At 39.1% G+C, this 72,089-nt stretch overlaps 3 protein-coding genes and 1 long non-coding RNA gene across 5 annotated transcripts; 1 reads left to right on the top strand and 3 right to left on the bottom strand.

Annotated features, from left to right (window-relative positions):
- Positions 1–741: 741 nt before the first annotated feature.
- On the bottom strand, positions 742–25,263 carry ppp1r37 (protein phosphatase 1, regulatory subunit 37). 2 transcript variants are annotated; one of them, XM_041236295.1, is made up of 14 exons: positions 24,984–25,263; positions 23,268–24,878; positions 14,419–14,516; positions 12,722–12,767; positions 12,137–12,237; positions 11,101–11,220; positions 9,879–10,029; positions 9,619–9,774; positions 8,876–8,988; positions 7,778–7,919; positions 6,978–7,144; positions 5,136–6,060; positions 4,450–4,542; positions 742–3,841 (listed from the first exon to the last, which is right to left on the bottom strand). In XM_041236295.1, the coding sequence occupies exons 2-13, from the start codon at positions 23,959–23,961 to the stop codon at positions 4,460–4,462; spliced, it is 2,796 nt and encodes a 931-aa protein (XP_041092229.1). In that variant the 5' UTR covers positions 23,962–24,878; positions 24,984–25,263; the 3' UTR covers positions 742–3,841; positions 4,450–4,459. The 2 variants fall into 2 exon arrangements, with proteins under 2 accessions (XP_041092229.1, XP_041092228.1); XM_041236294.1 differs by having other exon boundaries at positions 24,960–25,263.
- Positions 25,264–38,116: 12,853 nt separating this feature from the next.
- On the bottom strand, positions 38,117–46,092 carry LOC121305005 (bone morphogenetic protein 2-like). The gene is made up of 3 exons (XM_041236476.1): positions 45,749–46,092; positions 43,217–43,524; positions 38,117–41,433 (listed from the first exon to the last, which is right to left on the bottom strand). Exons 2-3 carry the CDS (start codon positions 43,518–43,520, stop codon positions 40,460–40,462), a joined length of 1,278 nt encoding a protein of 425 aa, XP_041092410.1. The 5' UTR covers positions 43,521–43,524; positions 45,749–46,092; the 3' UTR covers positions 38,117–40,459.
- An 8,151-nt stretch (positions 46,093–54,243) lies between these two features.
- On the bottom strand, positions 54,244–55,385 carry gemin7 (gem (nuclear organelle) associated protein 7). The gene is made up of 2 exons (XM_041236214.1): positions 55,286–55,385; positions 54,244–54,985 (listed from the first exon to the last, which is right to left on the bottom strand). Exons 1-2 carry the CDS (start codon positions 55,352–55,354, stop codon positions 54,581–54,583), a joined length of 474 nt encoding a protein of 157 aa, XP_041092148.1. The 5' UTR covers positions 55,355–55,385; the 3' UTR covers positions 54,244–54,580.
- Positions 55,386–55,465: 80 nt separating this feature from the next.
- LOC121304814 lies at positions 55,466–59,346 on the top strand. The gene is made up of 3 exons (XR_005948003.1): positions 55,466–56,216; positions 57,006–57,087; positions 58,568–59,346. It is a non-coding gene; the product is annotated as an uncharacterized LOC121304814 (long non-coding RNA).
- Positions 59,347–72,089: the final 12,743 nt, after the last annotated feature.

Raw genomic sequence — 72,089 nt, forward strand, 5'->3', positions numbered from 1 at the left:
AGAGATAAGAGACAAATAACAGTTCAACAAAATGGGTTATAGGGGTCTATTTAATTGATCTACACTGTGATCTAAACGCCTCCACTGAGGGTATGAAACCAATAGTCTGCATGTGAGTTTCTGTCTGAGAGGGGACTATAAAGTCACTAAACAGACTTATTTAGACCAGCCATCGTTTAGATCAATTAACAGTCCCCATAGTGTTTTACCTGATACTACATATCGTTCTGATTCACGTCACATTTTACTAGACCCCACCCTGTCTCCAGACTTGATTTACAAGCAGCAAATACCAACTACCCGAAAATCTTATTGCACAAAAAAAATAATAATAATAAATCACACCCATATATATATATATATATATATATATATATATATATATATATATATATATATATATATATCATATTTAGCAATGATTCATCTAAGTTACTATTTAGTGTGAAAAAGACTTTACAATACATTCAATTTCCCAGCAGGCTGCCTTTTATAAAGTAATCTCTAGTTTGTCAAGTGTTCTGATTAATAAAGACACTACAGAACTGCGGTTTTCACTCGACTATTATTGTTGTTGTTGTTGTTGATAAGTGCTTGGAAAGCAACCACATTGGAGACAGACATCCCTGAAGGAGTTAAAGAAATACTTCCATACACCTTACTTTTAGAGGTCTCAATCAGAACTACAAAAATACTCAATAATGGTCATTTTAGAAATAGTAAAAAAAAAAAAAAAAAAAAAAAAAAAAAAAAATTATGTAGTGTACAGCTGTGGCCAAAAAAATAAAATGAACATACTTAATTTTTTTCATGTATCAAAGAAACTCCAAATCGACATTGTAGAAGTCTACTGGAAGGCATGCCAGTAGTACAGTATTTCATGTTAGATTTCAAAATGTCACATTTTTCAATGTCAGCTTTTCATAAAGTATATGGAAAATTACAACACGGTATGTAATTCAACATGTTAATGTAATAACAGGTTTCATTCATTAGTTTGTTCTATAGGGTAATGCAAAACTTTTGGCCAGAACTGGAATCTGTTACACTAATAAACACTTCCAAGGTTAGCTGCTTCCCATAATGACAGCCGTGCTTTTACAGCAGCTGAAGACTGTGTGGAGTTGAAATGAACTTGGGTATACAACAGTAACAGACTACTGGAAGTAAGGCACGCAAACTCAGTATGGAACCAGACAGCATTTCAATGAAAAATACATGTGTGCTGTAACAAGTGCTTCTTTCAAAACTCCACATGCAAATGCAGGTAAAACCTGAGTAAATTATTCAATTAACTAGAATCTCTTAAACTCTACCCAGAGCAGCTACTGTACATCACAGGCAGAGGCAAAGTGTGGACCATTTGACAGATTGTACATCAGACTCCCACAACAGTCTCGTGGTGTGTGTGTGTGTTGTGATGGTGGTCATTATTGTGGATGGTCAACTGTACATTCACCAGGAACTGGGCAAAACCTACCATACTTCCCCCTTCCACGCAACCATTTTTTTATAACTGCAAGATGTGCAAAAAACACACATTGGGTTTCCTACGTGAGCGAATTTCCAAGGTTCTACATTTATTATGGAGTCAAATACGTGGAAATGAGCACACAGACATTCCTCTTATTGGACTATGAAGAGATCCATCACGCTTCATCAACTGGGGGTGGAGTCCACTTCATTTTTTTTTTAATATGAATAAAATTAATATGGCGAGGGTCTACAAATTGCCCATAGTGGAAATTATTGGCCAGTGTGGCTAAAGACTCTCCCTTTTAAAAAGTATTATTATTATTATTATTATTATTATTAACTCTGAGATTCTTGGAATGGGATTTTAGCACATTTTGGAAGCCAGGACTTTCAAACCATAAATCTTTCTCTTAAAGGTAAATCTCGGCTGGAATTGAACCAGCACCCCAGGTTTCAGGACTTTCATGCATCCCTCGTTTCAGCCATACATTCTATTCCTCCTTTCCTGACTCCCCACCCCCAGTTTAGCTTTTAAATTGGACAGCACAGTGTCAGACATCAACACCATTGCTGGGTTTGTTCTCACATTGAAACACACTTTAAACATAGGATATGTTTTTTTTGGCAGAAAACAACCAAAGAACTGAAACCCTGACCTTGTTCAGCCTGCCGACTTCTTTCCCCAAACAATTATTTAAAGCATCTTAAGTTTGCAGGATCGACGATCCATTGTGCTGTACAGAACCTGCTCACATACTCTCCTGCAGAGTTTGTGAATCAATCACATCATCCTCACTAAGGGTTCAACTCTAAACATAGGCGTCTTTTAGAAACATGTTTATCTGGCTATCTACTCCCTCCCCCCCCCCTTTGACTGAACTCTTCTACTCTCCAGATTTCACACTTGACTTATTTGGGCTGCATATATTTTGGTATTTAAGGCCTAAAAAGCTGCACAGCCCTAAAGCTTCAATTCTCAAATATTCAGATTGTTTAGAAATGAGAGCAGCACCACCTATAGTGTTTACTACTGGGGCAAAACTGACATTACACACCACCACTATGTACTGTACTCAATAAAGGACGTGCAAATAAAGCACAGCTGAGAGATTAAGACACCAGTTCTGAAACCATCGCTCACTGACGAATCGCTTCACATCAATGCTGAGCCCTGCTCATATATATACATATATATATAAAACAAAACAAAACAGTGGACTGCAGTGGCTACTTCAGACAGAGGTGAATAAATAACATTAAAAAGTTGTAGTGTAACCTTGATAATGGCATTGCTGTGCCTTCTGAATTAATGGGACTCGACCGTCGACCTTCAGTCTTCAGCTTTATTGACTTCCATAAGAGTCCCATTGCTACCTCATAACAAAGCACAGCAATGCCATTACACTGCTTAATGCGCAATGAATATACATGGAAACCACCTGACTATGACACTCACAATCACGACTTCAGCACATGATGACTGTGCATAGCTTGGGTAGTGTGGAAAAGGTACAAGGGTCAGACGATTGACCAAAAATGAATTAATTATCTACTGTGGAAGTAGCTATAAAATAAATAAGAAAATATCTTTAATCTCTGAAGCAGCAAAGTGGGTCTGTTGGACGAAGGCAGCGCTTGTCTCTGTGTTTCTGTGTGTATGTGTGTGCTTCCAATGGAACACTGCTACAAGAAGAGAGAATACATGCTATTTGTTTTTTTAGAACAAAAGAAAAGTTGGGCACCCGGATATATGAAGCAGAAATTCCAAGCTTCCAAATGTAGTGACTGATACTGAATCAGAAAGTGAAGAAATCCAATGGACTACTTTGCTAAGTAGTTTTCAAAACCAAAAGAAGAAACTCCGCAATGTACTTGAAATACTCCAAACTCTCTGGTGTAACACGTGCTGCAGATTGCACATGCTGCTTCTGATGCAGTGGCCATGAGCAGACCCTCTCCTTTCTCATCTGATATTTCTAGTGAACACAGAACCCACTTCTGCTGGGGGAACTTCACAGGAGCACTTTTCGGGTCCATTAAGCAGGAACATACGAGTCTGTCCAGACAGAATCCCGTTTCTTTGGTTACACTGGATAACAGTAGGAGCATCTTCCTTCTAGACTTGCGGCAGATGGAATGTAGTGATAGAAAACAAAGGAGCATTTCTTTATGTTTTATTGATTTCTTCATTTTTATTTATTTATTTATTTTTAAAGTAGAATGGGGTGACTTTTTTGTTGCACTTCAGTTTTCTTGAGGATGAATGAAACAGAGTTTAAAAAAAAAAAAAAAAAAAAAAAAAAAAACAAAAGCAGGTGAGTTCCGGGGACGGCCTGCAGTTGTCAATCCGCTGAGTTAAGGACCCCTGTGAAAAGGAGAAAGAAAACAATAAGAGATTCCAATGTTAACTGAGGGTGACCCTCTTTCGTCAATAGTACAGCTCTGTTTCTAGTGTGCAATGCTGTCATTCTCAGCTGTAGGACTGTAACTGTGCACCGATGAATCGTGACACTTTCTTTCCAGGATATGTTATTGGAATAGAGTTGTGCATTGTTTGTATTGTGACATAAGACGGCAACATAGCTCTTGTAGTCCACCGAATGGTTCCTGAATGAAGTATACGTTTGTTTTGTAGTTGGTAGCTTCCTATCTAATTTAATGGTTGTCTATTAACATAATAGTCCATCACTGAAAGATCATTTGATCTTATCATGCATCACACAAGTAGCCCATCAGAAACACAACGTATACACATTGTATCATTGAAAATGTGCTGAAATGTTCAGACTAGTAAACAGAACATATTTACAGCTTTCTTATATGTAACTATCACATTGTGTTGTACATGTAGTGTAATTGATTTGTTACAGACAATAGATTGTATTAATCATCAGCAAAAAAAGGAATGTTGCACCAAGACTTCTGTGTTTTAATAGAGGTTGTTGCTTAACTTAGTTTAATGGCTGTGTTTACCGTGGCTGTGTCACAGTGCTTCTCTCCCAGTCTCCAGACTCGCTTCTAGCAGCAGCTCTTCCAGCTTCTTCTCTCCCTCCCAACAGCACAGCTCTGCACTCAACAGCAAACACAGGGTAAAGCAGCGTTAGGGAGCCTGAGCTGACCCGTCATTGTCAGACTCCAGTCAGTAAGATACATTTCAGGTGAAAGCTTCAGAAAATATGTAATAATTTCGTCAGCACTTATGTAATGCCATGCATAGCCATCCAGCAAACAGACAGACTCATGCATTTTAATCAGATATTATAAATAATCGGTTTTAAGAATTTGGTATGATTTGCACAATTTAGTTAACGCCAGCACTGGATCGTGATGTCATGCAGTACTACACTCAGTATCACATCACATTGGAATAGAAGCCTTATAAAGAGTACATTTCATGTCTACTGTATATTATATTGTATATACACAAATGTGGGGAAAATATGGGAGAGGGACAAGTGATGGAAGGGACAAAGTGAAACTGAAATATTACAACACTGGGACAGCTACAAACTAGGATTACTACCTGGCCACAACTTAGTATACAGCGAGTTGTACAATTCAATGGAGTATATTCAACCTTTGCTGAGCATCACTGACTTATTTTTAATAACAAAGCTTAATGTGTTACATTCTGTGAGGTATCCAGTGACTGTACATACCGTCCTCGGCAGGACAGCCCACCCCTTTGGGCTCAGGAGTCTCGCAGGATTTGGGCAGGATTCGGATGAACTCTGCTTTCAATCCATTGGGAAAGGTGCCCCCTGCAGCTGCAGCACACTGCACCCCCTCCTTGACCTCTGCTTTGGAGGGGAGGTGTAGCAGAGGGCCGTCAGCAACAGCAGGGGCAGGTGATTCTGACACAGTGGACTTTAGTGGACTTGCTTGCAGGGCCAGGCTGGCCTGCCCTCCTTTCACTGGGATCAGAGTCGTCGGCTGGCTTAGCAAAGGCGTCGTCTGTGCTTTCCCCACCGCCTGCAGAGGCTGCTCTGGGGGGCTTTCCACACGGGTCACTACGAAGACTTTATGGCCCCGGCCTGGGCTGGTAACAGAAATGCGTTTCTCGTTGCTTTGTGTGGGGGAGCAGAGGGTGGCTGCAGGATCACACAGGGTTATCACTGGCCCGGGTTTATCTTCTAGCCGAAAAGAAGGTGCAGCATCTCCTGAACCACTAGGGGGCTCCACCAGCACAGCTGCTGTGGGTACAGGGTGGCAGGGTGGAGGAGGAGGAGGAGGAGTCGTCGTCTTCTCCACGGATACAGGAGCCTGTGCAGATCCCTCCACCTCATCATCAGTATCTGAATCGGATTCCTGCTCCAGGTTGTTGGAGGTTGCTGCTCCTGCTTCGTTCTCCTCCTCTTGTTTGTGTGATGGTGGTTTGCCGCCCCCTACCTCGCCCTGCCCGCTCCCCTCTGCTGCCACTCCTTCCTCAGTCTGTGGCAGTGCCATGGTGATCTCTGGCATGGAGGCAGACTGGTGCATCTTCTGCTCCGTCTCCTCCTTCTCTTTGGCCAGGATGAAATTGTGTTTGCAGCCGTTTTGGATTTCTGAGAGCAGGGCTCGCTGGGTCTCGAGGAAACTTTTTACCTGCAATAAAAAACATGCTTAAAATACAGAATTGATTGAAAAAGACATGCGCCACTTATCATAGCTTCATATAGCATCACATAAATGTAACAATGTTTCAACATGTCTTTATCAATGTCTTCATGTGTGCAAGTGTCTGTTCCTTCTTATACCAAGAGGATCATATGATGCAGTAGGTCGTTCAGCAATTTTTAAAACTAAACTCTCAAATCACAAAAATAATGAAATACTAAAGAAATGTAGACAAATTCTTCAACAAGAATTCTTTGGCTTGCAATAAAGAAAGTGAACAATCATGTATTTAACATTTAATCATAATGCGATTTCATTCTTTTTCTTTTCATTTAGAAACAAAAAAGAGTGACTAAGGTCGACTCAAATGCCTCTCGTTTCATTGGGAAAGCTGCTTATTCAGGATATTTTTACTTCTCCCGAGGCGTTCTGATAAAGTGGCGCAACTGTAATTTCGAAACAGTTTTTCTTTACCTCCTGTTGCCAAGACACTAATGTGTGAACATTAAACTTAGATTCAAAACAAAACTGTACCCCACCTGTACAGCTATGGCCAAAATTTTTGCATCACCCAGAATTTTAGGGTTGAGACATAATTTAAAAAAAAATAAATAAATAAATAAATAAATAAATAAATAAATAAATCATAAATTTTGATCTTTTATTTAACATCATGTTATCAAAGCAAATACACAATTATATCACAAAAGTCTACCAGAAGCCATAATAGTAGTACAGTATTTCATGTTAGATTTGGAAATGTTGCATTTTTCAATTTGTTAAATGGAAAACTGGAAAGCAGTATGTAATTCAACAAGTTAAAGTAACATTATTCAGCAGGTTTCATGCGACTTCATGAAGCTTCTGGCCATGGCTGTACACTACAGCTAGCTATCCTGACTCACAGCCTCTCTCTTGGGGTCCCGGTCCAGGTCTAGTCTCAGCAGGGAGGTGTTGACCTTCAGGGCAAGGGAGAGAGCCATGAGGCCACCAGTCTTGATCTCATTCTCACGGAGGTCCAGCCGCAGCAGACGCGGGCTCTCAGCAATGAATTCTGCTACTGCTACCGCCCCTGCAAGAGAGGTGCACACACAGCTCACAACACTATTACAGCAGCTCTAGTGTGAGGGGTCTCATTGACTGAGCCAAGGACAAAGAAGAATTAGGGGTAGTTGATTAAAACTTAAAAAGGAGCTGACAGACTCCAACCAATACTTTAATCACAGCACAAAAACAAAGGCCAGAGGACACTGTTGGAAAGTCAAGTAGAGAAATGCTTCTGCTAGTACTTGCTTCAGTGTACAAAACGGACAATTCACTGCAGATCCTTGAACAAGTAGGGGGAAAAACAACTCTTTGGTCTGCTAGTCATCTTAAGATATTTCATACATCCACCTTAATACAGTGCTAACTTACTTCTTATCATCACTCCTTTTCACTGGGATAAAAATCTCCCATTTTAAACTTTAATCCAGGGCATATCTGGTACATACTGTTTTCAGATTAAAAAAAAAAAAAATAGATAAAAAAATAAAAAGATCACTTCCTGAGATGTAGGCCACACGTTCTGTTTGCAGACTGTCAGAGCATCGGACACACAGAACGGTAGCAACAGCAACTGGAACTGTACTGCATTTCAAGAGCAGACCTGCAGTACACTAGAAGAGCTTCTTCAGTTGGCTGGAAGGAAGGATGGCAAGCTTACCTTCACAGGAGAGTTTCGTGGAGGCCAAGCCCAGACGCAGGACTGAGCGGTTTGCAATGAGCCCGTCCTTCAGCTTGTGGACCCCCTCGTTCCCGATGCTGTTGTGCCCCAGATTCACCGTCTCCAGGCTCTGGGTGCATGGCTGAGAGGACAGGGAGCAGGGGTTCAAATGCAATCAGATGACACAAAGGCCTAAATCCCTGCTCTACATCTGGGCTCTTTCTGGTGATTTTTTTTCTGTTTAGTACTAATATCTCAGTTATCTTGGAGGATGTAGCTAGCAGCCATCCGTTTGTTTTCTCTCTTACAAAAAAAAAAAAAAAAGGTCAACAATCTGTCCACATTGCCAAAACTTGGCAGAATTAGACCTTGCAAATGTTTCTGCTGATTTTGGGGGGGGGGGGGGGGGGGGGGGGGGTGCCATTCTGCAGGGATAAGTGTTTTAACGACTGTATTTTAAAGACTTCTCATTTTGAAGAGTGTTTTACTAGATTAAGGACAAAGGGTTGTTTTACCTTAATGGAACCACTATAGGGTATATATTCTGAATAAACTTGTCTACTGCTGCATTCTGATTTTTAACACCCTGTATGTAGGTCTACTGGTACAACTGCACTAATTTTAAAGACAACTTTGGTATATTGTTTGGCATGATGAGCTGTAATAAATATTAAAAGAAACTGTCTACATTCAAAATGGATGCAAAGCAGGAAAAATGACCTTGAAAAGGAGCGAAACTGCACAAGTGAGTGTAGCTAGGGTTCGATATACATGGAAAAATTCAATTTCTGCAATAACCCCACTGGTAAACAACTTCCTGTGTAAATATTTCATTTCTGATCATCTTATCTTTTTCTCCCGCTTGAACTAACATAACCAGCTCTTCAACCAGCCTGATCAGCCGAGATCCAGTAACTAGAAACTAGAAAAAAGGATAAAAACTGTATTGGCCTTTACTGGGGTTTCCACCAGGGACATGAGATACAGTGAATGTGGGAGGCTGCCACACAGTAAATCTGACAGTAGATATTGTTCACACAGCAATGATACAGTGGAGCACTGCTCAGAGTACACGCTGACAGCACACCCCAGACTCACCAGCGCTGCTGCCAGGTACACCATGCCGTTGTGAGTCAGCTGGTTGTTCCACAAGACCAGAGTCACCAAGCCTTTCCTCTGCTCCTTCAGGCCCTCACAGAGGTACGCCAGACCTGAGGACAACAAGCCACACGGACATGAGGATTAACCACTTGATTGCCACCAAGTGGACCAGGTATTGAAGAATGAGATTTAAGATGCAAGTATTTCCTTTGGAGTAATCTGGAGTGATGTCTTGAAGAGGGGCTGATAATCGTGGAGTGTAGTCAATCACTTCTGTCACTCTCTAGCACTGCATCCCTTCAGAGTAGGTGAGGGTTTTGAATACAAACACCGATACGATTCATAAGGCTGGAATTTTGTCACGGAAATTGATACCAAAAATCACGGAGCAGTTCGGGTAAATGTGTTACGAAAAAATCACAGGAGGAAGGGGGGCAATGGTGTGTGAAGTCACAGGGATGAAAATTCAATGTTTTTTTAAATACATTATACCTACATAAAAATAACAGTCTGTCTAGAGTATAAAGGAAATTCCATCTAAATATTTATTTATTATGGTTTTCACAACATCAATGGGGCTGCTTCAGAAGTTCTTTTTCTTAAGCCCTAGGGGTGTGTAACTGCAATTTCTGATACTCTGCGAGTAAGTGCTGAAAATCTTTATCATTTTTCATATGCATTTATTCATGCATATTCATAAACCTGCAGCAGCTGTTCAGATGAGCCCTGCATTGCCTCACCCGAGTCCAGCACATGGTTGTTCCGCAGGTCCAGGATCTGGATATAGCAGTTGAATTTCAGCAGGTTCCCCAGCTGGGCAGAGTCCTGCAGTCCGTTGAGCTTGTTATCTGCCAGGTACAGCTCTCTCAGGTTCACGTTCATCTTCAGAGCTGTGGCTGTGGAGCAGACAGCACTGGGGTTATATTAAAAAGTTCACACAATGAATGCATGACATTTACTTGCAGTCCTGTGGTTTTTCTAGCTGGTAGGTGGCACTCACCCAGTAGCATGAGGGGGCGTCCCGACAGGCCGGCATTCTCGAGGTGCAGCACCCCCAGACTGCTGCTGATGCGCAGGGCTCGTGCCACAAAGGGGGCGGAGTGGTCCAGCAGCGGAGTGTGCCTCGCATCTAGATACTGAAGACAGTTCGTCTGAGGGGGAAACAATAAGAAAACTAAACAAGTTAGCCATCCTTACATATTGTCAAGTCACTTCTGTGTTTTAATTTCATCATTTCAAATCTTTCCTAAGCTTTCCCTATCTCATTGTTTCAGCAACAACAACATGGCGAGGCAACCCATTCCATACTCTCGCCTCTCTCTGTGTAAGAAAGTCTCTCTTATCCTGTGCCCTAAATGTCAACTTCAAATTGTGTCCTTTGAATATATAGCCAAGATTTTTGTTTGCTTCCACTCAGTCTGGTTGCTGAGAGCGAGGAGTCTATTACAGCATCAAGCTCCTTCTTGTGGTGGACCTGTTCTCGTTCTATACCACCCATTTGGTATTTGAATTCTACATTTTAGTTCAGCTGGGAACAAAAATCCTGTGTTAAGCTTGAACATTAACAAAACCATGGCTTGAAACTCTCACTAACCCTGCACCCAGTCCTGGGTTTCAGAACTACCTTCAATTAAGTATATTATTAAAATATACTGACAACCTGTCTACTTCCCAAAGGGGAATCAGACCTCAGAAACCACAGCTGCTATGACAGTGATAGGTAAAAAAAAAAAAAAAAAAAAAAAAAAAGGACCATCTGTCATGACCCTTAACTTTAAAATACTAGAGTGCGTGACAAAAACATGGGTCATTTTAACACAGACCCAGCAGTTAGGGGTTCAATTATGATTATATATACATACATACATACAGACACACACAAATCTTGTGCCAAAAAGGTATAAATAAAATGACTGAGGTGTTTAAACACTTCTGGGTCTGTAAAAGCTGAATTGACACGAGTTGCAAAACCGTGCAACAAGCTTGACAAGCGAAAGTGCTGTATTCCTGTATTATTAAATGAACACTTCAAACGAAATGTCAATGCATGAAGATCTTAAAAGATCTCTTAGGACCAATGGTGGCTGCCTTGTACAGTACTGACCTCTATTCGTATATTTTTCCTGTACCTTGTTCAATCATCGGGTTTGACTGAAGATGACCATCCATTCTCCCATTTGAGCGATTTCCCCTTGAAGGCAGGAAGTGGCCCTCTTACTCACCTTCTTCATCATGTGTGCAGCGGCCTGCCAGCCACGTGTGCCGATGTGTTTGTTGAACGAGATGTTCAGGTGCGTCGCTGACTCGTAGTATTCAATCATATCGAACAGGGCCGAGGCTCCCTGGGGGGGGCGACAACAACAAGAGCCTCCTTTGTGAAACAAGTTGAGCGGCAGAATTCTTCAGGACCGAAATTAACATACACTGAAAACTGGGAGAGCGACACCTAGAGGTTCTTAAAATTCAAACCGTCATTGCATCACCTCTTTGACATTCGCATTTATTCTGAGTTTTGCTCATTGCAATTACTGTACTGGTCTGTGTTCAGGTGCTGCTCTTGCCTGCCATAGACATGTATAAGCCAAAGTGTCTTTTGAGACGCAAGTAAATTGCCACTTTGGGTACAATTTCATTTGTGTTTTTAATAAGACACTTTGGCTGATAAAGCCTATGTGATTAAAGTCTTTAAAATCTCCATCTCCAAGAACTACTAAATCTGTATATTCCTAGTCGTTCTTTGAGATCAGAAAATGCAGAACTTTTCATTGTTCCAAAAAGTCGTCTTGAAACAGCTGGAGTTTTTTTTGCTGTTGTGCTCCTCGGTTGTGGAACTCTATTCTGTTTACCATGAGGCAGGGTGAAACACTGGATTCATTTAAATCTAAACTGAAAACATACTTTTTTGATGTTCTTTTAAATAATTGGTTGTAACTGGAGTGTACCGTACACACAAGCTATTCTGGTCTGGTTTTTAACTTTGTACAGCGCTCTGAGATGCCATGGAGTGAAGGGCGCTGTATAAAAATACATTTGTATTGTATTGTAATTTATGTCTTCAATGTTATTCAATCGTGTCATGACAGGACATCTAATCATAGGGTTACATTACAGCCAATTCACAGTTATTATACCTGGTTATGTATTTATGAACCAGTAATACAATAAGGTGCTGAATAGATTGGAATGTCAGTTTTGTCTCCCGATTATGTAGAAGGCTCCATGGTGCTCTAGAGTGGAATTCAAAAGGACAAAACTCACATCTTCGTCCAAGTTTGTTTGCTCCAGATCAACAAGTTTAAACTGAACCCTCTTGAAGATCTCTTCCAGTGCATCACATGCCCTGTAGTCTAGCTTTTCACCTGAGGAAAGAAGCAAAAGACATTTTAAAAAGACTGAACGCAAGAAGTTAGTTTGTCATTGTGTCGAGTCAGAGTGCTTGTGGAAGAAAGTTTCCTTTAGTATTACTACATATTCTAATATGGCACCATGTTACCTATAACAAACAATGGGATACAAAGGAACTTCATCTAGAATGAACACTCAGCTGTGGTAGACGTAGAAATACTTCTAGTTTAAATGTCTGTAACTGAATGCAAGTTTCTTTTAGTAAGTCTAACCAGAAATTCCAGATGGCTGCATCGCACTTACATATCAGTAGATCACAAAGTAATAGACATATTGAATCAAGACCAGCTTTGCAAAACATAAAATCATCTAAATCAGAATCTCTACCCTCTTTTGCCAGTATACTATCCAGATATTATCAGCTCTCCTCAGTAACCAGCAAAGAAAGATGCACGCTGGTCCAAACATGTGTACAAGAACAAGGAAATTAATACAAACCTTTCAGATCAAGGCATTCTGTCCTCTGGGTCAGGTCTTTGATTTCCTGAAAATAAAAGGAAAATGAAAAATGTAGTTTAAAATCAAAATAGTTTCAAATAACAAGCTGGTTTTTAATCACAGACAACCCTGATGAGGTGGCATTGCTTTGGTATCTGACCTGATCATCTTTATGGTAGCACCCTCTTTGGCTTGGACCTTCCTGACACAGTCAGCAACCAGACTGCAATACCCTCAAATCAGGCTTTTACTGCTTAAATCATTTAAAAAGCAATTTTTATTAGAACATAAACCAGCATGTAATCTCAAGTAATTCTCTTCGTCTTTGAAATGATCAACAACGATTCTAGATTTCTTAAAAGGATAGTTGACAGGCGGCCAAACCGTGTTGTAAACAAGACGACGCATACAGACAGAGTCCCTCACGGATATCCAAGGATTCAGATCAGATGATCACAGGGAAATTTCTTTACAATGCACTACACTAATCTGCTAACAGGCATCTTGTTGTATTATGTCATCTCATAATCCAAGCCTCAATTTGTTTTATATATAAGCAAAAAAAAAAAAAATATATATATATATATATATATATATATATATATATATATATATATATATATATATATATATATATATAATATATAATAAATAATAATAATACACCCTTGGTAGCAGCCTGTGTGGGGGGTATGTGTACAAATCAAGCCCTATTTCAACAATAGGTGAAATGAAATAGGAAAGGCTTTCAGAAGCTAAGCAGGCAAACAGAGATGTCTTTAACCTTGTGCAGTAACAGATACCATGTTTTAAAAGGAAAACACATGTTTGCTAAAACATAGATTATCATCAAACGTACACGTTCTAAGGTTATCTCTGATTAAAGAGAGTAACTTACCTTTGTAGACCTTATCATATACCTTCACTATAGCATCAGTACACATTTCAAAATGTACTCGCAGAATAAAACTGTGTACCAAAATTTTATTTTTTGTCATTTAGGGTACTCTTTAAAAATCAGCCCTGCCTCAAAGTGTGTGTTACATTCCACCCACACCGCCAACATCCGCAGCAGTGTACAAGTGGAGAACTTCCACTCTCATACAAGCTCTCATAGGGATGTGCAACAAAGACACACAGAGCAAGTGTTTCCCAACCTCACCTTCTCAATCTGCCTCTTTGAAATAGGAGCTAGTGAATGGGCAATGAATAAATGACTGCTTGCTCAAGTAGCATATAAGGCGAAACAAGTACGTTATTAGTAATGTACATCTCCTGCCGCATCTAAAAAAAAAAAAAAATAATAATCGGGTTTTCAATTTAATGACCACCGTTCACGGTATACACTGTATCAGTTACAGATAAATCCGCTCCCCATAACGAATCGGTCAGACTCTGTCGTCTAGAAAGCTGTAATGTGGTTCTGTTCAGATTGTCAACCTACGGCCCCCCCCCTTGCGATACAGAAATGTTTCCTGAAGCTGACCCGAGTTACCTGGATTCCAATACAAACTGGAGGAGACAAGTAGCGCACTCCAGATTCAGAGCATTGATGAAACATTTCAGGTGCGAAATGCTCTTTCAACTAAACCGTCAAATATCACAAAGCTTTATTTTATGAAGCAGACAGTGCAATGTTCCGTTTTACATTCACCCATCAGTTTAATGCAGTCTGTGTTAAAGTGGACGAGGCTTACTTGTATTTGCTTCAGTAGTTTCTGGATAGGCTTACAGTTTACTTTCTGGCAGGCAAGTTTGTAAGCTGCGATGATCTCGTCCACTGTCACATTCTGAGCTGAAAGAAAAGGTTTAGAATAACATTTAACAACATTCAGTATGTAATTTACAATTCTGTAAAAATATGACAGCACACCCCCACATATCCCCAGGATTTGACACTCTCGATAACATATTCTAAACAATGCTAATACCAAAGTTCATGACATTTGGATAGGTGGTTCTCCATATATTTGCAAGAGAGTAATTTAGGCATGTCCAACTCGTAGGGGATTTCATCCCCGCCAGGTGATAATAATGCAGTTATGGCAGAGACAGAGTACCTTCAGGGTAAAGACTGATCACTCAAACACCCCCAGGTGTAACCCATACAATTCAAATGACTGCAGCTACTGCCCACAAACATTTACAAATACATTATTATACTATTTATATTATTCTGAAAATCCAAAGAAAAACAAAGAAATCCTCACTAACAACAAACTTGAAATATTCTCATACTCCAAACAATGTTTGTTACACTCCATTTCAAATTGCATATGGAGATGAGCAGTTCTGTAGTAAACCTATACAGTTAAACACTTAAGCCCGACTTACAAGCGCCTCCACTATAGTCCTATTGCCAGGGATAATGAATATTCCTGAATCTACTAAAACTGGCCACAGCATTGAGAAGTACAAGAATCAAGCAGTAAGGGGGTCCCAGAGTGTGTGACACCCTTGGTACAGTCAGGGAAGTGCAGGTTCGTGTCCTGGCTGTGCAAAGTTGATGATCATTGTTGGGGACTCCCACATGTTAGGGAGCCAAAACCGACAGGGACTGTGTCTCCTCTTGGTGTTACAGCACACCCTACTGGCCAGCAGCCAGATGAGCGACACCTGCAGGCCTGGCCTTTGTCCTTTAGAGGCCGGTAGCTCTCTGACATCCACGCTCGAGTTCCTGGGTGTTAAGAGTGAACTGGCTTGGTCCTGGGATCGGAGGATGCTCATAGAACCTTCAGTGCTCCCGCGCTGTATGGGGTATTGCTGCGGCGAGGGAACATAACAGGGGTAAAATAACTGGGCACACTAAATAAAAATAAGACTCAAGAGAGCATGAGGGTTGCACGAGTGTTGGCAAACGGACGGTGTATTTATTAGCCAGTGAAAAGGCCATTGTTGACAGGATCATGACATGAAAGGCCCTTACTGACAGTGCTCTACGATGTGTACTTATCTAATGCTGGGCTTTGAAAACTTCACAGTTTCAGCCTTGAGTCCTTTTACTGTCTCTGCATCTTGTTCAATGGGGGGGTATTGTTAAGCCACCCTTGGAATAAACAGTATGATATATTTTGGACTCATGCCTTAAGCTGCTTACTTTGCACTATAACAGATGTATTTGGCAGGCTTGCATTCCAGTAACTTGCTGGAAGCAACTGTAAAATACAATCCCCCTTTTCCTTTACTCACTTTTTACTTATAAATAAAATACCACTGGGTCCTAATCCTGTCCTAAAACTGAAGATACTGGTGAAATAAAAGGTGTACCAAAACTAAATACATGTATTAAAAGGTGTTAAATATCCTGAAGCCTAAACTGACACAATATTCAAATTTGAACCAAGGTAGCTCTAACCAGCTGGGGGCTACTACAGTAAGTCTACACTTAAACAGGACTTCAGTAGATCTGGACTGGATAAGAACTGAACACTGCCTTCATTTATGGTTAGACTGCTCCACACTTAAACAGCACACAGACTCGCCACAGTTTAGTTCACTGCAGCTAATAATCAAATACCTTGTGGCAACATGAACGGATAAGACTGAACATCATGAAACTGGCTGTACATGTTTCTTTGATTGTAATAAATAAGTAGGAGTGAATATTTAAAAAGAGGTTGCAATTACTAAATATTCAGCATTGTCGGTATATAACGCTGGCAAATATCTATTTCTATTTTTATGTCTGTCGCAAAGGGGTATTATTCTTACAGAACAAAGACAGGCTCTGTTGTAAGGAATATGAAGATTTAAAAAAAAGATATGCAAAGTCTGGCTCTGTGCTATCACGCAGAGTAATGTGCAAGACTCCTGTCCCTCTGATCTGCATCCATTGTGCCTGCAGTGCTGTTTCACCTGTGGAACCGCACTGTTATATAGCCGAAAAGAACGCATGCGGATACGATTCTTGCATTACACTTATTACAGTCGTTGGTGAGCTTTGAGCTCACACTGCCTAGCAGACATATAAAACAACAGGAAAGGACCCATCTATTACCCATAGCAGAGAAAAAGCAATTCCAGAAATATACCCTGGCAATGGCTTGAATACAGACTAGAGAAATAATTACAGGCAACAGTACCGAGAAAAAGCAGGTCCCTGTGCTCCACTCCAACAGCACAGCATTCAAAATACACATGGACAGTTCAATCAAAAACAGACGTGACTACCAAGCCAAGTCAGTATTTATCAAAACAAAAATCAGGAAGACGTGTAATCAAATTGACAGTCAAACTCTCAGAATCTGCTGTCAAGATGTATAGTGGCGTTACTACTGAAGTAAATGGGAAATTAAAGTAGACAGCTAACAAAATAACCCCAGTAAATCTTAGCTAATACCATCACTTAGCTGAGCTCACATTTTCCTAGGAAAGAGGCTTACTTTACATTATGTTAAAAAATGCTTCTTTTTAATGGTATTTTATTCACAGCATTTGCAAACAATACCACTGGAGAACACCTCTTGTACATGAAATGCTTCTTCGTGTTTTCAGTGACCAGATGTATCTGAAAGGAGTATTTCATAGCAGATTCAAATAAAAAATAATCTAATAAACCTTTACCACTTATGAAATTACGAGATTATTTTGTGTTTAAAGATCACAGTCCCCCCGCAAACTCAGTCAGTAGCACAGCCCTCCTGAGGTTAAATCTCATGACCAGCTAGCTAAACAAAATCAACAATAATGAGTGTTCCTCCATCTGTAATTGAAGTACATCTATTACAGTATGCACGTATTACAAAAAAATAATATCACAGAACAGGGAAATTACAAAAATGACCCATCAACCTTACCATCAGAAATCTGTAAAACAAGTCAATCAAATAGTAAGGGCTAAATTACAAGGATTATTTATTTGCTAGTGGTATCAATATTATTTATATATTGATGGAACTGAATCTATTTAGCTTAGGACAAAGAAGGGCTAGGAAGGACCTGATCAAGGTTTTTAAAATCAGGTCAAACCAAGTAATCACTTCAAGCACAGCCATGAGACAAGGAAATTAGGTGGCGACACACTTTAACAGAGAGTGGGAAGTGCATGGGTTACAAGCCACAGTGATGTTGCTGAGCCTTTGGGATTCTTTATGCTTTAAAATTGCACAAGGCAGTTACACTGTTAAAAATAGCAAATGTGTCTTACACACCTACATTCTTGTAGATAGCCCTTGAATTCAAATGAAGCAAACATTAAGGACTAAAGGCTGGGCTGCTTTTCTGATTAACTAGAGGGTACGGTCTTTCAAAGGGCGTTCCTTTATTTTTAGCTCAATCAATTAATCAATGAAAGGCGTGTTCAACAGGGGGCAAAGGTTTGCTTCATCTTCTGTGCTGTGGTGCGCTGCACTGCACTGCACTACTTGAAACACCAGTGAGATTGAGCAGATTAGCTCAAAAGGGGCAGATGAAATAAATCTTCCGGGTGCTGCAAAAGGAGGCACAGTGCCTTGAGTCAGAATCAAATCATTCCTAGTGCTGTTAAACATTTATGTACCAGATCTACACCTTTCTATTGCTTTGGACCAACGATTTTGAGACTTTTAAGAACCGGTCTAAATGCACTGCAGCAGATTATGTTGAAATGTGGACAGCAAGCATACTGTACTGTATGTAGAATTGATTAACCTTTTGCTCTAGTACAACTGCTGATGTTAGGAACCTAGAAAGAAACCTTCTGATCTGCAAGTTGGATACAAGGGTCTATTTTCTTTGAAGTGGAATCTCCTGTTAGACTAGTTGCTAAGAAGTGCTTGAGAAAACTATCTTGGCAGCACAATATTCCCAGAGACCCTAAAAACTGATTTCTTGCTATGAGAACATAAGAACGTTTATGAATGAGAGGAGAACATTCGTCTCATCAAAGCTCATCCAGTTCCTAGTAGCTCATTGATCTTAGAAGTTTAAGTCTGGTCTTAAAAGACACATTTCCACCTGCCACTGGGACTGACTTGAAAGTGGTTTGAAATCAGGCTTGTTCAGCAGTAGCACAAGATTTTATTGCAGACAGGCGGAACCCCATCTCTCCAGCATGTGCTGACAGTGGAAGTTACCTGCAGAGAGGGAACTGGGTGCATTCCCAGTTTATACAAAAAAGATTCTGTGTTTTATCAGTTTTTCAAATAAAACTCCACACACCACTGAAGTTTAGTACTATTTAGGACCCAAGCGGCTACAAAATATTATTTAATGTTTTTTGAAAAATGTAGAGTTCTGCCAAGTACATTATTATCCATTCAGCCAATATCAAATTATTGTGAAATTACATCAAACCCCCAAACCACATTATTGTTCAAAATCAAGCGCTACTACTGTGCTTTCCATTTCTCTCAGCATAAATTAACGAACCTGTCGGTAAAGCACACTGTTTTCTGCCATGACCATTACAGCATCAGAACTGGGATACATTTTCTGCTAGTTTTTTGTTTATTTGTTTGTTTCTGGAGCAAAGTTCTTGCTGTGCCAAGTTGCCGTTCTTGGCTGTGGATTCCACAGGGGGTATTGTGTTGACGCTCCCATGCATCCAGGACACAGAATTGACAGGGACAGTTGCCTCACCACGGTATACTACAGTGCCCCTACTGTCCAGGCATCCAGTGAGCTCAAACCAACACCTGCTAGGCTGGTCCTCCAGGGGGTGGTAGCTCATTGGGCTCCTAGGTATAAAGAAGCAAATGGCTTGGTGTTGAGGGAACAAAACCAGTCTTTTGAAATTTGGATTAAAAAAGATGGGTGTAAAATATTTTATCTAAAAATTTAGAATTCCCTACTCTGCACTCTTTTGCCACCATTGTAACTGGAAACCAAAATCTTTTCATTTTTGTCTTAACCTGTAATATCATTCATGATATAGTAGTCATAATTAGATCAGCCACTTCTGGATAATACAACACAGCAGTAATACGATGAATTCAGGTCTGCTGCATCCGAACAGGCTGCTGTACAGTTTGTGTGAACTCCCTGGCTGCTAGACAATACAGCCTTCTAGGTTTTCGGCGATATTAAGTTACACATATACTGAGAGAATACATAGCCAGCAATTATTACAAAAGATGTTTAGGGAGTTTCTGTCCACTAACCACAATCTAATGAAGAGCCCGATACTGTATTGCCCCATTCATTAATTAGAAACAGGACAGTGGGTGGTGGAAGGCTTCATTATTTAAACACAAGAATCAATGCACTGAAATGGAAGCCAGTGGGTGCGTGCAGTGCAGTAGCAGCCTATCACAGCGTGATTGAGTTCACGCTGATCTGCAATTCATATGCAATGCCTATTGGACTTTATTAAAACAGTTTCCTCTGGAGTTAGCCATGCTAGGGCAGTCATCACAACGTTGTGTGGGGAGATTATTTAAAATAGGAAGCAGCTTGCAAAGCAAAAGAAACATTTAGAGTCACTAAATTGGGATGTGGGTTTCTTGCTTTACAAGACAAGACAACTGCCCTGAAATGTCATGAGTCTTCTACAAACTTTCACGGTAGACTCCTCTCTCTTACAGACCTTTTGATTTCCAGCTAGAAATGAGAGCTGTTGTGAAATCAAACAAAGCAATCCCGGGGGTATAATTAAAGAGGAATGTTCTATCTGATTGAAAGGTTTGTAACCATGCAGGAAATCAATATGTGGAAAAGAACTCATTGTCTCTATGTGAGCAACTTAAAAAAAAAAAAAAAAAGTCAAATGAACTTTAGTCACAGGCAGTCATATTAGGTCTATGTCAGAGTGAGCAACACATTTAGCATGCAGGGTTTACTTAACTCTGAAAAACATAAGAGCCATGGCTGCTGAGATATGAGCTTTATAAAATTACTGCCACAAATTGTGCAACACCGTCAATCAAATCCAAGAGAATCTTAGAGTACAGCTGTGTACAGAGTATGAAGTCAATATCTCAAAGCGTTAGGCCTTTACCACACAGAAACCAAAAAGTCTATTAACCCCTGTATGACAGCCATCAACAACAAAGCGAGGAAACATAGTTAGTAGATGTTCGAGAGTAAATGTTCAGTCAGTTTAGAATTGTTCCTCACCCTCTGTCGAAAGCGTGCAAGTCAGCTATCGAGGGCAGCTGTAGTGTTTAAAGTAGAATGTGTGCCGAGGAAGACTACTTACTCAATGTTTATTCAACACTTTAAAGCACACAAAAAGACAGAGATTGACATCGGTATTTATCACATTTTTGTGTTTGCTATTTATAAATGAACTCACCTATTCATATTAATATTTATTCCATACACATTAATGTTGTAGTGTGTTAAAGTTTAACCCTTTAAAATGTGTTTAATTGTAGGAAATGAAACAGCATCTAAGCTCTCCCCAGCAAACACAAAGGGCTATGTAATCGCGGGAGTGCCTTTTGTGTTTATTGTCATGTATAAACACAGCAGTTGAATTCCTTTTGTTTCAGGGAGTGTTTGATTGCTGTTCAAACTGGTTAAACACTACAGCCATATACCCTGTCTAGCTAATACTCAGACACTTCCTCCAACAATGTGTACATGGTACTGTGTACAACAATGCTTATATAGTACTGTACATAACACTTTACACAGAGAGCCTGACACATTCTCAGTTGCATACTGGAGATACTAAGCTTGCAGGAATAGAGGGCTGTAGTTCACATAAAAAGCATGGATTTAATTTAGCCATTAAAATTGAGACAAAACAATGACGTCTTCATTTTTGGGGTGTCTGATAGCTCTGATAACGCTACCAGCTGGTTTGATTTGAAAGAGCTTTCAAATCCTGCTCATCAGACAAATCTTTTATAAAAAGCGATGCAAAAATGTAATCCCATCCAGGGGATGGTTGACTTTTGCGTTGTTGATTGCATATGGAACTGGCTGCAGCCCCAGTTTGATACTAGGAATGAGATGAGATTGAGTTTTACAGTTTCATGTTGCAGATAGAAATGTGGCGCAAGATGTCTGGAGAACCTGGAAAAGAACTGCTCCCTGGTGGATATATATATATTTATTTTCTAGGATACTGGTGACTTCCTTGTTAGTCACTTCAATTTACTGTCACCGTTTTCTGTACAGGACTAGCTCAGCGAAAGCTTGGACTAGATTCCTGACGCATGCTAAGGAGGTATCGGAAACAAACTACTTCCCAAGTTAAGTGTTACAGAACACCACGGATTCAATTATGCTTTTAAATATCAGATTCCTTGGCTTCAAGGTTTATTTCTTTACAGACCTGTGATCAAGACAGTAATGGGACCGACACAGGAGAAGCAGTAAACTAGAGGACTGGCTCACACTGGTCACTTGACCTTCCCACGTGTGCTTCATCAGTCAAAGTTAAAAAATAATTACATTTTCCAACTACTGTACACTGGGAAACAATCATTGACTGCTTTAACTGGAATAATCTGCATCACACCATTCAAACACTATACCACAGAGTTAGTCAGAGACAGAGGAGAACTTTCTACAATTCTTCTGAAAGCGAAGAGGAATTACACAAGGGCATCTGGAAAAAAGTCCTTTTAAATATCTCAAACACACAGGTAGGTTTTATTCTACTGTATTGTTCTTTGGATTGGTTTGGATGAAAAAATAAAAAAATTCAAATCACCACGGCCCATATTTATATAACACCAGTACACTAAACGCATCCCAGTTAAATACATTTATTCCATTATTTATTTATGTGCTAGAGAATAGAGCCGCTGCAGTGAATCCTGATCTGTAACACTTACATGTTTAAAGTGGTTCATTTATTCAGACACTGGAAAGAAGACATTATTCCAGCCTCAGTGACAGCTTTGTGTTTACTATGTCTTAGACTTTTCATTCAGTCTCTCCAACTATCTGTATTGTTTTATTACAGGCCATGTTTTGTATTGGCTGGGGCTACGGGAATGAGCAGGTGTTGGAATGGGTAGGATGCTGTTGGGAAAAGGGACCATAAACATGCATTAAGGACCATAAACAAGGTGGGTACTGACAGGTAATCAACACAAGTACAATAGCAATAGAAGATAATAAAAAATAATCTCTGCTGAATAGCATCTGCTGTATCTACAGGTCAGTGCCATACATATCCCAAGTCAGGGCTGCAATCATAGAGGTATGTATTGTGAATCAACACAAGAACAAAAACGCTCATTGTAGTTCACTTAACAGTTCTGAAATGAAGAATACATGCGTTTTGTACAGCAGTGGGTATGAACACACTCTCCCTGCTGTATATTTTTGTCTTTTCAAAACGGTCATTTGATATTACTCTGCATCACACAAGTAGCCCATCAGGACCATTGCACGCATTGTGACCTGCACCTTGTATTCACTGAACCCTGAGCAAGCATCACATAAACATAGATCACTATGACATACATTCCTACCATGCACATGTAGAAAGGTAAGCAAACAAATATAGACAGGGAGGCAGGCTGTTTGCCTATTCCCAGGCTCTCTTGAGCTAAAGAACATCCACTGGGTTACATCACAATTGGACAAGCAGTTATTTAGAATGTGCGAGACACACTGTACCCCCCCAACACAGAGCACGCTGTAATGTAATACTATGCACATTTACCATGCCTCCAAGGATCCTTAGGCTCCACAGCCCCGGATATGATGTCCTCATCGCAGGGAAAAGTGACCCTCTTCCCTCCAGGTTTGAGAAGCTCAGGAGGAGGGGGTGGTGAAACTGGTCCCCCTCCTTGATTGAGAGTGGCTTCCTTTACATCGGTGTTCGGTGCAGGGGCTCCCAAAACGACAGAGCAACCTGAAGCCGGTATTGGAGCAGATTCCTGCACTGTCTGAAGTCTGTCACCCTGCTCGGGACTGACCTCCAATGAAGTGACTGATGTTTGTAAAGTTAAATCCACACATGCCGCTGCATCATTCCCAACATGGTCCAACCCCGAGTCCACAACCCTTTCAGCAGACTCAGCGTCCTCCAGGCTGTTTCTCTGATCATGTGGCTTGTGATCTTGATCAGCGCTTGAATCAGTTATGTGGGGAGCCTCTGTCTTAGTACCCCCATTAACCTCCCCACTCTCTCCAAGCTCCTGGAGGGGGGCGGATTCAGCAACCCTTTCCAGTTCACAGAATCCCATCTCTCCCACTGACCCATCATCCGCTCCAATGTGAAATTTCACCATCTCGCTAGCCATCACCTGTTGGCTATTCAGGGGGCAAATTCCAGCTCTGTCAGCTAGTTTAACGAGCGTCTTTTCTTTGGCATTGCTCAATTCTGTGACAGTGTGATGCTCTTCTCTGTTCATTTTCTCATTTCTAGCCAACCGTCAAGAGCTCAACTTAATGATGTACATGTACAATACTTATATAACATATATTCTCTTAATATTCAAGTATGACCTTACACTAAATTAGATGTAGTGTGGCTTGCTTTTCAGGAATGTCTACCTTCCTTCCTTGGCTTTACGATAGCTTTTTTTTGTGTGTGTTTTTCACTAAGTGTATCTTATCAGAGAACAGATACAGCTGGTGCAATAGTCCACTCCATTTTTCGTAGTGCAAACTTGTTGATGTTATGTGATTATCCTCCAAGTGTTTCTGATAAAGTCGTTTGTATTTTGTTTGTTTTATTAATAATAACATTTATAGAGGAACAAAACTGCGTCGTATTTATACATATATTTTAAAAATAATAATAATAAAACAACAATGCTACATAATCCCGGGTCTAGCTAATTCCAATGTTTACGAGTTTGTTTATTTATTTATTTCACTTTCCTCGTCTTTAATGTCAATAATAATAATAACAATAGCCCTATACACAGACAGCCCTGGCTCGTGCTTAACAGACATCAAGCTGCAATCATTCTTGCTTCCGTGCTAGTCACTTTGCCCCACCTAATCCACACTGTCATTTACTTTAAATGTCACTGTTGTTTTCATACTAGGCTATCGCTTCGCATTTTTTTCTTATTTTGGTCTTTGTTATTTTAAAGCTACTTCAACTCTTCTTCAGACCCCCTTTGGGTAATTGGATGGGGATATGCTTGCATGCAGGGTAGCTCGCATCCCGTCCAACACGCTTTTACACTGACATCTGATAAACGTATCCTTAAATCCTCGACTCACTCCTCACAAAACAAGCAATACGTCTCCCGATCACCAGCATAGCACCTCTCGAACGCAAGAGTCCCTCTGCCACGGTAGTTTTCACAGAGGCCGACTGAGGAGGAAAAAAAACACATTATAATCTTAATAATCAAATATGGTGTGCGATTAAGTAGTTGCTTTTAAAATTACATACCATATAAGTTTGGCTTTCATTTACCTATTCGTGTAACCCAACCTACAGTTGCGGCGAATCTACAGACCGCTTCTCTTCACTCAATTGCTTGTTGTTGCCCATTTAATTGTCATCATCGGGCTGAGCGCCAGAACCAGCCCGTCTTCAGATCAGCACTTTCAACACAAAACGTTCTTCAAAATAGACAGAAATACATAAATAAAAATACAAAATAAAAAACTGTTCAGATATTTTTTTAATTGTGTGAATTCTCGTTGTATTAATTCCTTGCGTATAACTTTTGTAGTATTTTTTTTTTTAATTGAATCTTGTACTTGGATGTTTACACAGTGGCTGCACCCTACCCCATGTGTTCAGTAAACAAATAATTTATTTTCTGCCGCCTACCCCATGTGCTCAATAAACAAATAATTTACTTTCTGCCAGCCCTTTTTCGGGAAATTCTACGTAGAAAGTCCATACTCCTGTTTATTTAGATAATATACTAACAACTTAATGCTGTGTTTCGTATTTCAATTCAACATTTGCACGTATTATATAAGTAAGTAGCAGTGCTTTGGAACTAAGTGTTGCAAAACACAAACACTCTGGCAAGTGTACGCCAGCGAGCACATCGTGTCCCAGAAACAAACAAACAAACAAAAAAACAGGTTCATAAAACAGCTCAGTAAAACACAATTAAAGATGTCCCGATGCTGTCTTATTTATTGTGGCAAAAGCCTATTGATTTTTAAAAATGTGTTTATTTATTTTAATGTCCAAGTAATTCTGAAATCTAAATTCATAATTAAAAAAAAAAATAATAAATTCTGCAACTGTATCCAATCTGTGAAAGCCAAGTAATTCCAAGCACTTCCTGCAGGTGAAACGGACTGATCCACCGATTTCTAAGGATCCCATGTCGGTATATCCATAAATATAATCAATCACTTTAGGGCTGGTTAACTAAAATTCATCTTGGAAGAAGGTAAAGCCATCTGCTGTAGGTGTAGAAGATGAATAAATTAAAATAATGTGATTAACAACAAAAACAACAAATACTTCTAGCACACACAACTTTAAAACAATTCAATCAAAAACATAAGGTAAAACGTCCCAGTATTACCTTACACTTCAACATTTCAAGTGTACTTATGTAACCAGGTTAAAAATCTTGAGACGTGCATCTCACTTATAAGGATGTCCTGGCAAGAGGAGGCGACAAGAAATAACATGATCAGCTTTATTATTAAAGTAAAAATTACACCTTAAACTATCGTGTTTCCGAAAAGACTCCCAAAAAATGAACGCAGGTAGTGAAACATGCTGCTTTCATTTCCCGTCTCTCTGGGACTGGGTATATAAAAAATATTCAATTTATTAACTTCAGAAGCAGCCTATGTGGTTAAGCCCTATACGATAATCTACAGTGAGACTCATAATCTCATATCAAAACACACTTATTAAAAAGGTGATAATGAAGTGTTCCTATAACATACATGGTAGAAAACCCTTTAAGAAGTAAGATTTCGAATATTTTAAAAACCTACTCCGTAAAAGGAATTTCTAACATCAGGAACAGTACCCTAAACCATTTAAACTTGTCCCTTTTCTATTATTTTGATTGCTGTTTGTAAAATGATGTAAACCTGGTGATTGTAGACTGTGTTGTACGGTATATATTTGCCAGATCATTACAGGCTAATAAGGTAACCACGATATTAAATACCTGGTCTGTTCCTCTATGTCTATGCCCTTGTCAGAGCTGCAGATCTCCCAGCCACTTAGACTGTCCTCCCAAGTGAACACTGGGGCTTTCTGAGAAGTCTCTGGAAAACCTGGACAACAGAGATGGGCCAAATATTCACATTGAGACCATTCTTGAATTCAGCTCCAGAACCCTGATTAGAGGGTAGAGAAGGCAAGAGTACAGCAAAGGCGGTAATGTCCCATAATCAGGGTTCTATTGCTGATGGAAATTGGTGAACAGACTTTAATGTTATTTCAGAGCTTGTTTACCTTTTTAAAGATAGCCAGTCCATCTACATTTTCTATAGTGTGGTAGCGCCCTGCAGTGTAACTTCCTCATTAGTGTCTGGTCATCTTAAAGCCAAAAACCACAATATGAGGAATGATACACACCCAACTGTGTATAATAAGGCTGTAATTCCTTCAATGTTTTGCCTGAAACTAATCCAATCAGGCAGACCAGGTTCTGATAAAGTGGCCAGGCAGTGGAAGCAGCCCAGTGAATTCTAAAATCGTACTGCTCTTGGATACTGCAGAAGAAAGGGGGTCTCTCAGGACAGACTGGGGGGGCAGAGGAAAGGCAAGATACCCGGAGGTTGCTTTGAAAGAGCCACACATTCAGCTGCTCTCCTTCCTAATTGTAATGTAAACCTTGGTTGGAATCTAGCCATGCTTTTCATAAAAGGAACGAATAGCAATCGTTCTTACTGGAGCTTATTTTAATTATGCAAGCATTTCAGAAGCTGCTCTTTAGTCCTGATTTTTATACACACATTGTTAAGCTTTTTGTGTGATTATTATGTGTTAGGAGCCTTTGTAAGTGCTTGCATTGTTTCATCACTGCATCTAGACGATTTCACATGTTGCATGCAGAGCAGAAAGCTTTTTGCTGGTCCATATCCTTTTGCTGATATTCTCCACAGATCAATTTCAACAATAACTGCAAACTTCACTTCTCATCGTCCTCCAGCATGCTGTGTGTTTTAGTATAGTTTTTGCTAATGTTTTCTAATGGGGGCGTGACATCATTACTTATTTTAATGGACTTTAAAGCGAGAACTTTCATGTGTTAAAACATGTAATACTGAACTGAAGGTGTCAATGCACGGGCACCACTGTTTTTATTGTGAACGAAAATCATGGCATTACGGTTCTCAAAGTGCTTTAAACACCACCACGTGCCTTGTGCTGCCCTCTACTGGTGACTCAGTGCTGTGACACAGTCCTTGACAAAATAGCCGAAATGAGTTACACTCCTCCATACTTTCCAATAAGCGCTGACGTGTGATAGACAGATTTTCAACAATTGTTTGTCAACAGTTGAAGGAAAATTAATGTTGGTGTTAATGGATTTAAAAGTCATTCGCAAATACTGCTGCATATGTTCGTCATAGCTATGGTTAACCCACGTTTTCAAGGAAAGTAAATAGTTGAAGATTTTGTTGGAGAGTGTGTATTGCATAATCACTGGGGAGGGCATCATTCAGGTGCTAATTAATCAGATGTATTAAGCTTTTGAAAACATAGAAAGGGTGTATATATTTATTTACCAGTTAAATCATATATCCTTAATAAAAATAGCATTCATGCTAGCCTAGCTCAATTCTTTATTGCTGTTTCTGCTTGTGTCACTGTTTACCAGCTCTGTAGTCGCAAGGCAGGTACAGTATTATTAATGCTGATGTCAGTATTATTAACTCATCAGCCACTAATACAGCACAGCGTAGGCAGCATGTGTGCTTAACCTAGCCGTGGCGTGTTTGTAAGCTCCAGGTCAAAGTATTGGAAGGTCTTTACAGGTGGAATTAAGACAGCTGAATTGCTGTATCCCTTGAGAGCAGCAGCCTACAACTGAATACAGTGGGAACCTGCCTGAAAGCTTATAATATATAGCTTTAATATTCATACTGCATGGATACAACTCTCAACTCATACCCGTAAGCCACACAGTGATACCTAGCTTTTGCATTTTGGGTGTAACATCTTGTGGGATGTCTCCACTATGTCTGTCTCTCAGCTCTGAAGAAGGGACCTTACACAATAAGATAATATCTCCACATTCCCCTAAATAGAAGGAGCTAGACCAGTCCTTTCGAACTACATCACAAAAACACATAGCTCTGTGCTGTGACCAATCAAAGAGAGCTGATAAGCTGACCTAGAAAGCAGGAGCTGGGTTCTGAATCCTCCCTCCCTCACCTTCCTGGGCCCGTCCTCCTGCTCCTCTGAGGGTCTCCCTGCTCCTCCTCCTCCTCCTCCTCCCCTCCCTCCTCCTCCTCCTCCTCCTCTGAGGGTCTCCCTGCTCCTCCTCCTCCTCCTCCTCCTCCTCCTCCTCCTCCTCCCTCCTCCTCCTCCTCCTCCTCCTCCTGCTCCTCCTCCTCCTCCTCCTCCTCCTCCTCCTCCTGCTCTGAGGGTCAAGGAGAATGAGAGGAGGAGGGAGGAGGAGAGAGGAGGCCTAGGAGACTCCCAAAGAGGGACGGGAGGAGGAGGAGGAGGAGGTAGGAGGACTCCCCAGAGGGGACTAGGAGGAGGAGGAGGAGGAGACTCCCAGAGGGACATGAGGAGGAGGAGGAGGACAGGCTCCCAGAGGGACGAGGAGGAGGAGAGGATGACGAGGATGAGTAGGAGTAGGGAGACTCCCAGAGGACGAGGAGGGAGGAGGAGGAGGAAGACTCCCAGAGGGACGAGGAGAGGAGGAGGAGGGAGAGGGGGGAGGAGGAGGGGACCTCCCAAATAGAGGGACGAGGAGGAGGAGGGGAGGAGAGAGACTCCCGCCCTGCCTCCTCCTCCTCCTCCTCCTCCTCCTCCTCCTCCTGGGCTCTGCTTTTCTGCTTCTCTGATTCAAGGGAGGCAGCTGAACATGCCCCCGCCTCCTGGTAGGGTTTCTCACTCCTGTTGGACATTTCTCCAGGGGCTTCCTGCTCACTCTAACCACCCCAGTCAGCTGGTCATGAGCTGAGTGTTTCAGTTTGTTCTGATTGGGTCCTCTGGTCCCTGCCTGTGCTCTGATGAGGGAAGATCCGAGCCAGTGATGCTGCATGGAGGGAGGCAGATAGTGGAATATGAATGATTCTGTTTTCTGTTTTCCTTCTTTAGTTTTCTGTGTGCTACAGTGAGATAGGAGAAGATAGGGTTATGAGATAGAATAGATGGGAATTCATTAACGGTTGAATTAACTAGTATTAGGTAGCATCATTGATGGGTACCTTGACTGTGTTTATTATTAAGAAAAGGAGAAAGTGAATGCGAGGCCACTCAGAACTTGAGTGCTCACCTGGTTCCTAGAAGCTGATTCTGTCAAGTTCTTTAAGGACCCAAATGATTCAGCAGTGACAACATTATTATTTATTATTATTATTATTATTATTATTATTATTATTATTATTATTATTATTATTATTAATAATAATAATAATAATAATAATAATAATAATAATAATAATAATAATAATAATAAAATATGTCTGTATTACAATACATTTAAAGAAGTGCTAACCAAAGTTTTAATCCATTTCTTACCTCTTTTTAGCTTTGGCACCTTATCACTGGTCCCCCTTTGCTTGTGTTGAATATCTTTTAGTTCTTTGTGTTTTTCAGACTTTAATTTAAGATTAACGTTTTTCAAGTATAGTATTATACATTTCGATTTTAAAATAATGAATAGAAGTACATTTCTAGTAATATTTATCTGAAGTTATCAATCACTTGAATGCCATTTGTGGCAAATGAAACAGCACTAACGCATTGAAATGTTCTTTTCAGCCTGATGAGGTCACAATTCTATTAGTGTGATGTCATTACAATGTGCAGGTGTATTCTTGTCAGAGTTGTATTTGGCTGCACTGAAAACAAAAACAGATCAATTCGAATATACTAAACGTAATCACAAGAGCCACAAGGGGGCAACACTCTCTCTTCCAAGCTTTGTCTATGCTGTTTGTTGTATGTCATGTGTTTGTCATTTTATTTAAAGCAGTAAAGAACATATTTCCTGTAAACTGCTAAACATATAACCATTTTTTTCATATATTTCTGAGAAAATGTGTGTGCATGCAACTGAAACTACTACACATAAAGAAACAGGCATGTACTGTTCTTATCGCAGCACAGAAACCAGGACCAAAGGACACATCTGGAACTGTACTGAAAGTTATTTCAAGGGATCTCGAAAGATGGAAAACAGCACAGCAAGGTCCAATACATCTTACTGGCATTGTTGTAGCTTATATGGAGATGACAGTCACTGTTTAAGCAGAGACTGCTAATCTGTCTGCTGCTATAGTTCTGTGATGGTGGCCAAAACTGAACACTAAACTAATTTCGTTCAACCCCAGGTCTCTAGTGGTAAAATGAATGCATCTGAATCATAATGTGAAGTGGCTATCACAGCATATTGAACTGGGGTGCACTGCAATTTCTTTCACAAACCAGTTGTCATTTCCTTCTTTCATTGCAGAAATCAAGTTTTATTTTTAAATCCGGTTTTATCCATGGGACAAAATATTTTAACAATACATTGGAAACATTTCCATCACAAACAATTCTCTGGTTGGCTGGAGTGAGAAAGCACAGACATATCCTTAGTTTTGTTTCCTTTGACATGACTGTTAAAGGTACATTTTCTAATACAGTAGAGCATTGTGAGATCAACACACACTGGAGAAATGTGTAAGAGCTAGGTGACCCAAACGGGTCGGGTTACAGTCTGTCCAAGGGGTAAGAGAATAGACAAAAGACATTGAGCAGGCTGTACATTAACGTTGATGACCATGATGTGAATCAAAGCGGCATGTAATATGAAATAGCAATGCAACAATTGAACATACAGTTTTCCAGATATATAGTGAAAGTATGACGTATGGACTGTACCTCCACTATAACCTCATTGCTGGGAATTGAAGACCCTGCAGGGGTTAATGAACATGGAAATGGTTAATACAGGTTGATGGTTAATGGTTTGAATTGCTTTATGGTTCTCTAGTGTTTGTTTACAAATGCTATGAAAAATGCCATTACAAATCAAACACATGCTGAACATAATATGTGCATCTTTGATATAGGAAAATGTGATGGTTAATCATATTAGATAAGTTTTAGTGGAATTGTTTTGTTAGTTATTTAAGTCCACCTGTACCCTACAGCCCATAGAGGCAGCCAGCAGTACACGAAGCAGATCCTCAGAACAAGCAGCCTTTGTTCGTGATTTAGGGGGACCACCTGCACTGCTTGACAAGTGGCCTACAGTTCATTTTTTTCAAAAAATCTGTGTTGTTCAATGCAAAAGCGTTTGTGGCTAGTGTGACTGCAAATCATTATTGAATCTGACTTCTGGATGAGTTGTTTCTTTTTCTTTATGGAGTTGTCAAGCTGAGAATGTTACGAGTTCTCACAGAAGTGCGTTCCCATGGAGCAAATCAATCTTTTAAATAACCCAGATCCAAGAGTTTCAAGCTAATCTATTTTACATTCAGCTGAGGCTTGTGATGAAAGGCACCTGGTATGAACAGTAATTTCTTTAAAAAAAAAAAAATTCCAGTCATTTATTTGCCTGTCAGATAATGGATCTCTGTTTTTGTAGTAAAACAGAAAGCACAGAAGTCACTTGTCACAGGACCAGTAATTATGCTTGACCCTGGTCTCCTGATAAACTATGCAAATAGCAGTTCACTTTTTTTTATTTTAAACCTGCTGTTAGTAACTGTGGGGTATTTCCTGTTCTTTTCTATTGAAATTGCTATACTAACTTTACTCAATTCATGAATTCATGTAAAAAAAAAAAAAAGCATTTCTGGGCAAAAAATCAACTCGACCCAAGCTGTGTGATAGATTAACTATACATCATGAGAATGTAGAATCGCACTGCCTCCCTAAAAGTTTACCATGATACACTTGCAGTTTTCTCATTTAACATACCAAGGTTCACAATGTTTTACATTTACCATATTATGTGCTTTACAATGCTTACTTATGCTTTAGCATGCTTTCACTATGATTTATAACACTTTGTTATGCTTTTACTAGTCCCACATGCTTCTGAAAAGACTCCTTGGGGCTACGCATCTGAAGGGAGGAAGGGAAGCCTATCTGTTCAGTACAGGCTTCATTGCACAATGGTTACAGGAGTCTTTTCAGAAGCAGTTTGCTGGAACAGTCAGTAAGCATGACAAATAATGTCATATATGCGTAAACAACAATGGAGACTCATACTGAGCACACATAATTGGAATTTAGAAATACTGAACGTATTGGTTCAGAGGTACCCACAGTGAATAAACAACTACAAATTCAATGACAAACATTGTAGTTATATATTACATACTATGATATAATACAGGTTATTTAATGAAAATGATATAAAGTATCCCTTTAAGGAGTGTTTTTTAAAACTCAGGTTATTACTTGTTTCACCTCTGCATAAACTACTTGTATTGATATATCTGTTTGAAAGAGAAAAAGCTGAACGAGACAAACAAGACAAACTAACCAGAAATATAGTGTCTAGAGAATCAAAGGAAAATATCCAGCATGGAGGTTAACTACCCAAAGGTTAAGTGACACAGATATTGCCAAACTACTGTCTGTTAATCTATTCCAGATGTCTGGGTGGTTTTCAGATCAAATTGTTTTTCAGTATAAAAAGAAAAAATAAGAAACAACACCAAAACAAAACCTGTATGAAGTGAGAATCATTTTAACCAAGGTCAACTTCGGAGTGGTTTTTTTTCCCCTCTCTTCACCTACTCCTGTTTTATTTTTTAATCTTTGTCAAGAAAGTTGAACATTTTTCACTTATGAAAGATATCTTTTTCGGTCCGGAACACCTTTTTCCATGAACGTTGCTGAGATGTGATAGTTTAAACAGGGCTACTGTCCTGGCACAGGGCCTCTCCCTGGGAATGGAAAAGTCATTTAGGACAGGGAGGTCATTTTTCACTGCGGACAAGATGCCAAAAGCTTCAGGGCTAGGTGTACACAGACACACATGTGGGGATTGCTGTATTACAGGCGACTTTAGCCAATTATGTCAGAATTAATGACTCCTAACTCCAAACCATAGTAACCCATCATGGGACTGAAGTACAAAGGAAGATTTTTTTTCTTCACGTTTGATATTTCCACACTCCCTAATTAAATCCTCTTCTCAAGTTCTGAAAAATCAGGTGCGTCGATCTCACAGTAACCCTGTTAGCATTTCGGATGTCCGCACTCATACAAAAACTCAGAAATCATGTCAGAATTTCTTCATCGCTTTATTTTTTATTCTTTATTCATTAATTATGGAGGTAGTTAAACCAAACATGTTTCAACCTCAACCGTTTGACATTACACATTCTCGTGGTATTTCTACCCAAACAATACAATTATTCATTTAAACAGCTTTAATACAAAACAGTTGCATTGTGTTAGTGCCACATTACATAAAAGTAATTGTAACTGATCCATTTCAATGGACTATATTTTAATCTTCTCCCATTTAATTATTCAGAGAACATTGTAATTGATAAACAGCTCCCAATGATTATTTTAACAAATATAATCCATCAATAAATACAGATGTCCAATATAAAATGTAATAATTGTACTTACACCAACTATCAAACTCAGATATAAAATTGTGTACCATATTGTATTTTAAAAGCCTTCACATCGACAGTGTCTGCAGCTGATCACTCAGAATAGCTGCCTGATTTTCTATCTATCTATCTATCTATCTATCTATCTATCTATCTATCAGAACTACTTTTATGCAATTTTTTGTGTCATTTAATGATCAAATGTGTACTAGTCTCAGTTAAAGTACAGTGTACCTTTGGGTGCTTTTAAAAAGGCGATAGACAATAAAATAATTCCTTGCATTTGTTATGTGGCTCTCGCATGTGCAGATTTCATGGTACAGCAAACACATATTTTCATTTTTAAAAATGAGACCGTACTAGTTTAAATAAAGCTGTTGTACTTGCATTTCGCAGGAGAGTGACACTTTCTCTACAATACCTGCTTTATTGTTATGAATCAACTAGCTGACTGATTGCTTTGAAGCAAGTGTCAGGGAGACGTTAGATTGCAGGGCATTTTTCTTATTTTTTAAATTTTGAGCCCAATATTATTGACTCCATCATCCTCCCTAATTCAGGAACGTTCCCTCACAACAGCGATCCCCACAACCAAGACAATTGTCTCTTCCATCCAAAAGCTCTACAGTGACCGTTGACAACCTACCGTGCCATAGAGGACAAATGCCAGCCTGGCATGTGTCTGCTTCAGCTCACCCTGCCCCTGTGGAATCCCCAATGAAGAATGGCAACCACAAGGCAAATCTAGGAGTGTGTGTGCGTGCCCCTGACTGTATGACTGACCCTGCGCGCCACGCAGCCTTTACCAGGACAGATATCACGGTTAACACACATTTAACAGACTAATCAACTTTACAGACCTTTCATTCTGTATTGTGAGAGCTCCCATTTGGTCCCAAATTCTAAAGGAAAGCTCCCTGGTGTGAGAACAGAAACAACAAGCAGTCTTACTGGTGGCTCTGTAAGCAGGCACAGGAAACAAGAGCCCAGAAAACGTGACTTCAATAGAAGGATTGTTAACTGGTGGTATGCATCTATACTATTAGCATTTATTAGGAAATATGATATTCATATGCTATCAGTCTTAGCAGTTACCATGAAATAATTGACTAATTAAATTAGCCATTTAACTATCAATGGCACAGCCCAGATGCTGGGATATACATGGTTTCAAAGCAGTGAATATCTAGTCGAATGCTTACAGGCTACAGGGTACGAGTGTTTAAATAACCAATAGAGACGCTCACTGCTCTAGAATATAGGCCTATAGGCAGTCTGTGTTATATAGGCATGAGTAGAAGAGACGTGTTGTACGACATTGAAGAGAGGGAAAAGGCTGATGAAGAGAATACCGATTTATACCGAATATATCGAATATGATTTATGAAGTGTTTTTGATACATAGCTGATTGTGATTTTTGAATGAACTTTGCAGGTGAAGTGAATCCGCTACGATTTTCTTTAAATCAGGTGACATCAGCCATACCAATATTCAGAATAAACATGGCAGAAACCAAATATGGTATGGTCTTTGGGATGTGTCGTGCAGGTGATTGTAGAGCTCTGATTGGCTGAAAGATTGTTAGTAGTCTATAATATTCATGTAAAGAAAGAGATTTTTTTTAATTTACCTTAAAAATGTTAGCCCTAGAGTTTTTACAAAGTAAATAAGGGTCAATATTTCATGCTGCAAAGTTGCCCTGTAGAACAAAATTAGATTTCCAAAGACCAATGTAATAATAAGACAAAATACATTATTGTCTAAATGATTTATAGGGCTTCTGGTTGACAAGAAACAATAAAAACCACAAACTGCTATGAAGAATGTGCTGTATAAAAGATCTAATTAGGCAGACTTTGAAAACTCACAGCACAAACTTCAATAATGCATTTGTCCTAGTGTGGTGAATCACAGCTGTTTAAATTACTGCCTGTGATAAAAAATTTTTAAAAATCAGCTTTAATGTTACTCTAGAGCATAGTGTACCTCAGAAAGTAAATGGGTACTGCTTTTCATATGTCAGTTATCAGTCATGTTCAGGAACATGTGCAAAAGTAATATTTCGTCCTCAAGGAAAGATCCTCCTGTTTGCAATTCATCAACTTCAATGAACTCTTTTCTTTATGAAGTTTTTCAGGAAGCTGGTCCTCCTCTGCTCCATTGTCCACAGATCTCACCAGCCAATCTTACGCTGTTCCACATTCTCCCATCTCATCCATTCTCCCTGCTTAGCCTGGGACACCGTCTTGACCTTGACACACCTCACCCTCTCCTCCTGCTTTTGCACTTCAGTGACTACCAGCTTCAGACAGGACACCATGATGCGCCTTTAGCAGTTCCACAAGAGGTCAGACTTGAGGGATGGGCAGTGAGGGATGCCCTTGTAAAGAACGACTTCTAGAATGATCCTCTACTGACACTCCACATTAAAGATATGTCATTTTCTCCACATTTAAAAAAAAAAAAAAAAAAGTTTTAGCAAAGTTTAGAAAAACCGGCCCCTGATGGCACCTCGCTGTGTTATTGTTCTTTTCACACTACAAAATGGACAGGCTTTGGAAAGAGTGCAGAGAAGAGAATGTAGACTAACCATAGCTATAAGAAGTAAGTTCTGGGGGTAGCTGAGGGTGAAATGATTTACCCTGAACTACATAAGGCTTAAGGGGTACTTATCACAGAAAGCAGGACCAGAGAAAGCATTAGGAAGTCGATTAGGAGGTTGGACATTAAGAAGTTGCTGATATGTTTGGATTCTTCAAGAGCAAAATGGGATATCTTGCTATATATTAACTATTATTACAAACTGGAGGAGCATCATTGGGCCAAAAATGTGTAGAAAAAAAAACGACAAAAAAAACTCCACATCCCTGACATTCCTGAACTAAGAGAGCTCAGGTTTCTGCTCATGTCAGGAATTTAAATCAGCCCAATATTCTGTAATTATAAAATTATAAAAATGGTGGGTACCGCCATCTTGCCATATTGTATATATTAATTAAAAAAGACTATTATATATAAGAGGGGAACATTCTCCTGGTGTGTCTCATTGTAATAGGAAAATAAAAGACAAAAAGTCTCCGTTTTGTCTTCGCTGGCAGATCTGATTTCCAGCTGAGCAGAATCACATCACATTGTAAGACACCTGTAAAAACATAATTTGTCTTCTCAGACTGGAGAAATTACTTGCACAATAGCTGCCCCGGGAGACAACACATTTTTGGCGCTAAGTTTTTGACCAGCCACACTTCCCACAGATTTTGAAATCTTTCGTCCAGGAAACAAGAAAAAAAAAGTAAAAGATGAAGAAGTAGACCACCAGCTGTTTTGTCTGTGAGGTGGCAGCTCCCCTCAGTCTGGAGGAACACCGGATGCTTCTCCGAAAGTAACAAGTTGATTTTGTGACTCCCCATAGAGGAAGCTGAACTACAGGTGTCAGGGACAGCCACAGGAGGGCTGATTTATACAGCTAATCATTTCCCTGTTTCAAACATAACTTTCATAGGGATGCCCCAGCCACCAACTCGACAGAGGACTTTGTTTATGGCTGTTCATAAAAACAGCATATCTTATTTATAAAATAACATTACAATATCATATCATCTTATTAATTATGTTTTCCCCTTGTAGAAATGTTATTCCATAGAAAAACTACACTGCTGAAACATACTCTGTCTTCATTTGACTGGATTGGAGCACCCTTTCTCTTAGGGAGTGAGGGAGCAGTTCAATCTTCATGCATCAAGACTGCCCTGGACTGGAGGGATTTACACATTAAGTACATTGTAATAATGCATGATAACATTGCAATTATGTGCAAGTATACATGTATTTACTAAGTAACTGCTATTTATACACACAGTAATTACAGACATGTCATGTAAAGGATTACCCAGTATTATGCAGTATGGTTTTTTCAAATTATAAAAAGCATTGCTTCTTTCAAGGTAAGGTAAAAGCAATTCGTAAAGGCTGTTAACTCAGACTGTCAGGACATTTCACCTTGTGTTGTCAGCTGGCTCCTGAGTGGTGCATCCAGTAAAGGTGCTCCAGTTGGAGTGCAGGATGCGCCCTATAGCTTGGAGATCACAGGTTCCAATCCAGGCTATTGCCAACTGTGACTGGGGGTTCCTAAGGGGCAGCGCACAATTGGCTGAGAGTGCCCAGGTAGGGAGGAACTAGATCGGCAGGGTTCACTGCCCACCAGAAACCCCTATGGCAGATAGGGCGCCTGCAGGTCTGCTGTGGAGCCTTTCAAATCTGTGTTGTCCTCCAGCATTATAGGTCTGGTGGATCTGCAGGGCAAAAAATTATAATTTGGCAGGAGCATGTTTCAGAGGGCAGGGGTTTCAGTTTTTTATCGAGTTGCAGAAGAGGGAAGGAGACACTTCTTCACAAAAAGAGTGGTGAGGGTATGGAATGGGCTGTCTAGTCATGTTGTTGAGGCAGAATCACTTTGTTCCTTTAAGATCCAATGTGACAAAGTTCTGAGATCAATCAGCTACTAGGAAGCGGACAAGAGCTGACAGGCCGAATGGCCTTCTCTTGTTCATACATTTTCTTTTGTTTTTACGTTATTAACTGTGTATATCACGCGGTGTAAAAAAGACATGGTCACTTATATAAAGGGGCATATGGTAGTGGAGTAACCTGAGTTCATATCCTGTTTTCATCCAGACCACTCTACCTTTCCCCTTTGGGAAACAATGCTTCAGTTCCTGTCAAAAAAAGAAAAAGAAAGCTCAGAATGTCATTTAAATGCTCTTGAGCAGTAGATCTGGGAAAGAGTTGTGAGCTGCAGCACACGAACACCTGCAGGCACGAGAAGGGAATGTCTGTCCGAACAAAATCTGCTCCCTAAAGTGCGTGACTCATGGTGAATTTATTTCGCCAGTCGTGTCTATAATTATTTCTTCATCAGAGAGTCAAACACACATGCACAAAGCAGACAGACGCCAACCGCCCTTTCACAGTAAATATTACTAAACAGGCTTAGTTATTACCACAGCTTTTTTATATATGTTTTCAAATAAATATATTAACACATTGCAGTATTTAAAAAGTCTTAAGACAACAGATACTTAAAGTTGCTTGATTGTAGAGTCATGTACTCTAAATTCATAAAAATGAAAGTTTCTATATTCTATTTGCAAATGAGGATTCAAAGGCATTCTTTGCTGTTGCAACAGTGATTAGATATCACATTATGTGAGTTTTACTTTCTCTGTAAAGTTAGACAGACACTTATAAGTAAAGGAGAACTTTAATACACTTTGAAAAGTCAGTTATTGAACTTCCTGGTCGCACCCAGCTTTAACCTTAAGTAATATACACCATTGCCCCCTTCTAGACTTTTAACACTGAAACTGTCTCTACAATTGAATGGAATCCCATCCCCTCAGTGGAGCTCCCAACCTCTAAGATTGGTTATAATACAAGTGTGTATAGACCATGGACTTCCCTAACCCTAACCCTAACCCTTACTGTTATTATTGTTACTGCACTCTGCTGCACATCTCTTCATAAACACAAATGAATCAGCTGGGATAATGCTTTGCAAGTTATTTTATTTTCCACCATTTGGAGAATGAGCTGCTACAGTATGTGATAAAAACGAACTCAGCTACATTGTTGTTTGCTCTGTTTCATCAAAACAGGTGACTGAAAGGGACTTTTATTTAAAGCAAACTGATGCTGAGGAGATGAAATAGAGGTATTCACCATTGACATACCAGTGATGAGGAAGGAAAAGACTTGAAAGAATTCTGACAGCTGATTAGGGGTGTCAGGATACACTGATGTCACGATACACTAATGTCACAATACATATCACGATGTGCAGGTCACTATACATGCGATGGTCCTGATAGGTTACCTGTAGGATGCATAATAAACCTCTATTACGATATAACATATAAAGAAAGTATCACAGTGAATCATCCCAACAGGTGTTCACTGGATGAACATATGAAAAGAAATGTACAACAGTGAGTAGTACAGAGGCGGCAGCAGTGGTGAGCATGTTCACTTATGTACAGACAATAGTGTTTTGCATATGTGCAAACTGTGAACAACCCTCTTATTGTGAATAAATACTTTACAGAACAGTTTGAATGCAGCCATGTTGTGTTTGACCTTGGTGCAAGGTGTTTGGCGGCATTGTGCTCTGGTAGGACCCATAGGACCAGATCATCTGGTTTCTATCTGCAGCCGCAGCTCTCAACCACCATGTCCTGGTAGTTCTTGAGGACCACACGGTCATGTTGGTCCAGGTAGAGCATGGCGATGGAGCTGAGCTCTGTCGGGACACAGCAGGCGCGCGGGACCTTGTGGTTGACCGAGTTCACCAAAGTCTGGACCATTGCATGGCTTGAGGAGTTCATGTGGTCTGCCAAAGGGAAGCGACATTCCCCTTGGCAATAGTAGGCATGGTACCCACTGGGAGCAACGATCCATCGATTCCAGCCCACGTCCTTAAAATTGACAAACAAGGGGTGTCTTTTGCAACGAGCCTTTGCTAACTTTTTCAGCTTCTGGTTCCTTTTCCCGGTTCTTTTGACCCTTTTCCCATCAGGCCCTTGTCCATCGCTCCTTTTGTGACCACTCTCCAAGCCTTTATCCCATCCTTTTACCCTTGGAACAAAGTCCTGGCCTTTGCCATGCCTTTTTGTGACTTTAGGTGTCAAAGGCTGCCCTCGCCCATCCAGGCTGTAGGTGACCAGTAAGGGTCTCTCGTGAGCCCAGCTAGATTCATCCTGGTCCACAGATCTTCTAACTCGAAGGTGTCCTCTCTGTTTCAGATAAGGGTGGCTTCCATTGAGGTGAATTACCTCCATCATGAAAACCAAGTTGCCAGCTCTTCTGCCAACCCAGTGGAAGACGTCAGAACTGACATTGAAGCTCTCCCACTTGTCTGTACCTGGGTCATGTGTCAGCAGTCTGGATTCCAGAAGCCGGGCGTTCTTCTCAGAGTGAGGAGTGGATTCGTGATCAGGGATGTGATATAAGTTAACCCTTTGTAAACCAGAGTCTGCGTGGCCCGAGTTGTCTCGGCGGTAGAAGCGGAGCTCGACTGAGGTCACCTGCTCGTCTGCAGGAACCGACGAGACGTTGAAAGAGAAATGGAGCTGGTTGGTCTCTCGTAGTGGACTGGAAGACAAGTCTTCAGAAGCCTCTGTTAGGAATAAAAGAGTATATGGGATATGAATAAGTAAGGATGACTCAAACAACAGTTAAATACATTCCTGTGGGTATCACTGTAACTGCAAAACATTAAAGCTGTCATTCTGAATAATCAATTATGGTGTATTACAGTCAAACAGAGATGTCTGATAATCATGGAAGAATTCTGTATTTAGTTGTTTATGGAACAATCAGGCTAGGGTGCAGTTTTGTGGATGCAAGAAGAAGAAGAAGAAGAAGAAGAAGAAGAAGAAGAAGAAGAAGAAGAAGAAGAAGAAGAAGAAGAAGAAGAAGAAGAATTCACTGCTTGTCAATTCACAGCATACATTTTGTAAAGCAATGTTTGTTCCTAGAAGATAAACATTAAAAGTTAAACATTGGCAATAGTACCCAAGATTTTATTTGTCCTGTAACACATTTTACCAAAATCACTGGAAACATCCAGAATTTCAACAGGAAGGAGTATGCATGTATTATTATCTGAAAAAAAAACACATTATTAGGGAGAGCATCTTTAAAAGGGCTTGTACACATTTTAACAAAATAATACATTTCCAATGGGCTTTTCCTTTCTCAGTTTGGGTACAAACTGTAAATGCCTGGTATGTTAAAGATGGTAGTGAAAGTCAGGGCCAGTGGGAAGGGGGGTGGAAACCGAACCGAGCAGCTGAAAGAAAATCTTTTGAGGACAATTCTGAGATTGTTTCAGTAAGACAGAGCAACCGGCGAACACAGCCAACATGCTCCCAAAAATGTCATATAAACTTTCCAGGTTGCATGTAAAAAGCATATCCTGGCCATTCAGCACAACCTACTCTAATAGAAAATGGGTTAAGCCTGCGTCCAGATCCATAAACAAAAGATAAGTTATGAACAAGAGGAGGCCATTCAGCACAACCTACTCTAATAGAAAATGGGTTAAGCCTGCGTCCAGATCCATAAACAAAAGATAAGTTATGAACAAGAGGAGGCCATTCAGGCCACCAGTGCTCATGGTACAGAGAACTAACTATTAGCTCTGCTTGGGTTAGGATGAGGGGGAGTTGAGGTTTTCTTACAGAAATGAAGAACAATATATTATAGGGCTGCACTGCCCAACAGAGGTTCATCCAGCTCATCAATTCGACTCTGTCGATTTCCAAGTGGAGTGTCCCATTTAGTCTTTGGTGGAAGCAAGTCCAATGAAAATGCAAATACATTGATTTAATGAGCAAAGCATACTGATGTTGTGTCTGTTCCAGGCACTTATTTAGTTTTGTTTTTTTTATAACTAATCTTATTTTATGTTACAGTTATTTTTCTTTCAGTAATATATTTATAAAAAGGCTCTTTAAGAACTCCCTGGTCATCACTGAAGCTCTTTTGACTAAAACAGTTTGGTAGCTCAGTTATATGGAATCAAATTAATATTTTACACCTGCACTGTTCTTGACTGTAGCCAGTGCCCAAGAAACATATTCTGCTACTGACCTCACCCTTATAACAGTCTACCACAGTAACTGAACTGTTTTCCCAAGACTTACCTATGGTCATACTATACATTTACCATAATGGTTTACCATACCTCTGGGATTTACAATGCTTACCTATGCTTTACTATGCTTTCACTGTTCTTGATTACACTTTCCTATGGGAAAGTTTTATAAGGACAAACCCAGACTTCCAGAATTAGAAGGAAAGCAAGACTAGTGAGTGAGTTCTTGTAGCTACCTAGCCTCCTTAATGAAGTGGCATTAAGGACACCTGCATGTTAAAGATACAAGGCCAGGACTCACCCAGGTGATGGAAGCCACGCACGGTGTTGGCGCTCTGGGTGTGCCCAGCTGGGAATACGAACCCTGAGTCCCGGATGAGGTGGAACTCCTGGCAGTGGAAGTGGTAGAGATGGAGCAGGTACTGAGGGATCAGGACTCCGGGGCGGGGCGTCGGGAGGCTCCTCAGTCCCAACCGTGTCAGGAGGAGGGTCTGGATGGCCTGGGCAGGCTGGGGGGGCTCACTGCTCGATCTACCCTCGAGACTTGACCAGGCTTGAGGTATCATCAGAGCCATCAGAACCAGGAGGTTAGCAGGTACCATCATGGAACTGAGGAAAGAGTGGAGAGCAAGGGGCTTCCCATTCACTTTTGAACATTTGAACAGTGCATTTGGAACATCATTATTGATTTTGCACTGCAGACTCAGCACACAGAATACTGGAGCTAAGGGATATGGGATGGCATGGGAAAACACAGAACAGGTCTGGGCCAGTTTCCTTTATTCCTAATCTACTGGTGATAAAAACAAGAACAATAGACACTCTATAAGAAGAGATTACATGCTTAAATAGCTATGAAATCAAGGTGCAAATATACCAAGAATGCAGGGCTATGATGGGCCACTCAGATCTGCAGACAGGGATATGGTATAATGGGAGCTTGAGCACAGGCCTGTTTTCAAGGTTTGTTGCTATACAATGGAAATAATGTTATAAAACAGCTTGATGCCAGTGAACCTTTTAAGATGTTTGTTTCTGGTTTTAGAACATTGCTTGATTTTATTTTACTGCGGTATCTAATTATAATACGCAAGGGTTAAACTCAATCAAGCCTGATCTCTACCCTTTCCTTAGGGCTTATTAGAATCCTTTAAAAACAAGTTAATGCATTTCCTTTTTTGGCAGGTACAGTGTATATTCAATTCATGTATAATAAAAAAAAAAAAAACAAAATAAATCCTATCTAAAAATATGTGTCAAGTTCCACTACGTGTCTGCACAGAATATATATATATATATATATATTATATATATATATATATATATATATATATATATATATATATATATATATATACACACACACACACACACACACACACACACACACACACACACACACACACACACACACACTACAAAGCAATACAAAAATGAAACACAAAAACATGTAAATCATGCCTAGAATTACTGCTTGGTGTATGAAAATCAATATATAACAGTATTGTTCTGACAGAAAAGCACAATTGGCCTGTGTCAAATGAATTGATCCAGCAATTAATACAATTATTTTAGTTTGTATCAGCAAAAAACTACTTTTACTTTACTTATTATTTAATTGTCATTGTTCAAAACTAAATAAAATGAACAAATTAATACAATTAACCTACAGTTTATAAACAGAACATCATGTAATTTACACTTTTTAACCCTTGAATTTTAGAACAAAATGTAATACTGCTCTCTTAGTTTATAAAATTACATTTTTTTCTTGTAATTTCCTGCAGAGCATCTAATATTCGATCAGTAAAATCCTAGCAAAGGTCAAACAGACACAAGCCTGTTACAGTGATCAAGGAAAATAAGAGTTTGCTGAAAACCACAGTGAGGTGTATTATAATGTATAAGCTTTAGAAAAGCATAGGAATTTATAAATGCTTCCCGGTCAAGACTGAGAATTCCCACAGCGACACTGACTGAATCAATTAGAGTGAGTGAATGGGCAGTACTGCCAAATTATTATTATTAACAATAGTTTATTGAATGTTTTACAAAAGCCTGTTTTTTCATTATCACTGCCAAACTTTGATGTAGTAAATCAGAGACCAAAAAAAAAAAAAAAAACACATTTGTTGCCACAGAAAGAATTGGATTAGTTTTTTTTTTTTTTTTGCTGTAATAAAATACACATGGGGCCTTTAGGAAGTTTACACTGGCATGCCTTGGTAATGACAAAGTCCATAGGAAATCATAGGGAATGCATAGCATCAGCATGGGGAAACTGCTAAATTGCTGTTCATATTTACAATGGTTAACTGTTAAGAACATAAGAAGAGTTTGTCCCCTGTTAGCGCACCATTCTCCCTACTGGTAGAACTGACGCTTTAGGATTCTCAGTGAAAAATCTAAGGTAAAACTTTTAAGATAGTAGACACCTCTGCTTGGCAAACAGTTTCTTTACCCCAGTAGGATAAGACACTGCACGACAGCAGGATGCTTTACTGAGTGCTAGTTACTTCTAATGCTTTTTATTGCTTTTAGAGAAGAGCCATTCAGACCGTAGCAGACCTAAAGCTGAGAACACGGTTTGGTTTTGCAAAGTGACTTCACAGTTGTCAATTCTAGAAGGGATTTGCTCCCAGTTTTGTATTCAAAATGATTTTAAACAGGATACAAATAGGAAGCACATTCTTATTACATATCTTTTACTTACTTTTGTTATTAAAAAAATAAGTCAAACATTTAGCAACAGTTGAAATGCTCATCTCCTCGTTTGTACTCAAGCAGCAATGAATAAAATAAATCCAACCTTTTAAAAAGCATTTCTACTCACTTCCAACATATGTGTAAGATGTGCCATGGCTTGGCCTTCAATCCAGTGTAAAACGTCTGTCTCTCTTTCAAAACCGTGGGCCAGGCTCACACATTCCTTTCCTTCTAGTAGCCAATGCCTGCTTCTTAATTGTGACTTTTGAAGCTGAATCTGTTTTCTCTGTGAAATTCGTCCTCGTTCATTCTGTCACCGTCCCCACTTGAATGAAGACGTTATAGCCCTTGATAGTCTTGACTCAGTCCGCTGGTATGTGATCACTGTGTCCTGCCACAGTCAAGTGTATTCCAGTTCCCACAGAAAGGGCAGCAACTTAGTTCTGCAGTTCTAGTGCCTCACTCTCTCCACCTCCCTCTCTCTGTGCTGGGAGCAAGTTGAGAGGCTCTCTTTAAAGCTAATTGACTTTCCTGTCTGCAAGACCTGCCTGGTGATGTCACAGATACAGTGGAAGCAGATCATTCACTCACAAGTGTCTCAGAGCTGCTATTCATGGCTCATTTAGGGTTTGTTGTTAAGTATATGGGAAACTACAAAACAGTTTGTAATTCAATACATTAACGTATCATTATTCAGTAGGTTTCAATCGATTTTATGAAGAAAAATTAGTTCATTCTATAGGGTAATGCAAACCCTTTGGCCAGAGTCACAGCACTGTAGCACAGCTGGAGTCTCCTGTTCCAATCAATCAATCAATCAATCAATCTTTATTTTATATAACGCCTTTCATAGTGGACCACCATCACAAATCGCTTTACAGTAACAACAAGATAATCCATAATACTTTAAATACAGAGAAATGCATAATACATGATATGCAGTATTATAAAAAAATGCATAATACATTAAATACAGTGGAAAGTGCACAATCCGTGATAGTAGCATAATACATGAAATAGTAACAGCAACACAGCAGCCAATAGCCTACATCAGGCTTGAAGAGCACGGAAAGCAAGAGAGAACAGGATTTTTTCTTGTACCCGCTGGTCTATTTCGGGCACCCTGGTAGTGCCAGTAAATGTTAAGCAGAGGTTTCTAATCCAAAGAAACACACAAAAAAGCAATGACCATGTTCAGGACAGCTAAAGTGAAGATACAATTAGATTTTTTTTTTTTTAGAGAGCTGACCTTTTTGTCCACATTCTAGTCTATAAACTTGCTACCACCTACTTTCAAGAGGTATCCGTTTCAGAGTGTGACTCCATGAAGCCAGGCAGACATTGGGGACTGAATAAATGTACTGCTTGGCAAGTATATTTGTATAAAGAACACTAATGAAATATCACCAGAAACATAGTTTCAAAGCATTGTTAAAAGTCCTAGACTACAATTTATTTTCTTAAAGTAAATAAAGTCTAGACCAGTGGTACTCACTTACTTTGAATCATTTTTCAATCCAGGATCTTCATTTCTTAATTCAACACCCAGGTTAAACATTTGCAGACCAGCCACATTAGAGATCTCAGTATAATGTTAAAATGAATGACCATGATATACATCAATTATTCATACAGAATAATATAGAATAAGAAATTCTAATAAAAGATTAAATCACAATCTGAGAAAAGGTTCTCCATATTTATGAAAACATTGTGTCATATAGATAGAGGAATATACAGACAGGCAAACAACCCCCAATATTTCCAGAATATAATGATACAGATATTCTATAATTATAGCCATACAATTATTCTACTGCATGTATAATTTTAGCCATGCAGTTGCACGGCAGCTCTAGATGAAACTTGCATTATAATCAGCGTGTTGATGTGTGTTGGTTCAAGCACAGTACATTGCAATTTCCTAAATTAAAGTGTTACCAAAATGATGTTATTTATGTGCCTACCCAACAGTTTACAATAGTGTAATACCAACGTGTAATAAAGCATAGGTCAGCGTTGTAAAGCCCAGAGAGATATGGTATTAAGAAACATGGCAAACTATAATAAAGTCACAGTATAACCATGGCAGAAGCCTGAGAAAATGACTGTGGTAAAAACAGATTTTGATATTCTCAATAACTAAAACATGCCCTTACCAAGTGAATACGTGGTTCTAGAGCAAGACTCCAAAATGTGATGTACATATTGAAACCCTCTTCACCAGTGAGGGGAATAGGAATGGAAATGTGATCTGAATAAACCCACTGCGCCACACATCCCACCCACAGAGAACTTAAACCCAAACAAGAGAAAGCACAGTGAGATGATTTCCGCTCCATGCTTTCCAGGTGACACAATGTGATTTACAGTAATGACCAGCTATTTCGCCTGTTTAATTTATGACCATTGTGAAAATAATTTTGAAATAGATAAGATTCCATTCTTTCGAGATCATTCATGGTGGAGCAGAAGCAAGCTGAAACAATGGGTGATGTGTTTTTATTGCACTGTTTACTTCCAGCTCACTTTCAATAAACACAAACAGCGTCTGCTTCCTTTCTGCTCTCTGTGATAAAATCCAGTTTCCTCTTTTTCCAAAAGCTGCATTCCGATGATGTCATCGGGGCCCTAAATGTTTTGTAGCTTACAGTAGTTGCGCAAGCGGTATCATTTTCTGTTAAGCCAGGGATAAAATTGTTAATATTGGTTGTTTCTCGATTTCTTTCAGGTATGTCTTTCGGCAAAATGGAGGGAATTCAGAATGAATCAGAGTACGGATCGAGGTGAGGCTGATTCAACAGAAAACACATGATATTGACTATGGGGCTCTCACTGTGTGTATTGATTATGTTAAGCATTCACACTGCAAGCATTAATCCTAATCACTATACACTAGAGCCAGGTTGATATGCAGGTGTAGTTGTAGAGCTTTAAACCTCATCTAACTGACAGGGATCACAATCTGTAATGGGGTCACTGCCCCTGTTACACATAATTGGGGCTGACACCTCTAAGGTACAAAAGAAACGGGACCTCTGAATGACACAGGGTTGTTTAAACTCTCCTTAGAAATCCTATATTCATCCAATAGGAAACATTGATAATATTACCACTATGGTATAGACAACTAATTCATATCGTGTGTCTAATTGCAGTAATACTGTACCCTGATTGATCTAACTTGTTCAATCTATGGTACTGGGTTTTAGTGTCCCGGATAGACAATTTGAATTCCTGGGACACTTTCCTCAAAACCGGGATGATCCAGGAAAAACAGGGACAGGTGGCAACCGTACTTGCACTAGACACAGATTATGATTCTGCAACACTGTACAGGGCTTGTAAGAATTAAAAAGTGCAAGTAACTAGAGGTCTTGCAAGTACATTAAATTGGCTTTAACTAAAGGAAGAGAACTGGAGTTTCAAGTGTGTTTCATGAACTGGAGTTTCATCAAAACCCTACAAACAGTACGTATGTATCCTGGTCAGGCCAAGAACCCATACAATCCTAAAAGAGTCGCACTCAATCACAACTTCAGCATGTTTATAACATGATTGTACTGATGGCTTCAGCTGCTACAATGCTGTACATTATTTGCATTTGACAAGGCAGTGAGTAAGCCTTAATTAAACATGCAGTATGGAAAGGGTTCAGATGAAAAGGACAGTTACCAGTACCTAGATTACAACTGCACACCACTTGAGAAACGCAGTATTTTCAGTAGTTAAGATGAGTTTAATTCAAATAATTTTCTGAGTGGATGCAGAGATAGCGATTGATAGATAACTCCTATACCATTATGGGAAAGGTCACCCAAATAAAATCATTTACTCCACTATATGACTCTGCCCTCGAAATGCACACCCATGCAGGGAAGCTGTCAATGGTTAATATACTAGCTTGCTCAGTGTGCGCTTGCTTATTTGCAACCCTGTTGCATTGCATTGGAAGCTGATCTTGCCTGCCTGGTAAGTTTGTCCCTGTCTGGCTAGACTGTAAAGACTCTAATCAGGATCCTATTGCTTCAGCATTTCTGTGTCTCCTGCCTTTCAGCAGGGGGTAAATCCAGGTTATGAAGTGAGTATTGCTTCTCAGCGCAGCAGGATCGACACTGTGGAGTTCCGCTGTAGACATCCTGCTGTAGGAGTGCCTGAAATCCAAAACCACAGATCAAAGATGTGTTTAATTCATAAACCAGGGTACCTGCCTCAAACATCTGTGAGGTGAACGTTTCATCTATATGCACCCCCAACCCCCTTCATTATTCCATTGAATCTAGAATGTAAACTGTTTACATAAAATATAGCGCCATGACAACACCACATTCCGGAAGTAGACTGATGAATGAGATGCTCCATGATAGGTTAAGTGTTTCATTTTCTGATTTTTTTCTGAATTTTTTTGTATCCTACATTTAAGTGGACCTGATATAAAGCAGAAAACAAAAATTTATGAAAAAGAAAAATATGATACAGCTGCAATATCTAATAAATAGAAAAATGGTATGTCTCTGTTAGAGATGTTCACTATTTTTAGGATCTTTAAATTATACAAGACGTCTGGATCCATATCAGGCAAATATTACAAATTATTCTAAAAACTGACCCATGTGGAGTTTAACTAGAACTTGTATTTTCCTCAATTTCACACAGACCTGCTCTGTGTTTAAATAAAGCTCAGTTTAACATGTTCATTTAACAAAGCTAAAATAAAAAAATCTAAACTATACACCTACTATTGTAAAGAAAAGAAACCACGGTCCAGGACTGTGTTGCTCAGACCTTTGCACAGTCAAGGCAGGGCATGCCTGGGCCTGGTTACACTGTGTAAATGTTTTCGACCCTGGCCAGACGGGGAGAGAGATAGCCCCTCTTATCTGCAGCTACCGTTTACCCAGATCCTGGATATCATCAGTAAATAAACAGTCTGACGTGTCCTGGCTTCCTGCCAACCCATCTCAGTTAATCCTGTCTCTTATCAAGGAGAGGAGAAGGGCTGAGGGCTGCCCAATCCCACTTGGAAAGATGGGATGGGGGTGCATGGAGAAGGGGGGGCGGCAGTTCCTTCCTTTCAGACCAGACAGCACGCGCCAGGAACGAGCGGTCAACCCAGGGTCAGAAAACAACACAGAGAAGGAAGCTTGTAATTAATCATCCCCACTCTCTCCAAAACAATGTCCAGTGAAAATCATAATATTCTATTGTACAACAACTGTGTCGCAGGATTTCTAAAGATATATATATATATATATATATATATATATAATATATATATATATATATATATATATATATATATATCGCAAAACAGCAGCAAACATGTCGGAAAATATATTGCATGATGATAGCCATCATGCCAGTTCAACATCACGTTGTTTGTTTTATTTTGGCTTAAAAAATTATTTGTTGGAAACATTAAAGACTTTTTTCCTCTAAGTGTTTTTCATTGAATTTACAATAATAGAATTTAAATATCCTCTTCGATAATATTTTTAGGAAAAATAAAACACCTTTTGATTGAGTAGGAACTACCATAGATCTCTTCGTTCGTATCAATAAAAGCAAGCATTTATTTTAGCAAGTCTTTGACAGAAAAATTTAGTTTCAGAAATTTACAGTCATTGCGTATCTGTTTCAATGGTTTACGTAATAACACATTTTGTACCGTTTCGATATTCTTGAAAACAGGACTATTATATAGACTATATATTAATATATATTATATATATATATATATATATATATATATATATATATATATATATATATATATATATATATATATATAACATATGTATCATATAAATAAAGCAAACTGAATGTAATTAAATACATTTGTCTGATGTAAAACTCCACAAATAAAAAGTTTGAAATCCTGAAAGACACTGGGCAGCCGGTCCCAATCAGGGCTTGATGTCAGTTTGGTGGGTATAAAAGCCAGTTTAGTGCCGGTCTTTCTAATCAGTTCCTGTGAGGTAAACAGCATTGTTTACAGTACAATCTGGCCTTGAATGTGCCGACCTGAGCCACTGTTCACTTGTCTTAATGCAAGCAAAACACAGATTAGTGTTGCCCAAGGTGAACCCACTCTAATTACCTGGAAGACATTGTTCCTTGCCAGGCGGCCTCTGTATAAGCTCTTCGAATAACAAGAGAAACGTTTTGCCAAACACACAGGTATTTGGTAAACACATCGGGAGGGCTCTGACTGCCACAGCAGAGAGACGCACACACTGGGGCAGCGTGGAAACACTTGGAAGTAAGGGCCTCTCATCACACAGTAGGCCATGGATCAGGTTCATATTTCATCAGCATCGCCAGGCCCTCATCATTGGCTGCACTACACCTGACACCTGAGCATATAAACCAACAAGCTCTCTGCCTCCCTCTACCAGAAAAAGCCATGTGGGGAGATTGTATTAAACTGATAATATTTCAATAATAGTTTCATTTTTTTTTTAACTTTCCTAGAGTCCCGGCTGCTCCAGACTGGGGGGGGGGGGGGGGTATTTAATTTTTTTTTTCATTTTGCCCTTGAATATTGTTTGGACATATTAGTCCAGCAATGACACATCCCATTGACTTAAATCCAGAACCAAATAGTCGACTCAGATATTAAAGAGAAAGTCAGAGTCATTGTGAAGCATGTGGATTCAGATGGACAGAAGTGCATTTGCATTAGCAATTCAACATTTTAGTTTTAAAACCCCCCAAGCTGTTTTAAACTGCCCTGCACGGACAGCACAGTGTTACAAAACAGCGCATTCACAAACAGAGCTCCAGACATGATCACATGCATGGTTTGTGAATAGTTTTTTAAGTGGAGACTAGTTAACCTATTTGACTATTTTTTACCTATTCAACCCTGTCAAATTAGTAATCATTCTACGATTACATTGTAGCTGTCCTTATGCTGCCATTTCCTCTTGATTCAGAACAATTACAATGACAATGTAATGTAACCGCACTGCCAGCAAAGTTCATTTGAAAAAATGTGTTATATTTTCCGGGTATAAAGAATCTCTCTTACTGCAGTTGTTTTTCATGAGAGGGTATAACCTCGGTGTCACCAAAGGGTGACTGGTTCTCTTTACAGCATTCCAAAGGAAGTTTCCATGGCAACCAGGGTAGAATTAAAGAAACATGAAAATGAACTTACATGATTCCGTACAGACTGATGAAAAATATATTATTTCTTTTTGTAAGTAATTTGAAATTAGCCCTTGGCAACACAAGCCAGTTCAGCCACGCCAGTAGGAAGCTGCCTGAATTATTTAAAAATCGATTATTTTAATAATGGAAATATTTTTCTGGGAAAAGCATTAGTATAAATGATTAAAATTTTTCAAGGTTTCCAATCTTCTTACCATGCGTTCATATTTATTACTGTGCAAAACCGTACATTTTAAAGGAAGTGAAAAACAGTAAACAGGAAGGTTTCCCAGCGAAGGACAGAATGTACTTCCTGTTGTCCTAGGCAGTGGTGCAACCTGAACTCGGTGTGCCAGCATACCCCCCCCCCTCAACCGCTCCGCTGGATGGATGGACAGCCCACAAAAAGGATGTTTTTTGCTTCATTCAAGTGGCAGAGTGCCAGGAAAATAGAGCAGTGTAGAGAAGATGTAAGAGCTTGTCTCTCGTAGCCCTTGGATCACACCCTCCTTCAAGGCTTAGCAGGAACCAGGTTAAGGAAAACAGAAATTGATTAAAGACGTTTCTTTCTGAAGGGTCCCTGAATAATCCCTTTTCAAAGCCTAAGCATCCTGTGGGGTCTGTAATTTTACAAAATCAGAGCTAGATCAACAAAATAGATCCCTGTGACATATCAACTGTGTGACTATGTAGTATTGCAAGTTTAAAATACAGACAGGCAGACAGGGTGCCTCTATATACCCCAAATTAAAAAAAACCCTGAAAACATTGTGTTTCATCAGTTGAACAAGGGATTATGAAGATAAATTGAAAATATGCAAGTAAAATAAATAGGCAAACATCCTCTCTGTATCCACCAGATTACATTAAACTTGATAGAAAAAAAAAGTCCTTAGCAATTATCATCACAACAACCTAGTTATTTAGATAATCTCTAGATTTCCTCGTTTGTGTTTTATGAAATTCGACATGGTTTTCACTGGATATCATTTTTAGTGATGAAGAGTAACATGTGCAAACATTCTCGTATTTTACAATGTGTCACTTTCTAATTACTTGGGCACTGAAAAGTGGGTTTAACACTAGCTTGTTTAGGAGAGCCATATACACACAGCAAACGTACAATACCTCCTCTCTATTTATATTTGGGACCAGAATGCAATCAATAATTATTCTTATATTCACAGTAAGGTGAGTTTAGGCAGCACAGACTGCCCTCTGGTGGAAATCTAGAAGTGGTGTAAGTTCATCATTTTTGTAACAAGGTGGTTCTGGGTGCAGGTAGAGTAGTGTCTTCCCCCTGTTGCAACTGTATCAGTACAGGTGACATATGCATGTCGCACTTCTATACTTTGTATTTACAGTAATGCTGGAGCTGGGGGCATGTAATATAGGTTGTATGTAGTAGAGCTATTAAGGTTTATTTACTGATTTTTGGATAAAATAGGAGTTGACAAAATAAAACAAACAGTAATCAACGTATTTTATTGTGGTACAGAATATGATCATAACAGTACACCAGTCTGAACAGGATTGATTCCACTTGTATCCAATTAGAGAGAACTTATCAAACACAGGTTACTTTATGCTCTCTGTTTAGTCAGTAAATGTCCATGTAATTCATAAACACGCAGTACAGATTTTCAGGGTAGAATGCCCCTAGGAGGAAACCGGGAGAGTGGCTGGTGTTCCTATTGGAACAGAACAGGGTCAGAAGTCGCGTTAAGGGTTCAGGAGAGACTTAACATGTACATAGTTTAAATTCAGCCAACCAGCTCAGAAACTGGTACCCTCTCCATTCCCTTCACATTTTACTGGAGTCAATTTCAAAAGAATAGGAGATTACGTCCGGGCAACGTATCAGCGCCTCCTTTTGCACCCCAAGCGGGGTCTCCAAATCCGCCACTTGGAAGTTTAAAATGTCGATATCCGAGGCTTGGAACACTGCATCCACTTTCACCTTCTCGTACATGGTGAACTTCACGTCTCTTTTAACCATGGAGATCAGACTCCGCAGGTAACGCTCCCGCAGAACCGAGCGTGCTCTCTGTTCGCTTTTCAGATCCACGCAGTCCACTGGGTCCGAGGCGGAGATGGTAGACGGGCACAGAGCCTGGTAGCGGGCCGAGCTGGGGTCGAATCCGCGGCTAGAACCATCCGGGCCGCGGGGCAACCTCAGCACACGCACTGGCGTCTTCATTACAGCCGCCTACAGTAACCAAAAACGACACTTTAAATAATGACTGTGCTGTTTTCAAAGATTGGGCAGAATTCAGGCCCCCGAGAAGAATCGACAGAGGTCTACGAATTGTACCCTGCTTAACGGTAGCCTTTAATAATAATAATAATAATAATAATAATAATAATAATAAATAACAACAACAACAAGCAAACATAACACTAGCCTCTCTCTTCAATATTTCACTTTTCACATATATATATAGAATACAATTATTTGTCTTAAATATCAACCATGAAAAGAAAACGATTACAAAAGCTCAAACTTTACCAGCAAGTTTCCTCGGTTGTGTATCATATAACCGTACCGTGTTACGTAAGAGAAAACAACGCTGCACATTAATCAGTTCCCCTTGTAACCTGTTCCGATTTTATTTATAGACTTTGGCGCCATCTGTCAGTAAAGCGCGGAACAACAACCCCTTCTTTTTGCCTCAGACTGAAACCGGTAATACCACTCCTAACCCTAAACTCAATGGCCTCCTCCCGTTTGCAAACTTTCTTATGTTCTTATGCTAGAATCTGGGGATATACAAAGACGTATAGCTGGTGAATTCGGTTGTTTTCAGACTGTGGACACGTTATCAAATCATTAGGTTTGGGCACCACAACACGAGCGATTTCTTCAGACGCATTTCAAATGATCAATACATTCATTGATATGCTCAGTGTGTAAATAGCTCCCCTGTAATGGTCACATTTCATTGTGGTTGTTAACTGTGTTCGGGAAAAAAATGTTTTATTTTTGTCGCGTAGTGCCTTCAGTTAGCTGTGTGTATTTATTGATGTGGCAGTGCATAGCTTGCAGAGTGACGAGACACATGTGTTGAAGTCACTCTTGTCCCGTTTCATCTCTGCCCTATCCTAACACCGGAACACATTTCCTGTTTCTATTTTCGATTCCCTGTGAAGTGTGCCTACTCTTGATCTTGTGATGTGGAAATTCAACTTTAAAGCCTTTATCTAGAGACAATCCCCCCCCCCCTTCTCTACCATAAAAAAACGAAATACTGAATTATAAATCGGGGTGCCGCCACTCAAATCAACCCCCGCCCAAACGAAGAAGAAGCAGAAAAAAATAGTGCTTGTGATGTTTTTTTCGTCCTCCCAGACTTCAAAAGAAACACCTCTGACTCCAGTTTCAGAAAAACATCTAAACAAAAACAAAAACGCAAATTTCATGGGCTGCCACACTGCACATGGTAAGTAGTTTCTTTCAAAAGATGTTAATAAAGCAAGAGCATCTTTAATTAGGTAAATCTTTCAAGTCAGAACCCCGTCAGGACATCAAAGTGATTATTTGTCACATGTTTTCTTAACACGTCATCTGCCTGTCGGGACACTTGTGCCCTCTTGTGGTTGAATATGATAAAACAGGAGGAAATCCTGTGTCAATGGCAGGCAGCACTGCAACAATCATTAATGGTGAAACCCCTCGCAACTGGGATATAGTTGATCCAGTTGTGATGAAAGTTGAAGTTCAACTCAGATTTGTGTTAAGATACCAAGCCGAAATACGACCCCATCGTGACCACGTCAGCTCCGGGTTAATCGACATTTTTAGAAAGCGTGTTCGGTTTGGAGCTGTCTTGCGAATGACTCCGTCACGATGCAGAAAATTCACTTTACCCGAAGCCGATCTGAAGAAGATCCGATACAAGAAGAATATCCGATCACCCCCTTCTTGTCAAAGCGAGACTAGTTTGAATTATTCTCCAGGGTAGCCCCAAATGTGTCAAATTAGGCTACTTTGAAACTAGGCTATTTTGGCTTGGGAGCCTAACAGCTGCATGCCTCAAGACAGGAAGGATGAAGCTCGGGATTTCTGAATGATACTTGAATTGTTAAAAGGTTTCCAGACACACGTAGACTCTGCCAGAATGTTGGTTTTGTGGGTGAAGGGCGTTTTTCATACATGCTTTTCTTTGACAGATGTGGATGAGAAAGTCCAGCTGGAATTGAATACTTGCCTTCCTCTCTATTGCTTTCAGCCACATAAAAAGATGATCTCTCAATTTTGAACAGGAACGACCCTGTCTGTGCCTCAGATCTCAGGAGCTGGCCTCACCAGCGGTCAGTTCTCAGTTGCTTTCATCTTTGTTTCTTTTTTTTTCTGATCAGGCGAGTTCCCTTTTTGTATTATAAAATAACCTTTTTTTTTGAACTGCTGGAGATTATAATACTGCTGCTTCTGTGTTCACTACCGGACACATTCATATGTTTATTTTTTTTTATATTTTAAGGAGACTCGTTAATTCTAGGTTCTGTTTTTGAATTATTAAAAGTTTCTCTATAACATGCCTGCATTTGTTTTGTCTTTGTCTTTGTTTATATCTTTTGTTTCTAGGTCTACTTTCTGCCGGAAACCAGCATTGGCCACAACGCTGCCCTTACACAGATTCATATAGAGTTAAAGAGCTGCATTGTTTACAGCACACCCACTGTCTCATCATTAGTACACTGGAAGTCATGTTAAAATGACAAACATGCCCCATATTCCCCAGGTCACTGCTGTAAATGAGAATCTGTTCAAATCATGTATCAATTGGTGGGCGACCTCAATCTACTATAATATATGGTGACTCAGATGAAGATATTCTCTCATGGCGATGGTATTAAGGGCACTGTGCAGTTCTGTTTGGATGCACTGATAAACCGGAAAAGGTCTTCATGCCTCGTATCTTATATTAATATCTTCTTTTTAAAATGGTGAATCAAGAGCAACCAGACTAATCCCAGGGCTAAAGGAGCATGATAACAGGTTGAAGGGAGTTCATTTATTTTGCTTGGACTAAAGAAGAATTAGAGTGAGGACACGTCCTCACACAGAGAGTGGTGAGGGGATGGGTTACCTAATCATGGTGTTGATACTGAATCACTGGGATGCTTTAAGACCTGACTTGTAACGCTTTGCTTCCTGAAAAATGACACGCACGATGGAACTGGATGGCTTCTGTACATTCATACATTTTCTTTTGTCACAACATGCAACATTTATGGGTTTATTTTTGTATTAGTGAAATTGAATGGTAAGTTTGCAGTTCACCAGGGTGGATACAATACTTTACAAAGCTATGCTTTGCTAAGCTTTTCTCATGGTTTACTGCTGTAGCTTGTATAAAGTATGAACTATTAGAGTCTATACTAGTTGCATGGCACACTCCTTAAACAAAATGGATGATTTACTACTTTTGTAATAGCAAATGACCTCAAGTATGAGTTTTGTAAATGCATACACCTGTAAAGTGATTTCTTCCTGTATGAGCAACTGTCTGTTTTGCAAGGTCAAAAAAAGAATGTAATTATTATTGCTGTGCTCCTGTTCTCCTGAAGTACTATTTAATTGGTTTAGTCTGCTAATTTTCACGAGAAGGTGTGATTCTACAGGTTAAAGACCAGAGTTCTAATTACCCAGCACAGACTTTGCATGCCAGTTGAAATTGGAGAGATTAGTCTTTTTTCATCCTTGATGATGTTTGTTCATTGATCTGTCAAAGGGATTCTACTTTCATGGAAATTAAGTGCAAATAATCTTTTTTTTTTTTTTGAACAGGCCCGAGCCAGCTGCCGACAGCTTGAAGTGTAAGAGTAACCATGGCGACTGCAAGGAAAGGCAACCTTGGTTCTCCTTATTGATTGTTTGTTTCCCCTGGTCTGAATTAAACTGCTGACTTTGTGCTGTCAAAATGTAAAATCAAGAAAAGACAAAAGCCTACTGTCGCCGGCCCCTGACTGCAGTGGATTTCTTTCAGGGTGGTTTTGAGGAAATAAGCAAATATTGAAAAGAGGATTTCTGTGGGTTATTATTCCCTGTGCTATGAATCATTATTTTGAGTCACATCTGCAGGGGCTTAGAAATGTAGGACGAACAGAATCATTTTGTCCAGTTTAATATGAGATTGAACGCGGTTCCCTGGGGTACCACAATAGCAAAACCTATAAAAAATGTATTTTAACACTAAGATTTCATTTATGTCCATGGTCTGCATTGCATTGTTCAAGCTCACTTCCAATGGTGCGATACATTAATATTACACACGTCTAGAGATTGTACAAGAAAAGATTTCTTCACTTACCTAAAACATTTTGAAATCTATAAATAAGAAAAACACTTTGAGAAAAAGTAGGTCAAATCCTGGTGTAGTTGCTTGTGTCTGCAAATAAATTGTGACATTGGAACCTCTATTCTGACCAGCAAAATACAGTAATCACTTTACACTGCATTCAAATAAACTGTCTGTTTTACAATTCGCATGAGTAAGATGATAAACATTGTATTACTGTAGCTTTCATCAGGCAGCATTATGATAACATCTTAATAAAGTTATCCAATGTTTAAATAAAATGATTTTTGTGAAGATAATATCCTGTCTGTGTATCTTTACCTAACTGTCATGATTTTTCTATTGTTTCTTGATGTGCTGACCATGTTGTATTAAGGTTATGTTTTAGTTGCAAGAATCCACCTGAGTAAAACTTATTGTCTTTATCTGTTGTGCAGGAGCCATGAGGAATATTCTCACAACGTATAATGTTTCACATCCCTCTGTTCATTTTAGAGCTTGTATTGTGCACATATTTATAGTCTTCACTGTGTTATTCTGGGAAGAAGAAGAAGCAATTGTCTTTGTTTACCTGGCTTAATAACAATTGTTCTTCTACCACTGAAGCAACTCCTGAAAAGACTCCTTGAAGTTGAATTTTTGAAATGTTTAGGAGTCTTCAGAAGCAGTCCCTCCAATGGTTAAAAAATGATGTCTGGCAAATGACAATCTCAGCTAAATCCATAGAGAATGACTAAGCGGTTCTTCATTATTTCCATAAATGGTCTCTTCTCATAACAAACGTAAGTGCTAAATATTTGCTTAACCCAATACCCTTGCTGAACACATCAATGTGTTACAGTAATAACCCTCCCCCATGTTCGGTGTATTTAAGTACCAACATACTGAAATATCATATAAACTAAAATATACTACATACTAGAGATGCAAATGATGGATTATTGATCGCTATGGATTTTATTGATTGATTTATTGATTGATCACCTGCCCTTGTGCCTCGTGTGTATATTATATTACAAGCACATTAATGTTTTTGGTTTCTGCATTTGGATTTTAAAGTGTTTTTAATGCATCAAGTGTTGATTATTACCTGTCCAATATTAGGACGTTGGTTGCTGATGGCACCTCCAGTGCATTCATATATACACTATATACACTTAGGCACTATATACATAACACAGTTATTCCTACACTGAAATACCTGGATGGAAAATACAATGAAAGCCTTTTAGTTTTGGGTTAGAATAGGTTCAGATAAATTGCTTAGCAACTGAGGCAGCCAGCCTCTCACAAAACAGTGCCATGGTATTGTATATGTGGCAGCCAACAGGAGGCTGCATTTTGTAGTACAGATCTGCCTGTTATCAGAAGATAAGTAAGGCTGGGTCTTATGAATATTTCCGAACAAGAGGAGGCCATTCAGCCCAACAATGCTTGTGCAGTTCCTAGTAGCTAATTGATCTAAAAACCCTGTTGGGTCTTACAGTATCCCAATGATTCAGCATCACCAACATGGCTTGGTAACCTATTCCATCCCCTCATCATTCTCTGCATGAAAAAGTTTCTCCTACCCTCTGTCCAAAGTCAATCGCCACTTAATTTACTTTCGCCCTTTAATTAACTGTGTCCTCTGGTCTTGGTTTTGCACTGAAAATACTGGATAAGGCTACGTTTGTCAACGTTCTTTATAAACTTAAAGGCTTCATGTCCAGTAATTTTCTTTGCTCTAAATAAATTCAGTCATCTCAACCTATCTTCATAGCTAAAGGGATTATAGTGGTTTCTCGTCATGGGATTCTAAGCCCCTTTTGGTAATGTAGTGACCAGAATTGTGTTATACAATCTTATAACCTATCGTGATTGCAATCCTACACTTACCACGACACAATCAAGCATTCTGCATTTTGAACAACATGAAAGAAACAGTGTAGGATAGTGAGAAGTGACAGTCATTTGAAGTAGATTTACAGTGGAAATGCATCTCTTAATTGAACCCAATCAGAAGGTAAATGATTCAGCTGCCATTACTTTTCAGAGTAGTATTCTGAACCTCTTTAGGATTTTATTATGAATGAAAGGTCTTCCTCTGCATATTATCATGCAACCTTTAAGGCTATTCAACATATCAAGGGAAGACAGAAGCCTAAATGGTGTTCAATAACACTTTAAGATAAGAAATAAGAATTTGGCTGCATTACAAGCCCGTCTTCTGAAGCTTTTTCATTTGTGTTTCAACTATAGGGTAAATAAATGCAGCATGTTCAATGCACACAGGGTAAGATCTGTGCACAGGATGAGATATAGTGACATTTTGACAGTGATTGTTGATTCATAATAATGTGGAATGAATATGTATTAATTGTTTCCGACTAGCCCACTATTTGGAACATCTGTTTTTTTTTCATCTTGCAGGATATGTGTGGGTGATCTACCATACATCAATAGCCAGCACATAAGTATAAAATCACTTGGCTGTTTTTGTTGGCAAATTGAATCAAAACATTTTAATGTGTGTGGAGGAACCACAGCAGTTTAAGTAGGAAATGTTCTGTTCAAAGATATATTGATTTCCTTGTAGGATAAACAGAACACAAGGGCTGTGTGTGTAACAGACAGTGTTGCGTGATGCTTGCACTTCAGTACAACTTGCCTACATTAAACTACGGTTATGTTGCTGTAGCTGAATTTTACTGGAGGAAATGTATGATTTAGTACACTTTAAAAAGGCAAAACTGTCAGAACATCTGATGTGTGACGTTTTGCATTGGTATAATAGTTTTTTTTATAATAGTTTGTTATAGACAATATTGCTGCAGTAATTGAAGTTACCGTATTTTCCACTGTATTGTAGTAAGCTAATGGTTAATAGTTATAAGCACACTCTGTAATTACGCTCTGCAGCAGGACCTCATGTAATGCTGTATATATTACTATTGTTAATTCATATTGCAAATATTTGTTTTAGAGGGAACCGAATTTATCTAGCCTAGAATAAAGAACAGTTACAGGGGACTTTTAAGTTTTTAAAATCTTAAACATTAGCATCAATACCTCAAGCGCAGCACAGGAAGCAGAACCAGAGGATACAGTTGGGAATTAAATGGATAAGGAATTAGGACAGAGGGTAGGAGACACTTCTTCACACAGAGCATTGTGAAAGGGATGGAATGGGTTACCCTGCTGTGTTTTTGATGATGATGAGTCCTTTAAGTCCTTCAACAAAGTCTTGAGATCAATCAGCTACTAGGAACCAGATGAGTATTGATTGAAAAATCCACTTCCTCCATACCCTCAGTATTACTATAGCAGAACTACATTACTTTTCAATTCCCTGCTGTGTTAAGCAGTAGAGAGAATATCACTTGGGACACTCTTTGTTTCCAATGACTGTGTTGAGAAAGGTTAATCAGACCACTAAATTGTTGATGTCTAGTTGTAGGTAGTCTCTTATTTATATCCCACTCATTAGATTGGGTGCAATAAGATCAGGTTTGCAGATGGTGAGATTGTAAGGAGTCTTATTAACAGATCTGTTTGAACAGATGGACAGCCAAGGATGGCATTGTAGTGATGGCGGGCAAAATGGACAAGTCAGTTAACAGAGAGAAGGAAACACTCTGACTCAACTGCAGATGGGCTCAGCATCAAGTGAACAGTAAAAAGACATCTGGAGCCATGGGCTGCATTACACTTCAGTTCTTTCTCTTTCTACACTTTTGAGAAGTGCTGCCAATTAGGCAATTTCTCTGATTAGATATACTTCTGGGGCCAGCTTTCCACGGTTTATAGTTCTATATTTCAATTCCCTTATGGAATGAGCATATGTTCTTTTATGAAACTATTTCTTGTCTCTTAAAAGCCTCATTAAAAAAAAAAAAAAAATTCCATACCAGACCTAACCTGATTTCAACATTTTTTTTAATGTTTTTATTAACAATAAACATTTACCAGTTCCTTAATGTTAAATTTAACTGAAATATAGAGTTCTGTGCAACCATTAAACTCGCCCAGCACATTCAGCCAGGACACTTTCAGTCAGAAGGTTGAACTAATGTAGCTGAGGCCTTTGGTGTTGGTTTATATTATAAATATATATATTTTAAAGTGTGTGCTAGATATGGCAGGATAGGACAACTTCTCTTCCTGCCTAATTGAAAAGGAATGTGCAGCAGGTGGCCAGATGTCAATTAGATAATTGATGATCAATTAACACAGTCACCTGCCTTTAAACAGGGCCTGGCAAGGCAAGCTCTTTGTTTGTTTTTGTGTGTGGTGTTTGTGCTGTCTTCTGTAAAGGAAGAAGAAGAAGAAGAAGAAGAAGAAGAAGAAGAAGAAGAAGAAGAAGAAGAAGAAGAAGAAGAAGAAGAAGAAGAAGAAGAAGAAGACCTGTGTGTAGCCAGGGTGAGCCATGGAGTTATCACCGACTGCAGACTGGGATAACTACCTTTAAAACCTAGGGATTAGTTTAGGGGAATTGTAGTCCCTTGCAGATACCCTAGTGGTCATTACCAAGCACAAAAAACAAACACAAATGCATTGTGGATAAGAGGCTTGCATGCTGTGCGCAGGGTCACTGGTTCAGGCCCAGTTAGACTAACAGTGGGTGTTGCCTGCTTAATTCAATATCTACTTGACCTTGCAAAGATTTACATGCTGATCAAGAGGCCTTTGAGATCCTGAAAGCATTTTAGATCCATCATTGTGACAAACAGTATGAAATCTCAAAATCTGTTAATTGAATGATCATCACAAACTGTATTGCTTTACATTCAGTTTATGTTTCTTGGTAGGCAAGAAATGAGAGAAAAGTAGTACCTTTAAAAATAAGTTCTCTGTGCTTATTACCAGGGATTGTTGTCTGTTTTTTTTATTCGAATCATTGTGCTAGTTTTCTATCCAGTAACATTAACATGTATGGAAAATGAAATTTAACCAAAACAAAATTTAGTTTTTATAGAAAAGATTGTTTTTAAGTGGCGTTGATTATAGAAATGAGGGAAAGACTAACATAGCTGAAACAATCAAAGAAAAAATGAAAAATGCATGAGTATTAATAATTACCATATAGCCAGGCTGGTGTGTGATGCATAATGTAGAGTTTCTTAGAAGCCAAATACGGCTGTCTTGTGTAGCTTTATTTTTCAAGGACATGAATTAGGAAATTATTCAAAAACACTGGGAAATGTACTGTGATCCTTAGACAAGAGTCTATGAATGTAAAGTGCTATTGTCATCTCAATATAATCTTGGTTTTCTTGAAGAGACTCACTGCAGGCCCATTAGCAGACTGCAGCATTAACAGCAGTGGCAACACAATGGTTTTGAAACAAATGTATAACAAATATAATATGGTCCCATTATACTAATCCATCAGTGGCTTAGCAGTGTTAATTAACTCATACGGTTAGTATTGGTACTGTATTGGTAAATGTGGTGATATAGTGGCCAGTTATTTTACTGCCTCATTTACAATGCCCAGTTATGCTCCCTCATCATAGCTCCCTCATGACCCTCTGAAGGCCATAGGTATCCAGCCTAGCTAATTGCCTCTTCACACCCAGGAGCTAGAGCTGGGATGTCAACAAGCGCCAGCCCTCTGCATACTCTGGGTACTGGGCACCTGGCCAGTAGGGTCTGCTGCAGCGCAATGACGAGAGGCAGTCCCTGTCAATTAATCCAACCTGTGGAGGTGATTTATGTATGCATGGCTCTTATCTGAATTTGATCTTACTTTCTACTGATTTTACTGTACCTTGTAACTGCTCTTATCTGTAATGTGATACTTTGTATTGTGATATTTTGTAACAACTGTGAGTAGCCCTGGATAAGGGTGTTTTGTTAAGAAATACGTATGTATGAATTTGTGTGTGTGTGTGTGTGTGTACACAGTAAAACTGCTTTTCCGATTGTTATGAAACTTTGTATTAATGTAGTTTAGTCATTGATAATATCAGATGCCTGGGATAGAGGGAGGTGTCTGTCCTTCAGTACATCTGTCCATCTCTATGTTAAAGTTACACTTACAAATCTGGATAATGGCTTCTGGAATTGTCATGAAACTTGGCCATTCTTATTCTGTACATACTGCATCTCTATGTAATTGACTGCTATGACAGGGAATGTATGGAATTGACAGACTTGGCATCTTTTTACTGGTGCTTCCGTGTTTCTGTACTTGCATCCTACCTATTAGATGCTGGAAGTTTTGTGGGATAGACTACTGAGAGATTTATAAAAATGTCATTGAATTTAACAATAAGAGGGTTAATGTAAAAATAGCTGCATTATTGAAATATTTAAAGCTCTTTACATAAATTTAAATAAAACCGTAATGTTGGTGTGGTCCCAAGTTGCTGATTGATCCCAATTTAATTTCAACCTTAAATTAACTGAACTAAATGATTGATTTGTGAAATAACAAAAGGGGCACTGAATAATTCATACATCCTGTATGTTTAAATTGGGAGTGACTTTTTTTTTTTTTTTGTCCAGAACGGAAATGAAAACGTCCTCGAGTCGTGACTTCGCAGATTGCTCATCACGGCTCTTGCATGCACTTTAGTCTGTTTCAGGGAATAACAAAATCACATCTTGATTGTTATCTACATTTTCAAGTGCAATTTCTTTCTTTCTTCCTTTCTTATTCATACCTTTAACACAAGTGTGAAGCGGCTGGTCTTGATTACAGGTCAGACCACAGTCAGGATTAAAAGCACACCCTGTACCAGTAGCCAGTTACTGTTCATAACGGCAACATTTCGGAAACAGAACCAGCTAGTACTAGCTGACATGAGCGGGGCCACTTCTCTTCAACTGCTGTTAAGTTAACCCACTGTAGGGGTGTACTTTGTTATGAATTTTACCCTTTTTTCTACCCAGTTTGAACTGGAGCAGCCAACTTCATGACTGAAGAACAGGCAACTTCTGTTCTTGCTGTCACAACAATTGTAATGCTGACCTCAAAAATAATATATTCTTAACCACACTTGTAATAAAACCTTAAAATGGCGTTAGTCAGCTGATCCACGCACGTTATTCAACTGGAACAATTCCAGAGGTCAGTGCATTGCATTGCATCTCTGGCCAGCATTGCATTGTATTGTGCCCAGGAGGGGATGAGTAACCCTGGGCACAAATGAAACATGAATAGAGGGCAGAGGGGCGGGACAAGCAGGTGGAAACACAACTGTACTGATCCACTTTGGCAGGAGTTCTGTTACCATGATAGTTTAGGTAATTAAAGGCCCTGTTTGGAGCAAAACATTTTTTTTACACCTGCGATGAAAATGATAGTTAAGTTTTGCAAACATTCTCCCTTGAGTTTAATACTGTAAGCAAGGGTTGAGGTTGCCCTACTCCCAGTTGTGTGTCATTCACAGAACCTTCATATTGCCTGATGGCTACTTCAAAGACACACAGCCACCGTGCCAGGACTGTGTGTGACTGGTCATCCACCACAATCCAACTGAGCATGTTTGGGATTAACTTGAACAATGCATGTATAGTCACGATCCTCTGCCTCTCCAACTGCATCAAGTATCAATGACTGAATGGATCTTGTGAGACTCCTTCCAGCACCTTGTGGAGTCAATGACGCTTTTTGTGTCAAGGCTGTGATAAAGACAAACAGGTCCTAATAAAGTAATCATGCATGTGCATCAAGGAATACAAGAGCAGGGCCTGAATGCTAATGATCTCATTTGGAGTGGGATTGAAATAGTTCCACTTGGGACCAAAACAGTTTCTCCAATGGTTGCTACACCTATGGTCTAATTGAAAGGGATTAGATATAATTTGTACACTTCCGTATGAAAGTTAATTTCTCACACAAAAGAAACTAAAGAGCCCAATGAAGGAATATATATATATATATATATATATATATATATATATATATATATATATATATATATATATATCAAAAAATGAAACGTTGTTGATTTACATAGAGGATCTTATGAAATTTATGTAAGGGATCTTATGAAAGTGTTATTTGCGTAAATTCACTGCAGTTATCATGTTCAACCTGTTATATGACAGACAGATACAAATGGACATGTGAACTGACATATTAGGTGCATATGGTGTGCAGGTATCCTCCTCTGCATGGGACACAGCATCGCTCTAAAGTGAAACATCTTTAATTATACTGTACAGTCTTCATTTGTGTGATTTATAATAAATCACTATGTCGTGTGAAGAGTGTCTCTTAAACTGGTTTCAGGCCACTGCACAGCTGAACACTGATTGTCAGAAAGTATTGTGCCATTATTATTATTTGTTTATTTAACATATGCTTTTATCCAAGGTGACTTACAGAGACTAGGACGTGTGAACTATGCAACAGCTGCAGAGTCACTTACAACAATGTCTCACCCAAAAGACAGAGCACAAGGAGGTGAGTCAATGGCTGAGCTGGGATTTGAAGCAGGGACCTCCTAGTTACAAACTATTTTCTTTAACCTCTGGACCACACAGCCTCCAATGTCATGCCTGTAGTCAGATATCAATGACTTGGAACATCAAGGAATGGCCTTCATTTAATTAGTGTCTTAGTATCCGTGGCAACAGTAAGCGTGCCCAGACAAAGGTAAAAGGCGGAAATGTCCATTCAGAAGATATAGGGAATTCTTGCAATTGTAAATATGCTGCTGCAGATGGGAAATGTACCTGATTATAACATCTTTGATAAATCAAGCTTGATACAATTTTGTAGCACCATGAACATGATATTTGTTTGGAGTTGATAAACAGTAATGTACCTTTAAGAAACGTGCTTTCCTTTTGGTATGATTTGCAGGTATTTTACTTTGGATACAGAGTCAGCTGCCTATCATTGAAATCTGTCAGTTGCTAGTTGCTTATATATATATATATATATATATATATATATATATATATATATATATATATATATATTGTTTTGAGTTGTATGACCCCCCCCCCCCCCCCTTTTAAGTTTGTATTTATGTAATGTGCAAAAAAAAAAAGACCCATATTGGATCGTTTACGCTGGATAAAAACGTACATTACTGTGTACTAAGGTAATAACCTGTCTTCAACAACTCAAAATGAAATGGGCATTGCTTGCTTTCTGTCTGATTTTGTTCTTATCTGAAGCCACTCCCTGTATGAAACGATAGGTGTTCCGCTCCTCGCACTCAGAGATGTCAGAAACAGCTGTTGCATTGATGAACGTAACAGACAGTTCGGTGAGGATGCTGTGTTATCCCTCGCTCTGACGGCGCATTGAGGCCAATGGGGGAAATAACTGTCTTCAAAAAGGGGTATGTCACAGCATTTTAATGCAAAAAGAAAAAAAAAAAGAAAAAAGAAAACAGGTTTCTCCAGTAATAGATATATAGTGTTTTTTTTGTTTGTTTGTTTTTTTTTTAATGATCCGAATCTTGGTTATTTGTTTTTGTATAACTTATTTTGTTATCTATTTCCAAAACTCGTTGAGAAAACATATCAAATAAATAAAATGTGATTTAGCGTTTTATTTAACAATAGTCCCACAGGTCGCTTTTTTTCTTTTTTCTTTTTCTTTATCTTGTAATATTTATTTGTCATACAGCTGCTTGAAGAGTATCTGACACCACATCTATCGCTACAGGTTTGCTACTAACAAGAGATCACATCGTAATGTTAATGAATTGTGATAAGAAGTCAGAAACAGGTTTATTATTAATAACTTTATTTATATTTTAGACTCTTACCAGATATCAGCTAAAGAATCAACTAGAGGTTTAATCTTAGAAAATCATTATTTGTAAATCAGAATTTAAATTTGGGAAGTTATTGCCTTATCTAGACGCAAGATTATTCATATTTATATGTAAGAAACAAGATAGAAGAACACTTCACAATATTTTATCGGTGCCCCGTTTTGTTGAAGCTCGACACATTACATTATTGCAGCAGTGTACTTAAGTTAAAGTGTGAAAACATACCATGAACTAGTGCTGCGTTCAATACTTATTATAACACATGCATTCTACAAACACATAACACAGTCCCTACTTAAGCCTAAAGCGTTCTCTTAGCAACCGTTTAAATGTATTCAAATTCTAATTATGATCAAAATGTCCTTAGTGGACTGAAGACTTAACACGTTTTTCAAATAAATATGCATAGGAAATCATAGCATCTAGGCGCTACCAAACATTACATTTATATTTTTTGAATACGCAAAGACGTCTATATAAGCTTCTACAAACACTACTGCAAATAACGTTGCACATTAAAGCAGGGGGAATAACGCACCCTGTTTGTCTTGAGCTCTTTGTTTATTATACTACTACTGCAATTAATAAAATAATAATAATAGGTTCACAAATAAAGGTAGGAAGTAAAACAACATTAATTCATTTTAGACGTTTTATCAAGTAAAAAAAATATATTATTATTATTATTATTATTATTATTATTATTATTATTATATTATTAATAATAATAATAATAATAATAATAATAATAATAATAATAATAATAATAATAATAATAATAATAATATTTCTGAAATTGTCCCCTTTTTATTCTGCCACCATTGGATTACAGAAGGATAAACATGCATTGCTTCAAATACAATCTTAATTCTAATCATAATAAATATGAAATTGTAAAAAAAAAAAAAAAACAACAACCCCCCCCCCCCCCCCCCCCCCCAATGAGAAGCATATTTCACTGCTGGAAGAGCACACTGTATTCCCATTTCTAGCAGCATTATATCAAGTGTTTTGGCTTGTACCATCATTGGTGGTGCAGTTTCTTCATGAATATTAAACAGCAACATATCTTGTGAATGTTTATAGTTACATCTTTACAATGCAATTATGTTGGAACTGACAAATAGGATTCCTCCATACGAAATCCATATGAAGTAAATATCTATTGCTGTCAAATTCAGATCTAAGCTACATTACCTTGTATGAGACAATGTAAAATTAAAGCTCACAGTTTCCTTGAATGACCACCTACCAGAGAATCGTGCAGTGACTCGAGTAGACGGACTGACTCAGTCACCAAAGTATAGGAGACATTGTAACAAACTAGAGGGTCTTTTCTGTACAATGGCATACAATGTAGTCATGAATCAAATCCCTCATTGGCTGAATAACTTCTACATCATGAACGAAACAGCTGAGTGACATTTGTTTGTTTTTCAGTTTTGTAAAATTAGTGTGAAATTGTCTTCTTTCAAAAAAATAGGAGTTAATTAAAGACTGGAATGGACTGTAGAGGATGACAGCACCCAATACACATCAAGTGCTGGTCTGTGTAGTAGTTGAATTGATCGTTTAAGTCTTTAGATAGCTATAGAGCGGATCATTTCTAGAGCTGTCTAATTACTAAATCAATACATTCAATTATTGCTGCTACTGCTTAAGATCCTATTCATAAAGCTGTTCTGGATTGAGATATCATTGGAAAAACAAAAAACAAACAAAAACACTATATGAACATAATTTAGATCTTTTATTGAACATCATGTAATCAACTAAACTACAAAATGATATCGCCCAGTAATAGTAGTACAGTATTACTACTATTAGATAGCAGAATGTCACATTTTTTAATTTGTCAGTTTTTTTGTTAAGTATATGGAAAACTACAAATTGGTATGCAATTCAATATGTTAACATAACATTATTCAGCAGGTTTCTTTCGACTTTATGAAGCAAAACAAGTTCATTCTATAGAAGTGATGCAAAGCTCTTGGCTGTAGCTGTGCACCATGCAGCATGATTAGGGCAAAGGGGGGTCCAGGCAGATATTAGGTACAGGTCCTAATAAAGTGACCATGTAGTGTGCAGACAGACAAGCATGTAGACAGATGCTCGGGTGAAATTGTATTCACAGACACTCATGTAAGCATGATAAATCCCAGGATTAGCTGCATCAAGGTTAATTACTGTCAAATTGTACTCTGGAGGATCACCGATGCAGCAGACACTTGTGCTTTTGATTTCTATGGAAACCATCAATGGTATTAATGGTATGACTCGTTTACAGGTGCTCTTAATGTGAAGGATCCAGGGATGATGAGCCTAGCTGACCAACAATACCCGTGTCTCTGTTCAGCAGATACAAGCTTGCAGTGCTGCGAACTGGGTGCTAATGGAACAATCGAGTACTGCAAGAACAGGAACAGAAGGCTCGGATAGTCTCTTCACATCCCGGTTCAGAAGCTGGCCCAAGGACCGTACTGTCTAAAGAGCCCCAGGAACTGGATTTATTGCAGCTTAGATGTATGCTGCAGACCACTGCTGACAAAGGAATATCTCTCCAGCTGTATTATCAATTCCACATGGGAAAAGAAGCGGCATTCTTATATTAAAAAAACCTCACGATTCCTGGAGACATATAATCTTATAAAGGACTCGATGCGGTAACCAGTTAAGATAAATAATGTCTCCACTAGCAGAGCTGAATGGGATACATGTTTTCGTCTTTTGAGACATTTTATTTGCTTATATGTACATTTTTGTTTATTTATTTCCTCGTTCTCATTTCAGTAACTTTCTGGAGTTCAGTTTGGTTCATCTATGTTACTCTCAATAGTGTTTTGTTAATGATTTGGAGAACTGCTTTCCAATGACTATAAACCTATGAACCACCTCTGATAGACTTGCACACAAATTGCTTTTTTTCTTTACTCTATTATAAGGCTTCTGAATTTTTTTGGGGGGGGGGTAGTCTAAATCACCTTTCTGCCCATAGTTTTTGTGGAGCTCTCAGCCAACTCGAAATCATCCTCTTCGCGAATAACAGCATGCATCTGTGAAAGAGGAAGATTGTTCTCTTGCTCTTGAAGTTTACTAACACAACAGAAGCTGTTGAACATCACTGATCTTTCCACGTCAAATTAACAAAAGCGCAAGAGATATTACACGCTTCAGGTGAGAGCTTTCTGCCTGTTTAACACTGGCAGATACCATGCTGGCTTGTTGGGTCTTATTCATCCATGTACAATACAATTCAATTGATGTGGCTTTCAAATAGATGTGG

Source organism: Polyodon spathula, chromosome 40 (assembly GCF_017654505.1).
Source record: "Polyodon spathula isolate WHYD16114869_AA chromosome 40, ASM1765450v1, whole genome shotgun sequence".
NCBI lineage: Eukaryota > Metazoa > Chordata > Actinopteri > Acipenseriformes > Polyodontidae > Polyodon > Polyodon spathula.

Bases quoted from the DNA above. Each gene is read 5' to 3' on its own strand.
- ppp1r37 (XM_041236295.1), bottom strand. From the start codon at position 23,961: ATGAACAGAGAAGAGCATCACACTGTCACAGAATTGAGCAATGCCAAA. The intron at 8,989-9,618 runs GTGAGGCAATGC...TGTTGTCCTCAG, and splicing joins CAACCATGTGCTGGACTCGG to GTCTGGCGTACCTCTGTGAG. The intron at 4,543-5,135 runs GTATGTACAGTC...TGTTGAGTGCAG, and splicing joins GGGCTGTCCTGCCGAGGACG to AGCTGTGCTGTTGGGAGGGA.
- LOC121305005 (XM_041236476.1), bottom strand. From the start codon at position 43,520: ATGATGGTACCTGCTAACCTCCTGGTTCTGATGGCTCTGATGATACCT. The intron at 41,434-43,216 runs GTGAGTCCTGGC...TATTCCTAACAG, and splicing joins GCGTGGCTTCCATCACCTGG to AGGCTTCTGAAGACTTGTCT.
- gemin7 (XM_041236214.1), bottom strand. From the start codon at position 55,354: ATGTGCAGCGTTGTTTTCTCTTACGTAACACGGTACGGTTATATGATA. The intron at 54,986-55,285 runs GTAAAGTTTGAG...TGGTTACTGTAG, and splicing joins ACAACCGAGGAAACTTGCTG to GCGGCTGTAATGAAGACGCC.